The sequence below is a fragment of the Budorcas taxicolor genome, chromosome 7, assembly GCF_023091745.1.
Source record: "Budorcas taxicolor isolate Tak-1 chromosome 7, Takin1.1, whole genome shotgun sequence".
Classification (NCBI taxonomy): Eukaryota; Metazoa; Chordata; class Mammalia; order Artiodactyla; family Bovidae; genus Budorcas; species Budorcas taxicolor.
Genome location: NC_068916.1, coordinates 19,533,614 through 19,604,419, shown reverse-complemented (window position 1 = coordinate 19,604,419; position 70,806 = coordinate 19,533,614). Strand labels below are relative to the sequence as shown.

Genomic DNA, 70,806 nt, shown 5'->3' with positions numbered 1-70,806 from the left:
GAAAAGTAGAAGAAGGTCCGAGAAGGTAAGCAAGATGGGGGGAAGTGAATCTAAGGCAACCGTATTGGAGTGCATGATTAAAAGTTTAAAGAAGGGATTAGGAGGAGACTATGGGGTGAAGATGACGCTAACCGCCTCCACATGCTCTGTGAGGTCGAGTGGCCCCCTGTGGGAGTAGGATGGCCACCAGAGGACACCAAGAACTTAAAAATGGTGGAAGCAGTCTATGCAGTAGTCACAGGAGAGCCGGGACCCCCGGATCAATATCCATATACTGACTCATGGCTAGGCTTAGCTTAAGACCCTCCTCCTTGGATGAGGTTCTGTATCCAGAAGGGAAAAGGAAAAATATTAATAACACAAAAATTAACTGGTGATAAAAAAGAAATTCTATAGGATTTGGATGGGGAGGACCTGCCCCGCCCGCCGCCAAGTGCTCCACCAGGACCAGACGCCGCCTTAATGCCCTACCCAGGGCCAGGTGAAGTTCCTGCAGCAGCCGCTGCTCCTCCACCAGCTTCCTTGGAGATTGTGGCGCCCCCATTCCGGCAGGCTCCCGTCCCCGGTGGTAGGAGCCTCTGGTCAACGCCCCCAGGATTCCACCTCGGCCGGACCTCCCAGGCTGTACCCACGAAAAGGGGGAAGGAAACAGGAATTAGACAGAGGCTGCGTTCCGCTCAGGAACACGGGGTAAAAACCCCCACTGCAGCTGCCCCTCAGAGAGGTACAACAGCCCCCGGTCCAGGACGCAGACGGACACTACCACCAGCTTCCTGTAGCCTATTGTTACCAACCATTTTCCTCTACGGATATATTAAACTGGCAGAGACACACTCCACCGTACTCAGGGGAGCCACAAGGTACGATTAGACTAGTGGAGGCTATTTTTTTCAAACCTATCGCCCTACATGGGATGACATAATCCAACTACTAGTCTCCTGTCTCAGCAATGAAGAAAGACACAGGATCCTAACTGAGGCCAGAAAATGGCTAGGAGAAATGGCACCTGAGGGTACTGTAATCCCACAGTGGTGGGCAGAACAGGCTGCCCTTGATGAGATGCCCAACTGGGACTCTAACACAGAGGAAGGGAGGGGCCCCCTGGAGAGATATGGGGCAGCTATTTTACAAGGCCTCAAATGGGGGGCCTGAAAACCTATGAATATGGCAAAACCCTCCAAAGTGATTCAAAGGGAAACCAAATCACCCTCTGAGTTCTACGAAAGACTGTGCAGGGCATATAGACTTTATACACCAATAGATCCAGAGGCCACTGGGTCTCAGATGGTAATAAATGCAGGCTCTGTGTCTCAAGCCTATCCCGAAAATGTCAGGTGAGGGGACACCAAGTGACTTATGAATTTGTATCATCCCTGAATGCTTAGTACCTTTGTTGGGAAGAGACTTACTGTCTAAACTGGGGGCACAAGTGGCCTTTTCCCCCCACGAAAGACCCACACTTTGAGTGGGCTCAACCACCTATTTACTCTCCCTCTTGGTAACCCAAGATGAATGGAGGTTGCACCATCTCCTGGAAGGGAAAACAGATGGGCTAAACAGTTGAGAGAGAGAGAGAGAGTTAACTTGACAATTCCCTGAGGTCTAGGCAGAAGACAACCCCCTCCCCCCCCACCCCGCCCGCCCCAACCAGGGCTTGCAAAACAACAAGCCCCAGTGGTAATAGAACTCACACCCGGTACAATTACATCAGCACCAGCCTTGGGCATGCCAGACCTTGCTAAGCTGTTTACGTGACTGAAAAGGACAAGGTGGCTATGGGAGTGTTGACCCAGACCATGGGGGCATGGGACAGACCCATGGCTTATCTCTCAAAACGGCTGGACAACATTGCTACCGGGTGGCCGGGATGCTGACGGGCAGTTGCTGCGGTTGCCTTACTGGTCCGGGAGGCAGCCAAGTTGATTTTGGGCCAAGATTTGATCCTAAAAGCCCCCCATGAGGTCAACACTCTCCTGCGAGGGGACCCCCATAAATGGCTGTCAACATCCCAGATTACTCAATGCCAGGAACTGTTATGTGAGAAACCCCATGTTACTATTGAGCCTTGTCAGGCCCTAAATCCAGCCACTCTCCTTCCTGTGGGAGAAGGTGGGCCCTCATATGATTGCAAGGAAATCCTAGAAGAAGTTTATGCCAGCAGACCCGACTTGAGAGACCAGTCAATCCAAGACCCAGACTGAGTCCTGTACACCAACGGCACCAGCCTGGTGAAACAGGGGCAACGACTGTCAGGATAGGCAGTAGTCACGGAAGGAACCGTCGCTGAGGCTCGCTCTCTGCCGTCACACTGGTTGTTCAATGGGCTGAACTGTATGCTCTAATTCGGGCCCTCCAGCTGTCAAAAGGGAAGGAGACAAACATTTACACAGACTCCAGGTATGCTTTTGCTACTTTACATGTACATGGGGCTTTATAGAAAGAGAGCGTTCTGACAGCCAACAGAAAGGACATTACAAACAAAGAGGAAATCTTGACTCTATTAGATACTGTATGGGAACCTGAAAAGGTAGCAGTGATGCATTGTTGGGGTCACCAAAAGGAAGATACCCCACAAGCACGGGGAAACCGACCAGCAGAGAAAGCCGCAAAATGTGCAGCTGAGAAATTTGGGGCAGCTAGTGGGGTATCTATGGGAACCTTTGTACTCTCAAAAGTGCCTGAGTTAACCTTGACTCTCCCGCAGTATATCCTGGCCCAAGACCAGCTGGCTGAAGCAAAAAGGGCCACCAAAAATGAAAAAGGTTGGTGGGAACTATCGGATGGCAGGGTTACTGGTACCCAAGGTATTAGCCCCCACACTGGTAACTCAGGTTCACCAGGCAGCTCACTTGGGACATGACAAAATGGAAGAATTAATTGGAAAATATTTCTTAATTCCACGACTCTCCTCCTGATGTAGAATGGAATCCTGGAACTGTTCTGCTTGCTGACAGGTCAATGCTGCCCCTGGACATAAACAAAAAACCTCTAGGAATACAGTTAAAAGGCACTCTACCCTTTGAACATTTAGAAGTGGACTTTAGTGAGACGAAAGCCTGCCGATACTATCGTTATTTACTGGTCATGGTATGTACCTTCTCAGGATGGGTGGAGGCCTTCGCCACCTGAACTGAAAAAGCAAATGAAGTGGCTCGCTGTCCGCTTTGAGAAATAATCCCCAGGTTCGGGTTCCCAACCAGTATAGGATCAGACAACGGCCCTGCTTTGTAGCCGACTTAATTCAACAGATATGTAAAGCTCTAAATATCAAGTGGAAATTACATAGGGCATATAGGCCCCAGAGTTCCAGAATGGTGGAAAGAACCAACCGAACTCTTAAAGAGTCACTTTCAAAATGGATCATAGAGACTGACTGTTCATGGATGGATTTGCTTCTGGCAGCCTTACTCAAATTAAGAGTAACCCTGCGTTCCCATGGTTATTCTCCTTATGAAATTATCTACTCTGTGTATCTATAGTGAGACAGGTGTCAACAAACTTGCCACAGATAAGGGGAGGTGAGATTTCACACAGATGGAACAACTGGGTAAGGTAATAAATCAGGTAACTAAGTTTGTACAAGAAAGGGTGCCATTCCTGCTTGGGGAACAGATTCACGAGTTCATGCCTGGTGATCAGGTGTGGGTCAAGGACTGGAAACACGACTCCTTGGCCCCACATGGGAAAGGTCCATATACTGTTGTTCTAACCACACCTACGGCAGTTAAAGGTACAGGTATCACTCCCTGGATCCACCATACGAGGGTGAAGACAGCATACCACACAGGCCTGGAGAACGCCGAGTGGACTATGCAAAAGGACCCCGCTGATCCCCGTGAAGCCAAGATCATCTTGAAGAAGAGGTGAAGCTCTGCAATCACCTGCTGCTACAAGGACTTGCCGGTATCATCTTGAGACTAACCATCGTTTCAGCACAAGGAGGGACCTGTGCTATAGTTAAAGTTGAATGTTGTGTATAAATTTCTGATTTATCTGGCAATATATCAGCCACCCTAGATGACATGAAAGGTCAGGTAAAAGCTATGACTGATGATAATCTTCCTTTGGGGACTTCTGTTCTATCATGGGTAAAGGGTGATTGGTGGCAAACTATATTAACCGTTGCTGTAGTTGTTCTGCTGATTCTGTTATGTGGACTTTGTATTCTCCAATGTGTTGTTAACTTTGTATCACAGAGGCTGACTTCACTGACTTCATTTACCCAAATATATACCAGGAAATCTAAAATGCAGTACATTCCGATGAGTGACACTCACACTGGAAGTTGAGAGCATCAAGAGCGGGTGATAAAGGAGGAAAGGAATAGGCCGAGCTGACTCCATCTTGAAAAAGAAGTAAAATGCATCTTACATTCACAGTGAACTTTGGACTATGTGCCTGGTAGCCATGGAGATCACATACCTACGGCCGAACAGGCCTCCCAGACTGGTAGACCCCAGATTCTATACCAAGATTTCCCTTCGCCAGAAAGAATGTAATAATTCCCTATGTAGTCAATCACCTTTGTAATCTTTATGGGCCCATTGGTGTAGGCTACAATGAATAACCAGCTGACCCTTCTGATTATGAATCATGGCTGTAACCTGATTGTATCTCCCTTTAACATTTTCCAGGCTGGGTTTAAGGAATTTGGGGACGTGGGCTTGAGCATGTTCACTTAAAGTATATAAGGTTTTCACAAAAGTCAGTCGGGGTCCCTGGCTAAAGAGGAAACTCTGCCTAGGACCCACCGGTGTAATAAACTGCATTCCACAATCCACGCTGTCCTTCTGAGTGAGTTTGTTTCCCAGAGCGTTTGGGTATAACAGAGTGGGTGCCATGTCCTCCTCCAGGGGATCTTCCCAACCCAGGGATCGAACCCAGATCTCCTGCATTAGCAGGCAAATTCTTTACCACTGAGCAACCGGGGAAGCACAATGGTCTGGGAGCGACTAAACCTGGTTCTGAATTCTAGCTCCACTGTAACCACTTTGTGCTGTGAACTTGGGCAAGTGGCTTAAATTTCCTTGGCCATAGTTTCCCCACCTGTGAAGAGGATCTCAGTCTCTGAGGGCCCCTCCTCTTCTTTATTTCATCAGCTGATGCTGATGTGACATTTGTTTTGACTCTTTTTCCTTTCCTAATAAATGCATCTGGAGGCTACGAATTTCCCTTTAAGAACTGTCTTAGCTGCATCTCACAGGTTTGGCTATTCAGTGTTTTAATTCCCATTAAGTTCTAAGCACTCAGGTGTGACGTAGGACCTATTTTTTAAAAGAACTTTATTGGATTTGTTATAGCATTGCTTCTGTTTTATGTCTTGTTTTTTTTGGCCCTGAGGCATATGGGATCCTAGGTCCCCAACCAGGCATCGAACCCTCACTCTCTGCATTGGGAGGTCAAGTCTTAACCACTGGAATGCAGGGAAGGCTGGTGATGTATTATCTTTATCTGTATGCCTGACCATGGCCTCTCTTCCCCAGCCCCGTCTTTAGTCCCTGTTTGGTTGTGAGGATGATAAAGTGGACACAGAGGTGGAGAGGGAAACAGGCAGGGTGGCATAGACAGGCACCAATAAAGAAGGACAGATCACCACCTACATAAATACACAGATACAGACAGTGACAAAGTGACAGGGAAAGTACATAGAACCAGAACCATGGACAGAACAAGACACAGAGCCGAGAACCACAGATATGCAGAGATGGACGCACAACAACAGGCAAAGGACCTGAATAGATGTCTTTCCAAAGAAGATACACAAATGGCCAACAGGCACATGAAAAGGTACTCAACACCACTAATGATCAGGAGAATTCAAATCAAAACTAAAATGAGGGGCTTCCCTGGTGGCGCAGTGCATACAGGACACACAGACTCAATCCCTGATCCAGGAAGACCCCACAGGCCATGGAGAAACTGAGCCTGTGTGCCACAACTACTGAGCCCGGAAGCTGAAAATACTGAGCCCACATACCTCAGCTACTAAAGCCTGCGCGCCCTAGAGCCCGTGCTCTGCAACAAAGAGGAGCTACTGCGAGGGGAAGTCCACGATGCACTCCAAGTAGAGAGTAGCCCCCACTTGGCACAACTAGTGAAAAGCCTGTGCAGCGTGAAGGCCCAGCACAGTCCGAAATATATAAATTTAAACCTACTAATAATTTTTTAAAAACCCACGAGATGTCACCCACACCTGTTAGAATGACTTCATAAAAAAGACAAGAGATAACCAGTGTTGGTGAGGATGCAGATAAAGGGGAACCCTCGTATGCTGCTGGTGGGAATGTAAACTGGTGTGGCCACTAGGGAACATAGTATAGAGGTTCCTCCAAAGAATTAAAAAGAGAGCTGCCATATGATCTGGCAATCTCCCTTCTGGGTATGTGTCCAAAGGAAATGAAATCAGTATCTTGGAACAGATATCTGACCTCCCATATTCATTACGGGGTTAGTCACAATAGCCAAGACGGGGAGACAACCTGAGTGCCCGTCTGCAGATGCGAGGATAAAGATGTGGTGCGTGTATATGATGGAATATACTCGGTCATAACACGCAGGGCAGTCCTGCCAATTGGGACAATCTGGATGAAACTTGAGGGCATTATGCTAAGTAAAGTAAAAGTGGAAGTGTTAGTCGCTCGGTCGTGTCCAACTCTTTGTGACCCCATGCACTGTAGCCCACCAGGTTCCTTCGTCCATGGGATTTTCCAGGCAAGAATACTGGAGTGGGTAGCCATTCACTTCTCCAGGGGATCTTCCTGATTCAGGGATCAAACTCAGGTCTCCCGCATTGCAGGCAGATTCTTTTCCGTCTCAGGCAGAAAAAGACAAATGCTGAATGATCTCAGTTATGTAAAATAACCACATTCATAGAACCACAAGAGTAGAATGGTGGTTGCCAGAGGCTGATGGGGAGGTGAAGGAAAGGGAGAGATGTTAGTCGAAGGGTAGAGAGTTCCAGCTATAAGATGCATAAGTTCTGAGAATGTAAGGTACAGCATGGTGATTAGTTAACAAGACTGTACTGTTACACTTGAGTTTTTTTTCCCCCATTTAGTCTTTTTTTATAAAGTCTTTTTTGAATTTGTCACAATATTGCTTTTGTTATTTATATTTTGTTTTTTTGGCTGAGAGGCATGTGGGATCTTAGCTGCCCACCAGGGATGGAACTTGCTCCCACGGCATTGGAAGGCAAAGTCTTAACCACTGGACCACCAGGGATGTCCCTGTACTGTATACTTGAAAGATGCTAAGCATATATCTTAAATGTTCTTACTACACACACACACACACACACACACACAAAGTTACTATGTGAGGTAATGGATGTGTCAACCTTACTGTGATAATCATCTTAAAGCATATAAAATATATCAAATCATCAAGATACTCACTGGAAACCTACACAATGTTATATGTCAAATATATTTCAATCAAGCTGAAAAAACAGACACACAGGTTCATAAGGAGCTGCTAAGATACTGCAGATGGTGATTGCAGCCATGAAATTAAAAGATGCTTGCTCCTTGGAAGGAAAGTTATGACCAATCTAGATAGCATATTCAAAAGCAGAGACATTACATTGCCAACAAAGGTCCGTCTAGTCAAGGCTATGGTTTTTCCAGTAGTCATGTATGGATGTGAGAGTTGGACTGTGAAGAAGGCTGAGTGCCAAAGAACTGATGCTTTTGAACTGTGGTGTTGGAGAACTCTTGAGAGTCCCTTGGACTGCAAGAAGATCCAACCAGTCCATTCTAAAGGAGATCAGTCCTGGGTGTTCTTTGGAAGGAATGATGCTAAAGCTGAAACTCCAGTACTTTGGCCACCTCATGCAAAGAGTAGACTCATTGGAAAAGACTCTGATGCTGGGAGGGATTGGGGGCAGGAGGAGAAGGGGACGACCGAGGATGAGATGGCTGGATGGCATCACTGACTCGATGGACGTGAGTCTGAGTGAACTCCGGGAGTTGGTGATGGACAGGGAGGCCTGGTGTGCTGCAGTTCATGGGGTTGCAAAGAGTTGGACACGACTGAGCAATTGAACTGAACTGAAGATACTGTCTTGGTGTTGTGTGTGTCTTTGTTTAAATCAGTCTTCCCATGAAAAGGGAGGATGGTGGGGGTCAGGGTATGTCTGTCCTGTTTATGACTCTATCCCCAGAGCCCAGCATACAATAGGTGCTTAATCGACTCAGGCTGGAAGGAAGAGCTGTGAACTGTAGCAGTGTAATGCTAAAGCAATTTCTTAAAATGAAATCAGATCATGTCCCCTGTTTAAAAGTCTCTGATGGCTTCCTGTCCCACTTAAAATTCAGAAGGCTGGAGGGAGGGGGGAGTGGGGAGGGAGGGTTTAATGGGGACAGAGTTTCAATTTGGGAAGACGGATAAATCCTGGAGATGGATGGTTGACTGAACAATGTGAACGTGCTTAATGCCGCTGAACAGAACACTTAAAAATGGCTCAAGTGGCAAATGTGATTGTATATGTTATTTACCACAGTTAAAAAAAATTTAGGGACTTCCTTGGTGGTCCAGTGGCTAAGACCCCTTCTTCCAATGCAGGTGCATGGATTCAATCCCTGGTTAGGGAACTAAGATCCCACATGCTTCCTATGCAGCCAAATAATAATAATAAAATTTTTTAAAGGGAGCTAACATTAAAAAAATAATTGCACTCTTCACTAGCAAGGCCCTGCCTGCCTGAGGCCCTGTGCTCCTCACCCTTCTCACCTCCAGCTGCTCCCCTTTTATCCAGGCTGCTGCACCCACACGAATTGCCTCCACCCTCTTCCAAGCTTGTTCCTACCACAGGGCCTTTGCACTGGCTGTTGCCTCTGCCAGGAACACTCACTCTCTCTGCACATCTCATAGGTGCTCCTTCTAGCCCATCACATCTCAGATCCTCCAGAAGCCCTGCCCCCCAGCACATTATCTGATTTTTCCTTTATTACCTGCAACCATGGTCAGTGGCTCAGTCATATCTGACTCTTTGCGACCCCATGGTCTGTCACCTGCCAGGCTCCTCTGTCCATGGGATTCTCCAGGCAAGAATATTAGAGTGGGCTGTCATGCCCTCCTCCAGGGGATCTTCCCCACCCAGGGATTGAACCCACGACTCTTGCATTACAGATGGATTCTTTACCCATTGGGAAGCCCCTTCCTTCATTATACCTATCACTAATTTAAATCAAGCCCTAATTCGTGTGTGTGTGTGGTGTGTGTGTGTTCGGTCTCCCCCACTAGGTTGTGAACTCCATGAGGACAGGGGTCTTGGTTTCCACAGTGTCCAGCACACAGTTCAGTTCAGTTCAGTTCAGTTCAGTTCAGTCGCTCAGTCGTGTCCGACTCTTTGAGACCCCATGAATCGCAGCACGCCAGGCCTCCCTGTCCATCACCAACTCCCGGAGTTCACTCAGACTCACGTCCATCGAGTCAGTGATGCCATCCAGCCATCTCATCCTCGGTCGTCCCCTTCTCCTCCTGCCCCCCATCCTTCCCAGCATCAGAGTCTTTTCCAATGAGTCAACTCTTCACATGAGGTGGCCAAAGTACTGGAGCTTCAGCTTTAGCATCATTCCTTCCAAAGAAATCCCAGGGTTGATCTCCTTCAGAATGGACTGGTTGGATCTCCTTGCAGTCCAAGGGACTCTCAAGAGTCTTCTCCAACACCACAGTTCAAAAGCATCAATTCTTTGGCACTCAGCCTTCTTCACAGTCCAACTCTCACATCCATACATGACTACTGGAAAAACCATAGCCTTGACTAGACGGACCTTAGTCAGCAAGGTAATATCTCTGCTTTTGAATATGCTATCTAGATTGGTCATAACTTTTCTTCCAAGGAGTAAGCGTCTTTTAATTTCATGGCTGCAATCACCATCTGCAGTGATTCTGGAGCCCAAAAAAATAAAGTCTGACACTGTTTCCACTGTTTCTCCATCTATTTCCCATGGAGTGATGGGACCGGATGCCATGATCTTCGTTTTCTGAATGTTGAGCTTTACAGTAGGTGCATAATAAATATTTGCTGAAGGATTAGTCAGAAACTGGCGCCTGTACAGATGGAGACGGGGAACCCACAAACTCTCTACATTCCCATACCCACCTCACCAGAATTCTGTCACCAGAATTCTGTCTGTGGCTGTGACCCAGCCATGAGTCTCGGGATGCTCCCATCTGGTCCCCGCCCCCACCCCCACCAGAAGACAGAGCAGACCCAGAGCCTTGAGGGCCGGTGGTTGTAAACAGTTTTATTGATGGGGGGCAGGTGGGGGAGGCAAACTCCGAGAGGGTCCAGTACTCAGCTGGCCACTCAGCTGGCATGCATGGTCAGCTGGAGGTCAAGGGGGAGGTCACAGAGAACGGGTGGCATGGGACCCTCTGACCACCCTGGGGCTGTATTTACAGGGGGGCCCGCCAGCCTTAGCCGTCCCCCAGACCGCCCGAGCCCTTAGACAGCTGCCACTGTGACATCTGGACAGGCCTCCCGAGCCCCCGCCTAAAACCCCTGCCGCATCTCCCCTCGAACTCCTAACCGGCACCTCGGAGGCCCCCGGCCCTCTGGAAGCCCCGGCGTTGGCTCAGCCAACGCCCAGGCCGCTGGGACCTCCGCGCTCACACACAGACACGCACACTGCGCGTGGCCGTCACCACACACACGCAGCAGCAGCCTGCAGACACACACGCACGCCTCCCTCCCCTGCCTGGCCCCTTGCACACGGACACGGCATGCACACACACACACACACCCATACACGCCAGGGGCCGGGTGGAGGAGGGCGGCTTTGGGTGGTTGGGTGGGGGAGGGGGAGCTTGGGTCTGCAGGTGCGCTCCCCGCCCCATTCCCACCGCCTCCAAGCGCCACCTCCCGCCCCTCGGCCGCCACCCCGAGAACGGAGTTGTGCAATTGGTTTAGAAAACTGCAAAAGAAACGCAAATTGGAAAACAAACCAAAATCCACGCGCAGAAGGTCAACCTCAAATCCATAGCACATTCCGCCCGCCCCGTCTGCCCGCCGCAGACCGCCTCAGTGTCCTGCGGCTCTGGGGGCGCGTTGGGGTAGGGGGGGAGGCCGAGCCCCTTGTGCTTCCCTGCGGCGGAGGGGAGCCCCCGCCCCCCCGCGCGGCCGGGCTGGGGATCTGAGCACCCACTTGGGAGCTGGCCCCGGGCTCTCGCTCCTGGTTCCCGTGGCTGGCACCGCCGAGGCGCGGGGCCGCGGCCTAGGGCACGGGGGGCGCAGTCCTGTCGGGGCCCCCGTAGGAGAGCAGGTGGGCCAAGTCCGTGACCGGCCGGGCGTGGCGGCCGCGGGGCCGGGCCTCGCCGCTGTTGATCGTGTGCGTGCGGCGCAGCGCAGCGGCCGGCGGGGCGTGCGCGCCTGGTCTCCGGAGACTGCCTGTGGGCGGCGGACTCCAGGGCCGCGGGAAGCCGTCGGTGGACGAGCTGGGGTCCGAGGGTCCCGTGGGCGCCGACACCACCCGCCGGCGGTCCGGGCTGGCGTGGGGGGTAAGCGGGAAGTCGCCGTGGGAGGCGCGGCCCGGGCGCGCGGTGAAGAGGCGGGCGTCTGGGGCCGCCGGCTCGCCCGGCGCGGGGGGCGGCTCAGGGGCGCGGCCAGGGGCCAGCAGCAGGAGCGAGGACGAGGCGGAGGCCGTGAGCAGCGCGGGACCGTGTTCCCAGGCGCGGGGGCCCAGGGTGTGCGGGTGCGGGGTGGGCAAGCGCTTCTGGGGCAGCGGCGTCTGCTCGGGCGTGGGCAGCAGCCCGGAGTCCAGGTCGTGGGGGCCGCCCTGCAGCAGCGTGGCCTTGGTCCAGCCGTTCTGCATCAGGGGCGCCAGCAGAGCCTCCGGGGGACCCCCGGGCCCGCCGCCGCCGCCCCCGGCCCGGCCTCCGGGGCCGCCCGCCCGGCGCTCGCCCAGGCGGCTGACGCTCAGCACGGCCTCGCCGCCCCCGTGTGCCAGGATGGCCTCCTTGTCCTTGCGGCGGGCCAGTTCGCGCCGCTCGCGGAGCCCCACGTACCAGCCCACGCTGAAGCCGGACACCACGGCGCCCACCACGAAGGCCGCCACCGATGACGTCACCAGCAGGTTCACCGACACCAGCCCAGCGCGCTCCTCCGAGAGGCTGGCGCGCAGGAGTCCTGGCGGCGAGTGCGGCGTGAGAAGGGCTGGCCGGACCGTCCCCTGCATACCTCCCGCCACCTCCAGCCGGTCTGTCCACCTCTCTGCTCAGGGGCGTCTCTCTGACCCTTTCAAAGCCCATTTGCCCATCCGTCTGTCCCCTGGCATCTGTGTTCCTAAAATCTGTCTGTCCATCTGCCTGTCTCTTGGCCTCTCTCTGCCCTCCCTCCCGTCCCCGTCTGTCTGTCCTTTTCCCACTACCCTATCTGGAACTGGGGCCCCTTCCCAAGCCCTGAGGGACGTCAGTGTATCCCACCCATTCGGGTGTGAGAACCCTGGAGGATCAGGACTTAGAGTCCCCAGGCCTCCTCCCCTCTCCCCTCTTACCTGTACAGTCCCCTAAGCCTGCAGTGCTGGCCCCAGACACGTCCTGCTCAAAGGTGGCTCTGATGGGGGGGGGGGAGCGGGCAGAGAGGCACGGTCAGTGGAAACCCCTGGCACAGAGCTGTGGTTGGTGGGGGTGGGGGACTCCCGATCATCAGGTGACTCAGTCACCCTCCCCCCACCTCCCACTTCCCCACTACCTGGTGCCGGGGCTCAGGAAGACGCAGGAGCCATCGGGGGCCCACCCGCAGTAGGGGTCCTGACTACCAACGCAGTTCCTAGGGCAGACAAGGGACCCGGCAGGCAGATCAACCAGGGTTTCTGCAGAGGCACCTCTTACCGCCAGCTCTGGGAGTTCCCAAGACACATCTGAGCAGTAGGGGCTATTCCTTCTCCATTTTACAGACGAGAGAAGTGAGGCTCAGGAACGTTTACTTTTGTCCAAGGGACAGAGCCAGGATTGGAGCCCAGGTTTTGGATCTGTGCTATGGCATCACTACTACCATGATGGTGGGCACAGGGCCAGGGTGCTCCATGCGGAGGGCTCACTCTGAGTCCACGAGTGTGCCAGTATTTTGCAAACATCTGTTCCCTGGTCCCCAGCTTCTGCTTCTCTAAGAAATGTCTGTCAGATCCCATCCTGCTCTGCCCACAGATCTCTGGGGCTCCCACCTCACTCTGGGGGTGGGGGAAGGAACCCAAGTTCTCCTGAGGCTCACAGACCCTGCCCAACCTGCCCCGTCTTCTCCTTCCCCTTCACTCACTCTGCTCCAGCCACAGAGGCCTTCTCACTGTTCCACCAACATACCCAGCATTCCTGCCCCAAGACCTTTGCACATGCTCTGCTCTCTGTCCATCGTTCAGAGTCAGAATGCTGTTGGAGCCTGCACTTGAACTTGACTCTCCCCTTCTTTCCATGCCCACCTCCCTTCACTTCCCTTGCCCACAGCTGGCCAGGGGCAGGGGGCACTCACTTCATGCATCCTGAGTATTGCTGGCAGCGCGCCACGGGCACTCTGACCACACAGCGGGGGAAGGCTGCCAGCAGGCCGCCCGAGGCCGCATCCAGCTCCAGGCTCAGCAGCCGGTGCCCTGTCTCGCCACCTCCAGACCGTCCACACCTGGGGGTGAGCAGACTAGTAAGACTCAAGGGGAACGCCCTGTCTCCCTGCCCGCTGGCCCTGCCTCTTGACCTCTGCCAGCCTCACCTGTCAGGCCGATAGGTCTCAAATTCCTCCAGGAAGACACTGGGCCCCGTGGTACCTGAGGCACTGGCATTGGGCCAGACAAGGAACTTGAGGACTGTGCCTGCCTCAGACCCCAGGAAGACAACGGTCTGGTTGCCCCAGGGGCCGGCGCCCACGTCCACAGCCACTCGGGTCAGCTGGTGCCTGGGGCCAGGGTGGAGCAGAAGTCAGGCTGCCGCCCAGCCCCCATGGCCCCTTGTGTGCACTCAGAGACATCACCCATGCTGCGCAAGGTGGGCATGGGCGTGGCTCCAAGGGTGCACATCACAGAGGGAAACAGACGCCCAAAGCCAGCTCCTCCCTGGGCTCTCCTGCCTTCATCTCCCCATCTGCCTCCCTCTCTGTGTCTCCCTCCATCTCTGTCTTCCCCCTCGTGTCATGTCGGAAGTGGCCCCTATGCTCCCTTCTCGCCCACCACCCTGGCCTGGGCTCTTGTCCCCACCCAGGCCTGGCCACCAGGACCCCAGCCAAGTGTAGGAACTGACCGCATCAGAGTCCGAACAATCCAGGGTGCGTGGCCCAGGGAGGGCACGGCCTCGTCCATCAGAGGGTGAGTCTTGACAAAGTTGAGGATCTCGTCCGGGAAGGCGCTCGAGGCATTGTACTGCATGCCAGGAGCTGCGCAGCACCCGGGCCTGGGTGGGAGTGAGGGGGTGGTCAGGGCAGACCTAGAGGCCTCCCACTCAGGGGCTCTGATTCACTAGGGTGCCCCTGCTCCAAGGGCCTCAGTTTTCTCCACCTGCATAATGGCTACAGCTGACCTCTGTGCTGTGCTGTGCTTAGTTGCTCACTCGTGTCCAACTCTTTGTGACCCCACAGACTTTAGCCCACCAAGCTCCTGTCCATGGGGATTCTCCAGGAAGGAATACTGGGGTGGGTTACCATGCCCTCCTCCAGGAGATCTTCCCATCCGGGGATCAAACCCAGGTCTCCTGCATTGCAGGTGGATCCTTTACCATCTGAGCCACCAGGGAAGCCCAAGAATACTGGAGTGGGTAGCCTATCCTATCTCCAGGGGATCTTCCCGACCCAGGAATTGAAAACAGGGTCTCCTGCACTGCAGGCAGATTCTTTACCAGCTGAGCTACCAGGGAAGCCCACAGCTGGCCTCAGCAACAGCTAAACAACAGCCTGGGAGTCCCAGCCCTCAGTTCAGGGTCAGGATCCTACCCGGGTACCCACTGCAGGATGGAGGGGCCTCTCACCGGGGCCGTGGCACCTGATCCTCTGGCACGGGTGTCCAGATGGACTCAGGGGACTTCTGCTCACGGAAGCGGCCCTCAAACACGGCAGCCACCTGTGTCATGTCAAAGGCGCAGACAGCCGAGCCGGGGATGCTGTAGGTGGAGGCAGATGAAAGGAAGTGGTGAGCCTGGCGGGGTGGGGAACTGCCCCGGTCAAGCGTGTGGAGGAGTGTTTGTCCTCTGGAGCAGTCAGACCTTCACTTCCCTGGGCCAGAGTTGCTGCCCACCCGTCCAATCCAGTCATTCCACCATCTGAGCAGTTGTCAGACTGGATCACAGCTCAGTTCCTCCATGGCCACCCATGTCCAGGTGCCTCTGTCACTTGCCTGGATGTCCAGTTTCCCAGATGCCACTCTTGCTCCCTTTCAACCCATTCCCGAGAGAGTTTTCCAGAAATGCAAGTCTGACTTGTTCCTCTTCTGCTCCTTACCCTCCCATGGGCCCCTAGTGCCCTCAGGATAAAGTTCAGGCTCCTCCCCACAGCCTGCCACCTCCCTGCTTCATATCCTACACTTTCCTTCTTGCTCCCACCGCTCTAGCCTCCTCCCTATGGTTTAAACATTTCAAGCTCATTGGAGCCTCAGGGTCTTTGCACATGCTGTTCCTTGGCATGCTCTTCCCTTTCTCTCCATCTCATACCCGTTGATGACTCTTCTAGGACATCCAGCCTGACCCTTCCTCCAAAGGCAGAAAATAAAGACGTGCCTGCATCTGCCAAGTTTTGGCCAGAGGGCCTTGGAGGGTCAGTGTCTGGCTTGGTCCCCCTCCTGGCCTGGGACAGAGGCCTCCTGGGAGCCCTGTTTTACCCAGCACAGGACCCCTGGGAATATGTGATGAGTGAGCGTGAGAACTCTCCACCTGCACCCACTGACCTGTTGCTGGGCGTGGAGAAAACAGCAAGGACCACGGGCCGCCCCCCCAGGCTGACCACGCCCGTGACAGCCTGCAGCACGTTGAAGTAGAAGTGAGAGTCCCCCGGCACAGAGCAGTTGAGCCGCGCCTTTAGGAAGGATGTCCACTGCTTCTCCAGCACGCGAGGAGAGCCGCCCATGTCATTCTTGCAGACCCGGGCCACACGCGACACCACCACCTGGCACATCAGCGGAAAGACAGGGGCCTGAGCCCCATGTTCTGCCAGGCCCACCTGCAGGTTGCAATGCCCACCACCCAGGATGGGATGGAGGAGGCTAGTCCTGGCTGGCTGTGAGTCCCTGGCCAGTCACCCTAGCCCCCTGGGCACCAGATTCCCCGGCAGAAATGTGGGGATGGTGATGATCACAGCCACCAAGGCAACTGTAATCATCATTGCCTCCACTGATGGATCCCTCACTAGGTGCCAGGCACTTGATCCTCATCATGTCTCACGCTCCTCCCGAAGCTCTACAGAGGAGGGCCTATGATCCCTGTGGTACAGAGGGGAAACTGAGCCACAGAGAAAGGGAAGTAACTGAAGCCCAAGGCCACACTAGTAGTAAGTGGCAGTCTCTGCACTTAACTGTCTGCATGGATTGAGAGATGGGATGGATGGATAGGTGGTGCAATGGAGGTGAATGGATGGATGGATGAATGGATGGATAGATGGGTGAATCTGAAGGGGACAGTGATGGATAAAGAAGATAATGAAGAAGGAGATAATTGGTGGATGAATGGGTGTGTGGATGGATAGATGGATGGATAGATGGGTGGACAGATGAATGAGTATGTGGACGGATGGATAGGCAGATGAAGGAGATAATGATAGATCATTATCATGGTATATCCATGGGTGGATAGAAGGTTGAATGGAATGGATGAGCAGGTTATGAGGAGAAGCTGGAGGCTAGATAACTGGATATATATAGGGGTGGGCAGGTAAATGGAGAGATGGATGGCAGATGGATGAGTTGATCAGTAGGAGGACAGATCAACGGATGGTTGGTATATGAATGAATGGACAGGTAGATGGATGAATGGATGAAGAAGCCAATGAGTGGGAGGTGGATGGATGGATTTACAGGTGCACAGAAGGTGAGGGATGGATGGATGGATGGATGGAGAATGGTTGAGGCAGGGGTGGGCAGATGGATAGATGGATAAATGGTTTGATGGAAGTGTGGGTGGGCTGAAGTTGGGTAAATGAGAGGGTGGCTGAGTGGGCAGACATATGGGCTGTGGTTGAAGAGTGGATAAATGGATGGTAGATGGGTGGATGGACAGACAAACAATAACAGGACTGGGACTGGAACCACGGGTGTATCAGACTTCAGACCTGGGACCCTCACCCAGGGCTACTCCAGAAGTGTCTTCAAGTCTCAGGGGCCTGGTCCTGGCTAGAGTGGAGGGCCCTGAGGGCCAGAGGGCTGCTCTCACCCTGGGTGGAGTTTCATGGACCCAACCCCTGCCCTCTACTTCCGACGACTGGAGCCTCTCAGCTATATGCCCTACTGCATGGGCCTCTCTAGGAGGGGAAATAGGACCTTACCTTCTCCAGGTAGTTAAACTCCATTGCGATCTCCCGGAAAAAGAAGTAGATGTGGCTGCCCCACTCCACCGCGTGGACAAAGTATGGCTCTGTAGGAGAGAGGGGTCAAAACCCATTTCGTGATGGGAGAAAGGGAGTTTCTGGAGCTGGGAACACAGTAGCCTGGGTAACTGCTTTTACAGTGAAGGGGTGGGGGAGAACATCAGCTGATTACCCAGGCAAAATAAAAGACACACAAAGTCTGGGATTTGTGTGTGTGGGGGCGGAGGGGGGGGGAGAGTGGGTGTCAAAATCCTAAAATCATCGTGTCTACTTTCCACAAACAGCAACGTCTACTATTTTGTCATCCTCCTGTGTTGAGCTGAGCTCCTGCTGAACCCCTAGTACTGTTCCATTTCAGGCTGCTAAGCCACTCATTTCCAGCGAGTTCTACCTTATACCCAAGTTAAATCTCTCCTCTGACTAGATCGTCAAAGAGGCCAGTAGGTTCTAAAGAGGAGATGGGAGTTCCCTGCCTGTCTCCTCTGGGACTTTATTTTTGTGGGGAATTTGACAAATGTGAGCCCTGCCAGGCCTGTCCCTATCGCCCCACCTTTGAACCACTTGGAGTCATGTTTCACCGTGCGCAGAGTGGGCCGGTCCCCGAGACTGCGGTAGATGACGGCATCGATGGCGAGGAAGTCAGTAACGGTGGCTGTGAAGAGCATCCCTTCTGGGTGGGTGTGAATCAGGGGGAGGCAGGTAAGAGATTAGATTGTAGACCTCAGGGGTTGGGGGGGTCAAAACCTGATCTTCAAGAGTGAGCCCTGGTACTTCCCTGGTGGTCCAGTGGCTAAGACTCCATGCTCTCAAAGCAGGGGAGCCAGGTTCAATCCTGAACAAGGAACTAGATCCCACACGCAACAACTAAGAGTTCGCAGGCTGCAACTAAGACCGATGCAGCCAAATAAATAAATAAAATATCTAAGAAAAAAAGAGACTGAGCCTGGAGCTTAAGTGAGCTTAAGTCCTAGGCTGAGCCCCAACCCTGCTGGGACCCTGGCTTCAGCTGATCCTCAATTCCCCAGCTGATCCCCGACCTCGGCTGAGTCCTTCCTGCCTTGAGAGTCTGTCTGTTTCATGGCTGGAGAGATGGTCTCCCAGCCACCTTCTAAATGACTAAACTCCAAGAATGGAAAATTCCACGCCTTGCTCAGGGCTGAGGCCCCTTCAAATGGTCAGGGTTGGGGGCACTCACCGGAGAAGAGGGCAACGTTGGCGTGTTTGGGGTCGTATGGGCAGCGGGCCATGCCGCTGATGTTGTCCCCAAGGGGCTGCAGTGTGTCCATCTGCGGGGGTGGGGGTGGGGAAATAGGGTCTGAGTGACAGCTCCTGGCTGTACCTAGCAGCCCCTGGCTCCCCCAGCGACCCCCTCCAAGGGGAATCCTGGTGCCACCTTGGATGCTGTGTGACTTTGTCAGTCACTTAACCTTTCTGGGGCTCAGTTTTGCTGTTGTTTAGTGCCTTAGTCGTGTCCGACTCTTTTGTGACCTCACCAAGCTCCTGTGTCCATGAGATTTCCCAGGCAAGAATACTGGAGTGGGTTGCCATTTCCTTCTCCAGGGGATCTTCCAGGGATGGAACCCGCACCTCCTGCGTTGGCAGGTGGATTTTTAACCGCTGAACCAGCAGGGAAATCCAGGGCTCAATTTACTGATCAGAAATTGGGTCTAGGAGTCGATCCTAGTCAATCCAATAACTGGCCTGTAGCTTTAGAAGCCTCAGCCTGTAGAGGCCGCCTTTGGAAGCCTCTTACGGAATTCTGGGTGGTGAGAGGGGAGGACAGTTCACCCAGTAAGGCTTCCTGTAGGAGGTGATGTGGCCTGGGGATACAGCACGCCCAGCAGAGGGCCCATGAGCAAAGGGTCGCCGATGTTAAACCTGGGCGGGCAGGGCTTCGAAGGGGGGTGACTCACGCTGTAGTTGGCACACACGGGGTTGAAGGCATTGGAACCACACACGAAGAGAGTGGATTCGTCCCGAAGTAGAAGCACCTTTACAAAATTTCGACACTCGCCCTGGGATGGGGCGGGAAGAGAAAAGCCGAGGTGGGCGTGATCACGGGTGTGGGCGGGGCCAGGACTGTAGGGCACGATGGGGCGTGGCGAAGGGCGGGGCCAGGGTAGAGGCGGGGCCGACAGGGAGGGGTCAGGTTGTGGGCGTGACCAAAGCAGGGGGCTAAACTAGGAGACGACTGGGGGCGTGGCCATGGCTAAGGGTTGGGCACCGAAGAAAATAGGGCACTTGAAGGCGTGAGCTATGGCAAGGCCACTAGCGGAGTGGCCACGACTGAGGAACACCTTGAGGGCATGGCTAGGCTCTGGGAGTACCCATGGCAACAGGGGCCTGGCTTGGAATGAAAGCAGAGAAGGATTTGCCCTGTGGGATGGCCAGGACGGATTGGGGCGTTACCACGGCTGATGCGGGCATGGCCAGGGCTCACTTACCTCCTGCTTGCCCTTCATCCGACACACGTTGATGTCGCTGGGGTTGGAGGGCCAGGTCAGCTTCTGGGGACACAGGGGGCTGGTGAGGGGAGCGGGGTCCTTGACGGACCCAGGAACCCTGCTAGGCAGACCTGAATCCACCGTGCTCCCCAGCGCAGTGTCCGGGCTCCCTAGTGGGAGCGCCAACAGCTGCCCCCTCCCCTCCCGCCTGCGCCCCTTCCTCACCCGCTGGTACCGCATTTCAGTTGATGTGGGGGGCTCCAGCTCCACCCGGTATAGGTTGTCCCTAGAGAAGAGGTGTAGTTAGTGAGATCGGGGGCCTCCCCTACACATTCTATCCTCCCGGCAGCAGACGTGGTGTCCAACACGTACCACACAGGGGCGTGCCAACACCTCTGCCACGCGCAGCTCCAACACTGAGCGTGCCTTCAGGCGCCTGAGCATGCCCTTACACGCCTCCTTGTGCCCTAAAATGAACCACGGGTTCTAGCACACCCCACATGCCTTACGATGCCACCTAACACAACCCATAGCCTAGGGACCTACAGCTAACACGATGCACTGTCCAATGACTTTACATCCGATGTCCCCCCGCCCCCAGCAACCCTCGGTCTCACCCCCCAGGCTCTCACTTCTCCTCCACATGCAGCAGAGACTGCCCTGATCAAGGTCACTGGCCATTGTCAAGTCCAGCGGTCACTTCTCTGCTCTTCTCCCTTTCCACAGTGTCTCTCCCCACCAGTCCATTCTCCTGGGAACGCCACCCTCACTGCGAGCCTGGACCTGGCACTCACCTGCCTTCCCTCCCACCTCTCTGGGCCCTCCTGTTCCCCCGGTGGGCCCACGCCTGGGTCCTCTGGCCTCTCCCTTCCCCTAGCCATACCCCTCTGGGCGGCCTTGTCCACTCTCAGGGTGGAACCGTGTCTCTGTGCAGATGACACTCACAGTCCTGTCTCCAGCCAGGGCCTCCCCTGAGTTCCAGCTTTGGGGCCCGGCTAGCCCTCAAGGTCTCCACAAGGGAGGGCTCACAGGTTTCTCACGCTCGACATGGCCTCGCTGAGCGCGACCATCCCCCAAGCCTGCCCCCACCCTGACCACCCTCTCGGGTCAGGTGCTGTCTCGGCTGAGACAACAGTGTGGGAGGGACCCACATCTCCCCGCTTCGCCTTCCCTCCCAATGCCTTCACCTCTGCCTTCAATATGTACGCAGCGTTCATCCACTTCTCACACCCTCTACGGCCACCACTCTCGTTCAGCCCCCGTTACTGGATTGCCCAGGTGTAGGGGCTCCCGCCCTCACCGACACAGCCTGTCTTCCGCGCAGCAGCCACCGGAGAGCCGGGTCCACATTCTCCCCCACAGTCGGCTCTCCTCACAGCAGCCACTAGAGGGCACCTGTGAGCACCTGAGTCAGGCCCCGCCCCTCCTCTGCACAGCCCTCTTGGGTCCCATCTCCCTTGGGGTAAAAGCCTGAATCCTCCCTGCAGCCCACAAGGCCCTGCACGACCTGCCCTGTCCTCTCCCTGCCCTCCTCTCCTCTCTCTCTCCCCCTGCTCCAGACATTTGCGCCTCTTCACCGTCCCTTCACCATACGAGACACAGTCCTGCCCCAGGACCTTTGCATGGGCTCCATCCTCTGTTCTGACGTCTCTTTCTCCCTCAGATTTCCTCACAACTGGCTCCTCATCCTTCAGGTCTCAACTCAAATGTCACCTCTCAGAGAAACCCTTGGTGCCACTTCAGCACACCCTCTAGCACCCAGTGAATTCTGACCAGACAGCTGTGCCCACTTGGTAACACACTATAAGCAGGGTCTGGTCTTCAACCACACCCAGAGTTCAGCACTTGAAATTCCCACCCCAGGGACACGTATTCACATTCCAGCTGAACTACAGGCCCTATCCCACAGACCTCCGTAAAATGCTACCACCTGCTCCCCACACCTCACCCACCGCATTCTCTGCCGGGCAGTTTCTCCTACCTGCCCCCGATGAACAGCGTTCTATTGACCCGTAGAACTCGCTGGATGTTGAGGTCATCAGCGTCTTCTGAGGGGCTCAGGCGTCCTGGCCCACTGCCCACGAACACGGGATAGTGATTCAGGTCTGGGGGAGGGTAGAGGAAGGGTGTGATCCAGGGCCAGGGTGAGTCTAGCCTGATGAGACCCCGGGGGAGGGGGACTCCCTCCCCCATCGCAAGACTCCCCACTCACAGTCCCTCGGGGCCACGCTGAGCGGCGGCGGCTCCTCGGGGAAGAGGCCGTGGGCGCCTCCCAGGAGCAGCAGCAGGAGCAGTAGGGCCGGACGGGAAGGGGGCCCTCGCGGGGTCCGCATGGCGAGGTCAGGGCGACAGGAGGTAACACCTGCGAGCGAGGGGCGGGGCGGTGAGCCGTGTGGCTTGCAGTCCCGATTGCTGCCAGCAGAGGGAGCGCGAGTGTCACGGCGTCCGGGACCTTCAAGTCCCGGGAAACTTTCCCATTGGGGTAATAATTAAAAAATAACAACAATCATGGCATTAGCAATAATAATATCAGCACTTACTAATTACCAGAACAACTTTCTGACCATATTTGAAAGGGAAAGTTCAGGAAACGGTTCCTAACAAAAAATTAATCATGAGACTAATTTAAAAATTAAATGATTTTAAGTTAAAAATAAATAACACATTTCAAAACATATATGTATTTAAAATTTCAATTTCAAAACATATGTTTAAAGTATTCTTAAAACACAAAAATTTTAAAAGAAAACGCTCAAAAAAAAAAGAAAAGAAAGAAAAAGAAATTCAAAGGCCCTAGGAATTTTATAAACCACAATCTGGGAACTGCAGAACTTTGGAACTGCAGAATATTCAGTTGGCTGGGGACCTCAGAGGCCGTGGTGAGCCCGACTCCCTTCCGAGTCCAGCCTTTTGGTCCTCTGCTAACATACTTCTGTGACAGGGGCCTCACCACCTTTAGGAGGGGTTGTGGGAGAGGCTGCTTCCTGCTCTAGGTGTATGGAGGCCCCTCCCCCACCCGAGTGATGCTCTGGTTGATGGTGTAAACAGAACTCACCCTCTGGAACCCAGCCCTCCACTTCTCTTTCAGAAGGGGCGCCGTCCGGAGCCCCAGGAAGACATCCGAAGCCTTGTCCTCCTGTGAAGTCCCGGGCTAGCTCTGAGCCTCAGTTTCCCCACCTAAGCAGCAGGTACATCTCCCAGCCCTGCCCAGGCCCTGGGGGTATGGGGATTCCGAATCCGTGGAGGTGGATATGAGCCACGAACTTTGGCCCTGGAGCGCCTGCCTCCGAGGATTCAGGGCCAAAAAACAGGAAGGCCTTGCGTGAGCCGGCAGTGTTTCCTCTCCGACCCTGAGCTTCCAGGATTTGTGACTCAGCCGACGCCAGGATCCCATGTGTGTGTGGACCTGGCTCTGCTTCCTTCAGTTTCCTGCCCGGGCTCCTCCCCTGCTCCACAACTGCCGGAGTCTCCCAGCGACCCCAGAGTCAGGCCACCAACACTGCCATTCAAGGCCCCCAACTCCACGGCCAGACCTCAACTCTCCACTCCACCCGGAAAATCTCCTCCCCACACCTGCAAGGACACCTCAGCCTCTGCGGTGTTCTGTCTGCTCGTGCCTTCTTTTTTTTCCTTTTTTTTTTTTAACATTTTAATATTGTGGTCCAGTGTACACAGGGGCTTCCCTGGTGGCTCAGTGGTAAAGAACCTGCCTGCCAGTGCAGGAGAGGGACAGTTCGATCCCAGGGTCGGGAAGATCCCCTGGAGAAGGAGGTGGCAACCCACTCCAGTATCCTTGCCTGGGGAAGTCCATGGACAGAGGAGCCTGGCGGGCTATAGTCCGTGGGTTCACAAAGAGTCAAATACAACTTAGTGAGCAAACAACAACACCAAAATATATATAACATAAAATTTGCCATCTTAACGATATTTAAGTGGCATTAAATACATTCACGTTGTCGTGCAACCATCCTACGACCCACCTCCAGAATTTTCTCATCTTCCCAAACTGAAACTCTGTCCCCATGAAACAGGCTCACTGTCCCCTCCCCTAGCCCCTGGCCCCACCATCTACTTCCTGTCTCTGTGGATCTGACTCTAGGGACCTCCTGTGAATGGAACCAGACAGTATTTGTCCTTCTGTGTCTGGTTTCCCTCATTGAGCATCACATCCTCAGGATACATCCTTGTTGTATCAAGTGTCAGACTATCCTTCCTTTTTAAGGCTGAGTGATATTCCATGGTGTGGATGGACCACATTTTATTTACACATTTACCTGTCGAGGGACAATGGGGCTGCTTCCACCTTTGGACTGTTGTGAACATCTATGAACACGAGTGTGCAAACATTTCTTTGTAACCCTGCTTTCATTTCTTTTGGGTGTCTATGTAGGAGTGGAATTGCTGGATCATATGGTGACTCTATGTTTAACTTCTGGAGCAATCACCAAGCTCTTCTCCACCGTGTCTGCACCATATTCCTACCAGCATCACCCATGTGTTCCAATTTCTCTTGCCAACACTACTTTCTGCTTTTTGATAGTAGCCATCGCAAGAGGTGTAAAGGCAGTGCTCTGGGCCTTTTATCCCATGTTTTATTGGAATTGTATTTAACTTCAGAAACTAAGACAACAGCTTCCACTCACGGGCCATGCAGCACTGTGATGAGTGGCGAAGCTCCAAGGTCATAAGGGTTCAAATCCCAGCTCTGTTCTGCTCTGTACATGCTGTGTGACTTGGACACGGCACTCCACCTCTCCCGGCCTGTTTCCTCATCTGTGAAATGGGCATGTTAGCACTGACCTCACAGGCCTGTAGTGGGTGTTAGAACAGAGCCTAGAAATGCTGCAGTTGCTCAGAAAATGCTAATTCTTATTATGATTGTTGTTGCCATTGGTATATTAAACGTATCAGAGGCCAAGCTGAGTGGTTTCCAGGAATTGCTTCATGGTAACCCCAAGGGCTCTAGCAGGGTTGGTATAACATTCAACCCATTTTTGCAGATGGGGGAACTGAGGGGCTGATTTGGTGGTCATGACCCACCAGTGAGGACTGATCACAGGGCTCTCTCTGGCTCCAGGATTTTGCTCCTAGGAGTTGAGCGTTTGAACAGTCATGACAAGATTAATAGCCATCCATTCCCTCACCCTTCAACCAGGTGAAGCCAGCAGTAACTTTTTTTTTTTTAATTTTTTTGGTTGTATTGCACAGCATGTGGGATCTTAGTTCCCTGACCAGGGATCAAACCCTTGTCCCCTGCAGTGGAAGAGCAGAGTCTTAACTGCTGGATATCTGGAGGAGTCCCAGAGGCCAACAGTTATTTAACACCCAGTTCACAGACAGGCAGGTTGAGGTCAGGATGGGACCTCACGGCTCATTTTTTCTCCTGGTTTTCGTAACTTTGTCATGCAGCCACTTGGGGCTAGAAGGATGTTCCTGTCATCCGTCCGTCCACAGCTGCCCCAGCCACTCAGAACCACCCTGGGACCCCTGCACCCCAAACTGGGCTTTTCTTGCCTCAAACCTGCTTCTTTTACCAGATCCCTGACTTACGAATGGCTCCATTGTCCTTGAGCCAAAGACCAGGGTGTTGGCCTCCCAGTCCCTTCCTCCACGCTGATCGCCCCAAGGCCCAGCTCCCACCCCCTACCTTGTCCCCTGGCTTCCAGTCCCAACCCTTCAGTATCTTCCTTAAGGTAGCAAAGGAATCTTTCTAGAACCCAAATCTCATTTGTTTCTCTCCTGCTCTAAACCAGGGTCTCTCCCCTTCAGCACCGCTGACATTTGGGACCGGATCATTCTCTGGTGGGGGCCATCCTGGGCACTGTGCCAGAAGCATCCCTGGCTCTAACCCACTCAATGCCAGGAGCATCCCTCAATGGTGACAACCAAAAACATCCCCAGACATCATCCAGTCTCCCCTGGGGGGGAAACCCACCCCCAGCTGAGAACTTCTGCTCTAAAGCTTTCTATGGCTCCCCAGTGCCCTCGAAATGACATCTCCCCTTTTCCCTCTCCACCTCTGGGCATCTGCATGTGCTGTTCTCTCTGCCTGGAACAACCTGCCTCCTGCTTCTAGTAACCTGATGAACAGGTTCGTCACCTTAACACCTCCTCCAGGAAGACTTCCCAGATCAGCCCAGATTGACTTCCTCCAGCCTCCTGCCTGCCTGTGCATCCCCAGTGAGTGCCCTGCTCACCCCATCCTCTAAACGCCTGGCTGACTGTTCACCTTTCCCACTGGACTCTGAGGCCCACATGCACAGTGGGGCTGAGTCTGTCCTGGCCACCCCTGTGTCCCCACCACCCAGCACAAGACCTGGCATACAGTACAAGCTCAATAAACAGTAAAAATAGCAAACACCAAGCACTTTCTATGGGCCAGGAACCGTTCTAAGGACTTCAATGAACTCATGTGATCCACACAACACATCCCATAGGTGGGTGCTGTTAATATGCCCCTTACACAGATGGGGAAACTGAGGTACAGAGAGGCGAAGTCACGACCAAATGGAAATGGTGGAGCCAAGACCGAAATCCACTCAGTTTTCTTTTTTTTTTCTTTTTTCTTTTTTTGGCTGCACAGCGTGTGGGATCTTACCTCCCTGATTAGAGATCGAACTGGTGTCCCCTGCATTGGAAAATGGACTCTTAACCATGGGGCCACCAGCGAAGTCCCTGAAACCCACTTAATTGACGTGTTAGTTTGATGATGGTGCAGAACTGAACCCCACATGCTGTTTTGCAGGAGTCTGGGTCACTTCAGGTTCAACCCACTGCACCTGGCCTCAGTTTACCCCCTGACCTCCTGGGGTTATCGGAGGCCTCAGCATCTCCCTCACCACCCCCAAGACCATCTGCTTCTCTCCATGAAACTTGAGGCGTCTCTGCCAGCAGCCACTCGGTGCCTGCCTGCCCAGAAGTGGCCCCACCACCTGCCCCGGCACCTGGCCACCAGGAGCAGGACCTCCTCCAGGACCAGGTGGGAGGAGTCACGTGGCTGGCATGTGCAACCCATGGTGTGCAGACTACCTATGCACCTATGTGTCTGCCTGCCTGCAGCCCTGAGAATGTGCATTTATGCCCATGGGGATGGGAGGAATGGCTAAAGAGACAGAGATCCCTCCCCAGGAGGGCTTGTGGGTACTGTGACACCACCTCTCTGCCCAACCTCCATCACTCCAAGTCTTGGCACAGTCCCATTGTACAGATGAGGAAACTGAGGCAGGTATGGAAATCCCCTCCAGGCTACCTGCTTCACCCTCCCATCTACCTTTTCAGGTACCATATGGCCTTAGCTTGTATACCTTCATCATAGATTTGAATTTCCTTCTGAAACATTTTTCCCACCTGGCCAGGGTGTCTGGGCTATTATCTCCCTGCCCCACCCCCAGCAGTTCAGCATAAATTTCAGGATCAGCTGGCAAGTTCCAAAACAAACAACATAAAACCTGTTAGGATTTTCACTGGAACATAGAACTAACTGATTTATTGACTGACAGGTTCCCTGTCTTCACTGATGGCTCAGGCCACACCTGGGAGTCACTCCCAACTCCCTCCAACACCACCCACCACCCCATTCTCTCACGCTCACATCCAATGCCAGCAAGTACTGTGGGGTCTGCCGAATTCATCCTGAATTTTCACGCCTCGCTAGTCTGTTCTCTGGTCAGCTCCCAACATCTCCTGCCTGGACCCCACAGTTTCCTCCAGCTGGACCCCAGCTCCCACACTTAATCCCTACAGTCTGTCCTCCACCGAAGCAACCCCTAAAGGTCACCCGTTAGCACTTGAATCAGGCTCCATCCCTCCTCTGTCTACACCCCTGGGGCTTCCCACTTCCCTCCCAGTAAAAATCCAAGTTTTTCTTGGTGGCCCACAAGACTTCACATGACCTGCCTCATCTTCTCCCTGTTCTTCCCTCTTCCTTTTTTCTACCCTCCCCGCCGTACTCCAACCACACAGGCCTCCCCCTGCCCCAGGGCCTTTGTACTGGCTGTTCCTCACTTGAGAAAGCCTCTTCTCTCAGATACTCACGTCAGTTCAGTTTAGTTCAGTTGCTCAGTCATGTCCGACTCTTTGCAGCCTTACGGACTGCAGCATGCCAGGCTACCCTGTTCATCACCAACTCCCAGAGCTTGCTCAAACTCATGTCCATCAAGTCAGTGACGCCATCCAACCATCTCATTCTCTGTTGTCCCCTTCTCCTCCTACCCTCAATCTTTCTCAGCATCAGGGTCTTTTTGAATAAGTCAGTTCTTCATATCAAGTGGCCAAAGTATTGGAGTTTCAGCTTCAGCATCAGTCCTTCCAGTGACTGTTCAAGACTGATCTCCTTTAGGAGGGGCTCCCTCCTCATCTCAAGTCTCTACCCTCATCCGCTGGACTCCAGCAGCCTCTCCCCTCCCCATGCACCCGCCCTCACAGTATGACACTCTCATAGTCTCCTTTAGACAGTCCGTTACTCCAGATATGGCCCTTGCACCAGCAGAGGGAGCAGCCTCACTTGGGGTGGTTAGAAATGCTGAGTTTTGTGTTTGTCCTAGACCTGCCCAAGGAGACCCTGCATTTTAGATCCTTTTTCTATATTATTGGTTAGTTGCAGCATGTGGGATCTTTAGTTATGGCATGAGAACTCTCGGTTGTGACATGTGGGATGTAGTTCCCTAACCAGGAATAGAGCCCAGGCCTCCTGCAGTGGGAGTGCAGAGTCTTAGCCACGGGACCACCCAGGAAGTCCCAGAGTGTGCAGTTTTGGGCAGAAGAATCCTGAGCAGCTGAGCTTATGCACAGATCCCACCAACTGAAATAATCACCTACGGAACAGCCTGTTCAGAGCCCAACTGTTTTCCTGAACTAGGAGCCCCATGAGGGCAGGCCCAGGTGCATCTTGGCCAATGACAAGTACCTACAGCGTCTGGTACACAGCTGGTGCTCAATAATGGCTTGTTATAAGGAATGAACTGTCAGCATTCAAAGCTGAACCCAGATCTGAACCCCTCTCTGGCTCACCTTTGCCCAGCACCCCCACACCACACATGTGAGTCCACAGGTGAGTGGATCCCCCTATGAATATCCACAGGTCCCAATGTCTGCGTGTTCACACATATCCACAGATGCAACCACCGCACATGTGTGTGCCCCAGCAGGGGCGGACTGTCTGCCCCCCATGTACACATGTCTGTAAGCGTGTCAGAGTCTGTAAACTGGGCACCCCTGCATGAACCTGCTGCCTGCAACCCCCTATTGGTGGCTTTCTGGCTATGAAATTTTTCCAAGGACCCCAATTAACTGTGGATAGCAGGCTGGCCAAGCCTGTGTCTATCTACCCTTCCCACCTGCTCTGTCCAATTCTGTTGGAGGGTTGGGGAAACTGAGGCTGGGGATGAGGAAGGATGGACAGACAATGCTGCCAGCCAAAGAACCCCGGAGTGGTCGCTTAGTCTCTAGAATCTTGTGGCCCAGACTTAAAATTTGCTCTCTGCCTCTTACCAGCCTCCAGACCTCCAGGGGTCACTCCCCCTGTCTCAGCCTTGGTGTCCCCATCTACAAACCACCAGGGGCTATAAATCTGACCCTAAAACACTGCTACGAGGATGCAGAGACACCTAGAACAGACCGTCCTACAGAAACCCACGTGCGTGTATGTGCGGTTTTGAATTTCCTGGTGGCCACATTCAAAGGGTGCAATTTATTTTAATAATATGTTTCATTTAACCCAGCAGATCCCAAGTCTTGTTATTTCCACCTGTAATTGACGTACGGATGATTAATGAGACATTCTAAATTCTGCTTCTGGTACTCAATCTTTGGAATCCAGGGTGTGTTGTATATTTATGGCACATCTGGACTGGGACTGGCCACATGTGGCTCCGAGTCATATGTGGCCAGTGGCCATTTTGACAGCCCAGCTGGAGATAAAGGGCTGAGCTAGGGACTGGGACTTAGTAAGCTCAGAGTGGGCATCAGTTATTATTATCATCGTGTTATAGCTATTATACAAAAATATCCAGGGAATTCCCTGGCGGCCCAGTGGTTAAGACTCAGAGATATCATGGCAGGGGGCATGGGTTCGATCCCTGGTCGGGAAAATAAGATCTTGCAAGCCACGTGACATGGCCAAAAATAAAATAAAGCTTCTAAGAAAAAAAATTTTTTAATATCCAACTACATTCTGTGTTCCAATTCCATGCTGGAGCATCTAGCTACAAAGTCCACTGGAATAAGCCAGCGCATAGGGAGGAGCACCCTAAGCTCTCTGCCTTAGCAAGGAAGTTCTACTTTCAACCTTACCCTTGGCTTCACCCAACCCCACCAACTTGGGAGCGTCTGTGGCCAGCTCTGGCTTTCTGCACCTCAAATTGCAAGGTATTCATTCACTCATTGGACGAGCAATTACTGAGTGCCACTTGTGTGCCAGACGCAGAGAACGATAGGAGAGTCTTGGCAAAGGGGCTGCGTAGCCTGTGGTCAGGGGAAACCAAAGACAAAAACCTGGAGGCTGGAACCCTTAAAGGCACGGTAAGAAGATACTGGCAGGTGGGGAGGTGGCCATATCTTAAGAGAGGACACCTGGACAAGACTCGGAGCCTGAATTTTCTCGTCTGTAAAATAAGGCACTTGGCACTCATGTTTGCTCTCTGTGAAATGACCTTGCTGGGTGACCTTGGGCCAGCAACTCACCCTCTCTGGCCCTCTCTATACCACAGCAGATGACTCAGTGACCCCCGGGCCAGGCTCAGAGCCCCTGTTTCTCCATCTGCTGCGGCAAGGATGGGGGCAGGATGCTCATCTCCAGTTCCATAGAAGGAGCTCCTGTCCACCCAGCAGCCCCAGGATTCCAGCTCCGGGGCCCAGCGTCCCCGGGGGGATCGAGTAACCCGGCCAGGCAGCCGGGCCCCTGCGCCATCCAGGTCTAGTTACCGGCTCCACTTACAGCTGCCTCCTCCAGCTGCCTCTGTCGTCCCCCCGGCACAGCCCAGACGGGCTCTGGGGCTGTCTAGGAACTTGGCGAAGCGGCCAGAGGGAGTCCCCTGGGGCCTGGGCCACGGGGGCGCTGAGGAGAGAGGACCCCTTACACCCCCAGTGCTCACTCCACACCCGGTAACTCACCTCTCCCCAGCCCAGGAGGTGGCAGTGCAGCCCCTCCGTCCTCAGCCCTCCTCCCTGCGTTCTGGGCTCCTGGAGTCTCAGTTTCTCCATCAGAGAACAGAGCATGACAACCAGCCCCAACGGGTTATCGTGATGGGGGAATAAGCCACATGGAATAGGTGCTCCGGACTGCTGTGCAGCAAGGGTCACATCTTCCCCTCTCTGGTTTTGCTTCTGCCTCTGTAAATCAGGGATGACAACGTAAGACTCCCCGGGGGACAGGGGGGGTCTAGCGCACAGTAGGTGCTCAGCAAACACTGGCTGAATGAATGTCCCACAGACAGCCCCTATTTATGAAAGAGCTACACAGATCTGTTGATTCCAGACTTCCTGAGCACTTACTGTGTGCCAGCATAGCCGGGGATTCAACCCTGACCAGGACCATGCACAGAATCAGGCATGCAGTAGGTGTCCAATTAATGCTGAACATCTCCTTAAAGAAGATGTGTTTCGAGTACCTGAGCTATCTCCCTGCTGCACAATACAGCAGCTCAGCAGAGTAGGGATTTAAGCTAAGATTTTAAATTTTAAAAAGTTTTTAATTAAAAAATTATTATTATATCTTTGGCCATGCCTTGTGGCAGGGGGCATCTTAGTTTCCTGACCAGGGGTCGAACCTGAGGTCCTGGCATTGGCAGTTCTTAGCCTTAACTAATGGGTTGCCAGGGAGTCTCTTAAAGTAAGATTTGATGAAGCCCCTACTGTGTGCCAGCTGCTGGGCCAAGCCCTTCGAAGGTCTGAACACAATTCCTACCCAAGCCAACTCTATGAAGCAGCATCATTATACCATTTTACAGAGGAAAAAAACAAAGCTCAGAGAGGTTAAGACACTTGGCCAAGGTCACACAGCACAGAAGGGTAGAGTTGGGATTTGAACCCAGGCCACGTGGCTCTACCGCCTCTTGCTGACATTTCCTGAGCGCCCACGATGTACCATCTGTCAACAAGCCTGCACAGTCTAACTGCACATTTTGCAGATAAGTGAGCAGAGACCCAGAGAGAGGCTGCCCTTGTCCCAAGCCACTCAGAGAGCCGGGGGCAGGGGAGACCGGGTGGCAGAGGCGGGACCTCACGAAGGGGACACAGATAGGTCCTCAGGGCTCCAGGCCCAGACGGGGGCGGGGGTGCTCCTGGGTAATTAATTTTAATCACTGTTTGGAAATTGGGCCGCCAGGAGGCAAATCGGAAGCAGCAACTTGTAATTAGAAATGGGGAAGGGGAGGGCTGCTTTCTCGGGGAGGCGGCGACCATTCTGAGGAGATTAAAATGTCATTTATACCCAGCGGGTAATTAGGGGGCCTGGGAGAGGGCCACTCGAGGAGGCTGGAGCTCCTAGGGAATTCAAGTTGCGCTGTGGATTTGGGATCAGGAACCCACAGATGGGGGCTCAGAGCCAGCCTGGGGGCAAACAGACCCTGGTGTCAATCCCAGTTTGGATGAAACAGAAAAGTCAGGTCCTGCTCTTGGGGTCCAATTTTAGGGGAGAGAGGGGAGTAAGAGTCACTCTAAGGGGCTCCACTTAGGGAGAACAAACAGATCTGGTTGGTCACTGCCCTGGGGCCCTCAATCCGGAAGAGAAGATAGTGAGCCTGGCCCCCCTCACTTGGGGTTCTGGGATCCCTCTTCTCCCCCAGACTGATCCTCCCAACCCGGAAGTCCTCCAGCCACTGCCCTTCCCTAGAGGCCCTGTCTGGGAGGCCCCAGGGATCCCCTACTGAGACGGGACCTGACGGGCAGGTCTGGAGGGGGGACACTGCTGAGTGATGGTGGGCAAGAGACAGATGGGACCATGCCAAGTGCTGCTGGGAATGGAAGACCTGGTGAATGAAACTGAAGAAGACAAAGGTGGGAAATAGGTCCTGGGCGGAAGGCCTGGGGGTCACAGTGGACCACAAGTCCTGGTGAGTCAGGGCTCAGGAATGGTGGAGATGCTGGCAGAGTGACGCGGGTTCTGGGGGGGTGGGGTTTGAGAACTGTGCATCAATAGAGCAAGACAGAGAGGGGCAGGGGCCCCCGTTTTGCTAGGTGACCTCGGGGAATTTGCCAGCCTAATCTGAGCCTCATTTCTTCCACACCCCGGGGCTTAGAAGGGGAGCAATAGCAAACACTTCTGGAGCACCTACTGTGTCCCAAGCTCTGTGCAACAGGCTTTGCAGAAAGTACTGATGGGGTAGGTAGGAGGGGTTTCCTCACCCAGAGCAGGCAGGTAATATGCCCAAGGGCGCACAGCTACGAAATGGCCAGAGTGGGTTTTGAACCTAGCCCATGTGGTCCCAATATCACACTCTTAACCACAGCGCTGTATTTAGTTGCTCAGTCGGGTCCGACTTGTTGTGACCCCATGGACTGCAGCCCGCCAGGCTCCTCTGTCCATGAGGATTCTCCAGGCAAGAACACTGGAGTGGGTTGCCATGCCCTCCTCCAAGGGATCTTCCCAATCCAGGGATCGAACTCAGGTCTCCCGTATTGTAGGCAGATTCTTTACCACAGGAGCTACCAGGGAAGCCCACAGTGCTATGTGCTCCTAGAGAAAGGGGCTCTCAGCCCCTCTGCACATCTAGAAAGTCCACCATCTACTCTGACCCACCCACTTTTCCTCTCTACTGCCTCACCCTGGCTGTTCCCCATCCTTGCTCCCCTGGACCAGCGGAGTCCCTTCCACCTGGTCCCCCAGCTTTGGCTCCCCACAGTCTGCACTCTTTGCAGCGACCAAATAGCATCCGTGAGCACCGAGGCAGGTCCCGCCCCCTCCTCTGCCCACAGCCCTTGGGGCACCCACCTCCAAAAGTTCAAGTACTCCCTACAGCCCACGAGGCCCTGCACAAAAATGTGCAGGGGGATCTTGTCCCCTCCCTGCCCTTCCCTCCTCCCTCTCTCCCCCTTGCTCACTCTGCTCCGGCCGCACAGGCCTTCTTGCTGTTCCTCCAACAACACCAGGCATGGTCCTGCCCCAGGGCCTTTGCACGGGCTGTGCTCTCTTCCTGGAATGCTCTTCCTCCAGTTCTCTGCAGACTGGCTCCTTTTCATTTTCCAGGTCTCAGCTCAAATGTCACCTCCTCAGAGACACTCTCCCTGACACCATCAGCTGAAACAGCCCCTCCCCTCTCAGCAACACCATCCAGTGTCACTGTCCTCAGGGCACTTGTTCTATTTGATTTACTTTCTTTCCCAAGTTAGTGGCCATGTTCCCATTGGGTATGAGCTCAGCAGGGCAGAGCCTGCTTGGCCTTGCTCATTGTTGGGTACACAGCACCTGGCACATAGTAGGCACACATAATAGGAGCTCATCTGTCAGCTCATGGAATGAAAGCCAAGACCCCACACCTCCAATGAGATCAGGACCAGAGGCCACTAGCTCTTGCTTTTAAGTAATTTCTTTTTCTAGAGTAAGAAAAGAACAGGACCAGGCCTGGCATTGTCTGCGTCCTCCTGTTTAAATGTTTAACCGTCAGGGAGAGAGAATAGCATCTGTGTCTCACAGATGGGGAAACCAAGGCTCAGAGAGGGGGCATGAGTGAGTGAGTGAGTGAGTGAAGAGATGGATGTTGTGGCAATCTTCAAGGGCAAAAACTCAGATGGGCTATCTCAGCTGCCCCAGGGGACACTGACTCAGCCTTCAGGAAAGGGAGAAGGTTCTGAAACTATCAGAAGACGTGTGGCCTGGTGAACTCCTACATATCCGTCATAGTCCTAGCTGCAACGTCCCTCCTCAGTACATCTTCTCTGATCCCCACTACACAGAGACAATTTTCCCTAGCCCCATTTTGCCCCAACTCTGATCCCACATAGCAAAGAGAGCCAGTGTCTGCCTATTTCCCCTCCTTGAGCCTGGACAACCCTTGAGGGCCAATCAGACACTAGAGTTAAACTTTTTCCTCTGAGATCTCAGCATCACCTGCCCAGAGCATGGCACAAGGAGCCCCTGGGAGCATCTGTTTAGTCACTTGTCTCCCCAGCTGCTTTAGACCAGGTCTCTCCCAGGGCCCTCCTGAGAACTCACGAACCCACAATCCCCCCTGGGATCCTGCAGTTGGGAAGTTCTCTCCTAGGTCTGCCCTTGGAAGGCAGGCTCAGCCTGGGACAAGATGCATCGTGGGAAATGTAGTCCTCACTAGACTGGGCTTCCCTCCTAGCAGGCCCTGGGACTACCACCTTTGGACCCTGGGGCCAGTGAAGGAGCTTCAAGGGTGGCTGGGCGGGGGAGGGGTGTGTGTGTGTGCCCTGTATCACTGCCTAAAGAGACGGAAGAAGCGTCTTCGGCCTCCCAAGTCACCTCCTCAGCACATTCTAATGACTGCCACTTCGTTTGGCCATCCCTCAAGGGCAGGTGATGAACGACTGTGATAATAAGAGAGAATTATGTGGCTCAGGCCCAGACCTCTCAGGCCACACATCAAACCCGGGCTCTGGAAGCCAAACCTGCACCGATCACAATGGCGGGGGTGTCTAGCGTGGGGATCTGAAGCTGACGCCTAGATATTAATAATTTGACCACAGGATGTGGGGCAGGTGGCAAGGCTGTCTTGAGCCTCAATGTCCCTGCTTCTGCTAAATGAGGTCCCACCCACGGTCAATCCCAATCACCACTGGGTCTTGGATAAGTCAGTCTGAGAATCCACAGTCCCTGAAATGGGTTAGAATTTTGGAATCACTATATCCTAAACATTTCCCCAGCATTCTGGAAAAATGGCTACCTAACCCCACTTGCTTGCCTCCCTGCACGGGTGACTCTCCACCCCTCTGAGAAGCCCACTAGGTTTGCAGGAAACTCTCTCCTGATAGCTACCCTTCCTCATATCTGCTCAGGGTCTGAAACTCTGCCCATTCCTCTCTCTGCTCTACAACCTTCCATGGCTCCCTACTGCCCTTAGGATAAAGCTGCTCCTCGACTTGGCATCCATGGGCCCTGCCACCTCTCCGGACACATTGCTCATTGTAGCCCACACTTAAAATAGTGCAGCCACTCAAGAGTCTCCCAACACACCCCTCTGTGGCTTTCCCTGCCACTCTCTCCACCTGGAATCAGTGTACCCCTCTCCTTCTGGCAACATCCTTCAAGCCCAGTGCCAGTATCCCCTCCTCCAGGCAGCCCTCCCTGCTTTCATCTGTCCTGACCCTGGCTGAGTCCTTTCTGGGTCCCCATCATCACCTGGCAAAGGGCCAGGCACACAGGACAGGGCCAGCCACAACCCGGGGTCAGCTAGGGACACTCTCCTTCCCAGGACATGGGCAGTGACCGGCACGTCCTTCAGCCCCTGGGGACCCAGCTTACCTGTCCTGCCAGCTGACGTCAGGGTCACCTTTGCAAAGACAGTTTGATTTCTATCTTCTTGGTCCAGCCCCAGCTCACCCCAGCAACTCCCCGCTCAAGCCCTAGGCAGCCAGTACAGATGACAAAGTCTCCTACAGCCAAAGTATCCAGCACCTTCTTTCCCCAGTGGACAGAGGTGAATAGTCCCTCCCTAGTGACTCAATACCTCCGCTGGGAAACACCTTCTCACCTCCAAGCAGAGAAGGTGATAGGACCATGAGGCCCATGGGTACTTAGCCCTGACAGAAGGCAGGTGGGGGCCAGAGGGAGAGGTTACATACCCAGGGTATTCCGTGGTACATCTCTGCCTCATCTCCTTCCACTCAGGTCCTAGAACCAAGAGCACTTTCTGGGGCGATTGCAGCCTAGAGACGGCTAGCGACCTGTCTGAGGCCACACAGCAGTACTACTCTTCTCACGCCCTGGTCTTCTCTATGATGCTTTTTTTTTTTTTTGAGAGTGGTGGGGCGTTGGATCCTCCAGGTCTAATGTCTGCCCTGCTCAGGTCAGTGGAGTGGGGGTGGGGGACTGGGGTTTCCAAGGAAACCTTTGGGCTGGTGTTTTGGGTTTCAGCTGATATGGGGGTTCCTCTCCCCCTTGACCTCATCTAGCAGCCCCAACAGCAGAGGGGACTGGCTTCCCTCTTCACCCATCCTGCCACCTCCCTGGGCCTCAGTTTCCCTCAGTTCAGGGAAACAGGTCAGCTCAGCAAGTACATGCTACAGTTTAATGAGCCTCCTCCCAGGCTGCCACCTGTGGGATATCCAAGGGGGTCTCCTCTGAGCCACAGGGATCCACACCTACCTTCCCAAAGAGCTCAGGACCTCCTCCCAGGAGAATCCTGACCCCACCCACGGCCCCCAGCCGCTTTCCCATACCCCATACTCTGTCTATACAGAGTTTCAGCCATCCCTCAATTACATCCCAAAATTTCATCCTGAAAGACACCATATCTACACGGATGTGGAAAAGGGGCTAGCCAGCGTCTGCAGGGAAGGGGACGCTGCACGGGTACTGAACTTTGACTTTGAAGAGCACACTGTACCCCTTGAGAAACTGAATGAACCCAGAAACATATAAAGCATTGCAATTTTGCAAACTGGGGGCCCTTCTGAAACCCAAGCCATTAGTCCCTTCTTCCTCCTTAAACCCCAAAAGAGACCCCCAAAACTTGTGGGCCCAATCCCCTAACCTCCAGCCCCAGTTCCCCTCCAGTCCCAGAGTCAAAGATAACAGCCTCAGGGGGAGGATGTCAAAGACCTCAGCTAGTGGCTGAGGGTCTGGGAGTCACCCCCAACCTCAGGACTCTTGCAAATACACCTAGCTTCAGCATCTACAAGACAGGGCAGGGGCAGAGCAGGGGGGGTCCTATGGCAGCGCCCCACCTAGGAGGGGCCCCAAACCCGGACGGCACCCTGAGGCGGGACAGGGGTTGCGAGACCCCCTCCCTGGAGACCAATCAGCGCCCACAGGAGGGGGCCACATTCGGCGCCCCCCACCCCTCCCAGCGCACTGCGAGAGAAAGACGCTTTCTTTGTCCCTTTGTCAGCTCTTGGGGGGGCCCCGAAACATGGGCCCCCACTGCAGCGGCGGGGTGGGGGTGATCCAGACCCGTTGACTTTCTCCCCCCGCACCACGGCCCCTCCCCCACGGCCCCAGCCCTGGACTGCTTCTGGGCCGGGCGTGAGGCTGAAGAGGGCTCAGGGGCGCCCAAGGTGCCACGGATGGACCGTGGAGTGGGGCGGAGGGGCCTCGCTTCGCCAGGACCACCGCACCGGCCCCTCGACTTAGCGCTCAGGGCTCCGCCCCCCAACGCATCCCCCATCCCCGGCCAGCAGGCCCCCTGCCTGCCCTGAACACCCCCACCTGGGCCCCAATCCAGCTCTCCAGCGGCGCAGCCGCGAGCCCCCGTTATTGTGCTTTCTACGGCGCCCCCCATGGACAAAACCTCCACCCTCTGTGGTACCGACAGAACCCCCATTATAGCTCCACATATAGGCCCCCCGTCAACAATCCAGGCCGCCCCCAGCTGCCGTGCCATTAGACACCCCCGTTACGGAGTCTCATTCAGAGACCCAGGCCCAAATCCAGACCCTTCAAAGCGCTCTGACTGGTCCCCCATTCTATCGCTCCATACTGCGACCCCCCGAAAATCCAGCCTCCTCCCCAGTTGCGTTGCCGACAGAACCTCCCGTTATAGCGCTCCACAGACCCCCTCCTCGGCCCAATCCATCCCCCTCCCAGTGGCCGGGTCCTCAGGCCCCCCCATCATAACGCCTGACCCGGCCACCTCAGCCAACAATTAAGGCCCCCAGCTGCGGGCCGACAGACACCCCCAGGATAGCGCCTCCCCAGCCCCCCTTCTTGCAGACGCCCCGGGGCGCTTACCTCGGAGCCGCGGCCGCCGCGAGTGCGCGGGAGGGAGCGCGAGGGCGGGAGGGCGCGGGTGGTGGTGGTGCGGGGGGGGGGTCGGTGCGCGCACCTGTCCCGGCCCGGCCGGCTCAGCCAGGCATCCCGGGGTGGGGAGGGGGGCTGAGGGCGCGCGCTCTCCCCGCCCCCGGGCCCGCGGCGCTGGGCTGGGGGAGGGGGCTCAGCCCCGGCCCCCGGCGCGCTGGCGTCGGCTCCGGGGGGGGCGCTGCGCGGCGGCCGGACCGGGGGCGCGCCGCGGCCGCATCTCCTCTGCCCGCCGCGGCCGCCGCTGCGACTCGCGACTCCGCCACCTCCGCCCCCCCCTCGGTAACCCCCCCTTACCGAGCCGGGCAGGAGCCGTGCAAAACCTGGCCAGGAGCTTGGGCGGCGCGGAACGGAGGGCGGAGCCGGGTGGGCGACCGAAGGCGCTGGGGGCAGGGCCGGGGGTGCGGGTGGAGGAGCGACCCAACAGAAATCACTCTGCTTTGGTCCGGGTGGAAGGTCTAATTGCCGGCCCCTCCCCCAATTTACTGCCCAGGTCCACTCTGGCCGACCTGCATCCTCAGGAGCCACCCTCTGTGAGATGCTGGAGATGACCGGGAGACTGAGGTGTAGGGAACCCAGAGGGGCTACGTGGCCCTCTTCATTTATGAGGTCATTTATTCAGTCCACAAATTATACTTAACAACACTCAATAGGCACGTAAGGAAACTTAGGCATGGGAGGCGTCTTGTCCAAGGTCACCCAGTTAGAAAGTGGCTGAACTGGAGTTGAACAGAGCAAGCTGGCTGCAGAGACCATGGTACACAGCCCTGGAGGCTGTCTTTGATCCCAGCGCCCAAAGGAACCTGACCAAGAAAGAGATTGTGGCGGGGGGGGGGGGGGGGGGGGGGCAGTGGCTGCAGCGTCCCCATAGCCAGTGGAGAGCACTCCTGTTCCCTGCCTTTGGGACTCCAAGACAAATGGGTCTTCCTGTTTCAGAGACTGCCCAGGGGACCTCCGTGCCTCCCTGTGACCTCAGAACAGCAGGAGCCTTTGAGCACCTCAGTGTACGTCTCTGTCCAAGAGGTGCTCAATATAAGTTTGACCACTCTGCGTGGTTCAGATAATAAAGAATTCACTTGTAATTCAGGAGACCAGGGTTCAATCCTTAGGATGGGAAGATCCCCTGGAGAAAGGAATGGCTACCCACTCAAGTATTCTTGCCTGGAGAATCCCATGGACAGAGGAGCTTGGCAGGCTACACAGTCTGTTGTTTATTTATCTAGTGACATCTCTTGCACACCTGCTGAGTGCTTATGTTAGATGCATAAATGGCATTGTTCAGTCTTCAAGGCAGTCACACGAGGCTCCCATAGACTGGGCACAGAGAGGTCCACCAGCTGGCACACGTCTGCTTGCTCTGGTCCTAGACACCTTTGGTGTGTGTGTCCCACCCAGGGCACCCAGAAGTCCAGGGGCTCAGGCAAGCTGTGTGGCTTCCAAGTGGCGCACACACTGGGACACTAGGTCCTGGGCCACCTGCAGCCTCCCTGACATCCATGGAGACAACCCCAGCCTTCCAGGCCCCAGGCATCTGCCCAGGGGCCATCCTGGCGACCACAAACCTCCGCCAGCAGCCAGGCCTTCCTGCCAGTGGTTTTGCTCTGACCAGCTTTCCGGCTGAGCCAGAGTCCCAGGCAAATCAGCCTGCACCTGCCTGCAGCCATTCAGACTTGATCCCCTTGTGTGCTGGGGAGACTGAGGCCTGCCTTGCAAAGGGGATGGGGGACGGGCACCCCAGCGTCGCTTCCAGGCTCTGCATTTTCCTCTCACTTCTGAACCATTCTTGGCCCAACTGGGATCCTCTGCAAAACCATTCCTTCAAAGAACATTGAGTACAGTGTGTCAAGAGGAAAAGGGGATACAGAGGATGAGATGGTTGTATGGCATCACCCACTCGATGGACATGAGTTTGAGCAAGCTCTGGGAGTTGGTGAAGGACAGGGAAGCCTGGTGTGCTGCAGTCCATGGAGCCGCAAACAGTCAGATACAACTGAGTGACTGAACAACAATTTTGTGCCGCACTGAGCTGAGCAGTCAGTAAGGCAAACTAGCTCGTGCCTACAGTCTAGGAGGGGAGACAAAAGAATCTGCTGGAGAGTTCAAGGTATAGGTAGACGAGGGCGTTGAGCGGCCCAGGAGGACTAGGAGGTGACCTAGAGGCCATAGAAGGACCCTGGACAGATTTAACAGAGCACACGGGGTGCAGGGGGTGGTGGGAAGTCAGCGTGTACTACGCAGAGGGGCCCGCCAGCACAAAAGACCCTGAGGGAGGCCCCACCCCCGCGGCCCGGCTCAGCTGCCACCCAGGCTTCAGCACTCATGAATGAGTCTTTCATGCCCTGGACGGGGGCAAGGTCAGACTTGGCTGCTCCCTCCCCCGCCCTGGGCTCCTGACTGTCTGAGCCTTGACCTGGAAGAGGGTGGCAGGAAGTTCACAGCTTGCCCGCCGGGTGAGCCAGGGAGGCCCAGGGAGGGGGCAGAACCAGCAGCGTCCTCACAATTGTGTGACACTAAGCAAAGCCCCGCCCCTCCGGGCCTCAGTTTCTCAGGCCAGGTGGGTCAGCGCGGCGCTCCAGTCCAGCTCCGACCCAGGAGGAATCCAGCGCGGGTTTTGCGGATGCCCGGCGGCCACCAACACCTTCCTCCCTGGGCGTCCCGGCCTCGGCCCCGGGTCCGAGGGGTCCCGGGGAGACCTGGAGTAGGTCAAGTGGCCTTTGGGTCCCCCGGGATGGGCTGAGGCTTATCCCGGCCTTAGTGCCTAGCGCCTGGGCGTGCTGGGAAACCCCGCCCTGCTGCGTGCGCGCCCCCAATCAGCGCTCTCCATCTAGCCGCCCAGCTGTGTGACTCCGGCCGTCCCTGCCCCTCTCTGGGCCTCGCAGGAGCCTAGCGGCTGGACTGAGGCTCTCAGGGGGGTCAACTGGGTCCCGCCCCCTTCCTGGAGCGTCCCATCCTTGGTTTCCCCCAGTCAGGTCTGGGCCCTCTTTTAAGCCCAGGTTGCGGGTCGTAGGTGCTGGGTCGCGGCCCCAGCCCCGGGTAAGGCCTGGGAATCCCCCGGGGGCTCGGAAAGGGCAGCTCCGATTGGCTGAGGCTGCCTGTGACGTCAGGGCCACCCCGACGCCCCCTCCCCCCAAGGCACGTGGGGGTGGCCCCCGCAGGGGAGGGGCTCGGGGTCCGGGCGGATTCGGGGTGTCCCCCTAGTCTGAGCTGGCAGCTGGGCAGCGCAGACGCGATTCTCCTCGGACAGATTTTTCACTCGTCCCAAATCCCCCTCCAGCCCCCCCCAGAACGGCAGCTGTTCCGGCGGCAGATGCGCTGGCTAAATCCGCCCAGCTGGTCCTTCCGCAGACCTAACCAACCTAGAGCCCGTGAGGGGGTAGGGGTGTGTGTGTGTGTGTGTGTGTGTGTGTATGTGGCATGGCCTTGACCTATCCCCTGCCCCTTGCCCTTTGACCCCTACCCGCTGCAGGCATTTTGGGGGACTCCTGTCCTCAGGTTCAAAAGCACTCCTGGGGCCCTGGGGTACCTGGTGCCCAGAGAGAGTGTGGCTCTTTCCCGAAATCACACAGCCACCCCTAGGCCTGCTGCCTGAAAATGACCCATATGATGCGTATAGTAATTATAATGAAGAGTTAAGACTTACTGAGCACTTACTATAAAAAGTCCCATGATTCTAGAGCGTGACAACATTTTTTAATCCCATTTTCAGGTGTGGAAACTGAGACCCAGAGAGAAACGACTTGGCCACTCACATAGCGGGGAAATAAAGCTGGAATTTGAACCCCATGCTTTAAAAAATTTTTTAATTAAATTAATTTCTTTATTTATGGCCATGCTGGGTTTTCCTTAGAGCACAGGAGCTTTTCTCTAGTTGCCTCCAGTGGGGGCTACTCTCTCATTGAGGTGCTCATGCTTCCCTTTGCCTTGGCTTCTCTTGTGGAACACAGGCTCTAGGGCATGCGGGCTTCAGTAGTTATGGCTCACAGGCTTAGCTGCCCTGTGGCATGTGGAATCTTAGTTCCTGGATCAGGGATCGAACCCATGTCCCCTGCATTGGCAGGCGGATTCTTAACCACTGGGCCACCAGGAAGGTCCTGAACCCCATGCTTTTAATCATTTACAAGGACTCAGGGCCCTCCTAGCTTGGAAGGTTCTTAAGGCAAGTGACTTAGGGTCCCTCACTTGAGGTGATCCCAAGGAGGGTCTTGATGACTTCCTCTTCACCCTCTGCCTGCGCATGCTGAGCCTGACTTTGTTGCACCATGCAGCATGTGGGATCTTAGTTCCCCAACCAGGGATTGAACCCATGCCTCCCTCACTGGGAGCATTGGGAACGTGAAGTTTTAACCACTGGACTGCCCAGGAACTCCCATGGGTGCCTCTGTCATCTAGAAACACTGAGGATCCTGGGGGGGCCACCTGGAAGAGGAAACTCCACTCTGAAATGCTGGGGCATAACTGTTAAGGGCGTGATGGTGTCTCTGAATGGGTTTCCCTGGTGGCTCAGATGATAAAGAGTCTGCCTCCAATGCGAGAGACGTTGGTTTGATCCCTGGGTTGGGAAGATCCCCTGGAGAAGAGAATAGAAGTGCACTCCAGTGTCCTTGCTGGGAAATCCCACAGACAGAAGAACTGAGTCAGACACGACTGAGGGACTAACACTTTCACTGAAAGTAGTTTTTGTACTGAGCTTGACCTGCCCCAGGGCCTTTGCACTTTCTCTTCTTTACCTGGAATGGTTTCCCCTCTCCCACAGATCCATGTGGCCCCTCTGCTCTTCCAAGTCTCAGATTTCAAATGTTACCTCCAAAGCAAGGCCACCCTGACCTTGCACCTATGGCAACACGTTGTCCCTTTCTATCTTCTTACCCTGCTCTGGTTTTCTTCATCCTATTTTTCACAACCAAACATTGTTTATCATCTCCCCCACAGCATTGTTTTATGCCCTTATGAATCCCCATTGACTAGAACAACACCTAGCACTCAGTTGTTCGGTCCCTAAGTGGTGTCCCGACTCTTTGCGACCCCACAGACTGCAGCACGCTAGGCTTCCCCATACTTCACTATCTCCCAGAGTTTGCTCAAACCCATGTCCATTGAGCCGATGATGCCATCCAACCATCTCAGCCTCTGTTGTCGCCTTCTGCTCCTGCCCTCAGTCTTTTCCAGCATCAGGTTCTTTTCCACTGAGTTGGCTCTTTGCATCAGGTGGCCAAAGTATTGGAGCTTCAGCTTCAGGATCAGTCCTTCCAATGAATATTCAGGGTTTATTTCCTTTAGGATTGACTAGTTTGATCTCCCTGCAGTACAAGGGACTCTCAAGAGTTTTCTCCACCACCAGCGTTCAAAGGCATCAATTCTTCAGTGCTTAGCCTTCTTTATGGTCTCACTCTCAGGGTACTTAATAATTGCTTGTTATACAGAAATCTTAGGGACGTAGATGTGAATGGGGGCTGGAGGGCAGAAGGCAGCCCTCAGGAAGGCCCATACAGTAGTTCTTTCTTTCTTTCCTTTTTTTTTAGTATTTATTTATTTGTGGCACACAGGATCTTTTAGTTGTGGTGTGTGAACTCTTAGTCGTGGCCTGTGGGATCTAGTTCCCTGACCAAGGATTGAACCCAGGCCCCCTCCACTGAGAGCACGGAGTCTTAGCCACTGGACCACCAGGGAAGTCCCTGGTAGTTCTGGCTTGCTATGTGTCTAGGAGCCTCAGGCATGACCCTGTCTTGTGCCCCTTTCATCCAGTCCTCCCCAGGACCCCTTCCATCACTCTGCTTCAGCTGCACTGAATTCCTTATTCCTCACTGTTCCTCCAACTTGTCAGTCAAGCCTCAGGGCCTTTGCACTGGCTGTCCCTGCCCCCAGGAGAGTCATTTTCCCCTCAGATATCTGAACGGCTCCAGGTCTCAGCTCAATGTTCCCCTAACACGCCCCCTGTCTAAACAATCACTCCCTTTTCTCTGTTTGGATTGCTTTGCTGTACAATTTTTAAATTTAATCTTTAATTATTATTTTTTCAGCCACATGGTGTAGCACATGACATTCGTTCCCCAACCAGGGATTGAACCCATGCTCCCTACAGCAGGAGCACAGTCTTAACCCCTGGACCGCCGGGGAAGTCCCTGCTCTGCTGTACTCTTTTACCAAGAGTATTTCTTTTATCTATTACTTGTTTCTCTTCCCATTTCCCTCTCCCCACACAGCTGCACCCAATCAGCTCTACCAGGGCAGGGCCAGAGTTTCCCCTGGTCATGGCTGTGTCCCTGAGGTCTAGGGTCTGGCACACAGTGACCATTCAACAAATGTGTTGAACAAATGAGTGAATGAATGAATGGGAGCCTGAAAGCTCTACCTTCATTGTTTGGATGAGAAAACTGAGGCCCAGCTGGGCAGGAGCCCTGGGTCACTCAGTTCCCTGGGCAGCAAAATGGGGCCATGAGGCCAACTCTTCAGGCTCGGGGAGGTGCATCCAGTGAAACAATAACTTCAGGAGCACTTATTAAGTGTGTGCACTGCACAGCTCCAGGTACAATACACATTTTGAGCCAGAGCAAGGATTTCAACCCCGCACGCCTACCCCCAGAGTTTGCCCAAGTCCCCCTCCACTGCACGGGAAGAGGGTATGTGTTAGTCAAGCCAGCCTGTATGCATAGCAGGCCTTCAGCCAGGCAGCCAGCCGGGATGGCTGGGGGTTGCCCAGCCTGAGACCCTCTCTCCAGCCCCTTGGACTCAAGGATGTGGCTTGAAGTGACTGTGTCTGGCTGGAGCTCCAAGTACCACACACACCTACCCCCGGGAAACAGTAGAGAGAAAAGAGGCAGGAGCCACTGCCTGATTTGTGAGTAAAACTTCAGGCAATTACAGTGCTTTCTTCCTGTCAGAATCAGCAAGCAACATCCCCGGAAAGGCCTGGGTGTGTCCAGGGTCCTCCCAGAAGCCCATGCTCCAAGGTCTCATCTGCATATGCAGATGAGGCAAGGGGTATCCTGGTCCCTGGAGGAGGAAGTAACAAGGGGCCTAGGGACCATTGAGCTCCCTGGGGTCTGTCCTGGGGGTGGATAGGAAACTGAGGCACAGAGGGGGCAGTGTCACTTGGGGGAGGGGGAAAAGGTGTCACAGTCTCCCTGTTCAAAATCCACCCTCCACTGGGCTTCTCTTCCCAGCTGAGATGACACATGGAGCTCAGCCTCACACCAGGGCCTTTGCACTTGCTCTTCCCGCTTCTTGGGAAATCCTCATGTGTTTGGTCAACGTCCTACTCTCTGAGAGGCCTTTTGTTAATTCAGTTTTTTAATCCACGATGGAGTGGTGCGCTGCCCTTCATCAGGAGCAAGCAAACTGGAGGAAGAATTAGCGTGGACTCTGCAGGAAATCTGACAACACCTGCAACCTGGATGAACCTTGAGGAGTGATGCTCAGGGGGAGAAGCCAGACACAGAAGGGCACACATTGTCTGATTCCAGTCACAGGAGCTCCCTGGAGGAGTCAGAGCCACAGAGGTCGTGTGGTCAGGGGGTGGGGGAGGGGATGGGGAATCAGTGTTTCACGGGGACAGAGTTTCCATCTGGGAAGATGGAAACGTTCTGGGCCAAGGTAGTGGTGATGGCTGAACAACAGTGAGGAGGTATTTCATGTAACTGAATTGAACTCTTACAAATGGTTAAAATAATGTATTGTTAGGTATATTATCCCACAACTAAAAAAAAAGAAAATCAGAACAGTTATGGAGGGAAAAAAAAAAACAGCCAGCGACAGCAAGGGTGTGTGTGAATGACCTCAGCTGGTAGCGGCTTCGTCATTGCCACCAAGGCTCTCGACTCAAGTGATGCTGACGTCAGTGTGGAGGTGCAATTTGTGGGCTCTGAGCTCACCCTCCACACCCAGGCTCCTTCGGCCCCACCTGGCACAAGCTCAGCTCCAGCTACAAACCCTCCAATGCCTTCAGGAGGCAAAGCCGAGTCCTGAGGTCCTGACCCTTGTTGGTCTGTTTATTCCACTGACTTTATTGAGTACCTACTGTGTGCCAGGTTCTGCTGGGTGGTGCTGGCGGCACAGTGGTGACCAAGACAGAGCCAGGTCCTGTCCTGGCCTGCTCACAGCTGGGCAGCAGTAGATAGACTTATTTAACCAGTATTGATTATCTGTTGGATGCCCGGCTGGTTCTAGTCACTGGGGACACAGCAGCGAACAGAAGAGAGAAGTCTCTGGCCTTGTGGAGCTGACGTCCCGATGGGATTGGCAAACAAGAAGCAACATAAATGAGTGAGATCTCTTCTGGGCTAGAGGGTAAGGTGGAAAAACTGAGCAAGGAAAGAAGATGAGGGCACTTCCCTGGTGGTCTAGTGGTTATGACTCCAGCTTCCAGTGCAGGGGTGTGGGTTCAGTCCCTAATCAGGGAACGAAGGTCCCACATGCTGGGGTATGTGGCAAAACACGCTTTTTTAAATTAAAAAAAGTAGAAGATGGGGGGTGTGCCTAAGGTGGGGGAGATATTTAGCAGGTGGTAGTCAGTGAAGACCTCATGGAGGAGGTGACATCTGAACAGAGACCTGAACAGAGACCTGAAGGAGATAATGGAGAAAATCATGCAGGTACGTGGGGAAAGTCAGCTCCGGATCTAGGGAACGGCCAGTGCAAAGGCCCTGGGGCAGGACCATTCCTGATCTGTTAGGGGAGGCCTCTGTGGCAGGAGCAGCCTGATCCAGGAGGAGAGAGGGAGGAGGTGGAGGTGAGAAAGTGACGAGATGCTGGGGGCAGACCATGCAGGGCCTTATGGGCCGAGGAGGCCACTTTGGAATTTACCTGGCTTCTGAAATGCCTCCAGCTTTCATAGATAAGGCGCTTGGTCTTGGTCCCAACACTGCCCAGCACAGGCCTGGAACACAGTAGGCACTCAATAAAAACAATGGAGTATTGGCTAAGGTCCAAGTGAGCATCAAGGAAGTTTCCTGGCCCCCAGGGTCCCATGGAGGGATGGGCCAGTCCTCATCCCAGACCTGCTCTGGAATAGCCAGTGAGGCCAGTGGTTCCCCTTGTCCTGCCTCAGTTTCCCTTCCAAAAGATTCCAGTAGGTGATGATCAGAGTGAAGGCAGGAGGTAATGCTACTGATCCAAACGTGTAGTGGGGATCCGGTTTGTCCCCAGCATGCCCTGAGGTGGCAAGGCCCCTACCCAGCCCTCCAACCTCCTCCCTCCCAGTCTCCCTCTCTGTCTCCTCTCCTCTCTGTGTGTCTCCATCTCCCCACCCTCTGCATCCCCCCATCTTGCTCTTTTACTGTCTTGGTCTCAGTTTTCCCCCAGGTCTCCAGATTTATATTTCTCACCCCTATTCCTGCCCTTTTCCTACCTGCTCCCAAGACTGCTCGCCTACCCTTAAAGATCCCCAAGGGATGGGGGCTGAGACAGCTACCCACCCTCAGCTTCTGGGTCCCTTAGGCCCATAGGGAATTTGTGTGGGGCGGGGAAGGAGAAGGAGAAATAAATACTCATGTTATTTACATAAATCTGCGTCAATTAGCATGTCGATTACGAGCTGTTTGTAAGGGAAACAGTGACTTTAATAGCAAATACAGCAGACAGCTTGCCCAAGGGAGTGGCTTGTCACAAGTCCACCTATTTTACAGACAGGGGAAGCCCATGGAGGTGAGGTCACTGGCAGGATCTCTGTCCTCTTGGGACACCCATGGACAGACCACAAAGAAATGAGTGAATGATTAAAAAATAATTTCAGATCATTATGAAGGCCAGGAAGAAATGAAGGTGAAGAGCAGCAGCTGACTGGAGGCATCAGGGAGGTCTTCTCTGAGGAAGTGACTTTTGAGCTGAAACCTGAAGAACTAGGAGCCAGTCTGAGAAAAAAGAAGTAGGGGAAGGGTGGAGAGAACAACACGTGCAAAGACCCTGGGACAGGATCATGTTGGAGGAAAAGTGAATAGGTCCCTGCGGCTGGAGCAGAGGGAGGGAGAGGGGAAGAGGGAGGAGGGGGAGGGCACAGCAGTGGGTGTTGGGGACATGGGGAAAAGTCTGGACTTTATTTCAAGGGCACTAGGAAGCCATGGGAGAGTTTATAGTGAGCAACTGAGATGATCTGATTTGACTTTTTAAAAGGTCCCTCTAGTTTGACTTTTTAAAAGCCTGCCTGGCAGAGATCGATGTACCCAGGACAGGAATGGGCCCCAGGGGAGGAGGGACTAGTCTAGGGGAGCAACATGGGGACCTAGACCAGGGTAGGGAGTGAGGAGGTAAAGAGAAATAGGCAGGCTTCAGAGGCGTTTTAGATGTAAAGACACAGGACTTGGGGAACCAGGAAGTGGGAATAATCCAGGAACGCTCTGAATTCGTTTCTGTGTAACCTCCTCCTCTGTCTCACTCTTCTCTCCCCATCTCTCCCATCTTCCACTGGGCTCAGCTCATGTCACCTCCTCCAGGAAACCCTCCCGACTGCCTTGGCCAAGTCAAAACTATGTACCAGAAGTTGGTCCTGCCAGCTTCCCAGCACACAATACAGCACAGAAACCTTACATGTTCCCTGAGAAAGAGAGAAGATTCTAGGGTCCTGGAATTTGAAGATTTCTACAAACCAGTAACATTTGTCTCTGGGTTTAGCATCTCATGTGGACCTCCCAGGGGCAGGCCCAGTGATGTCCCTTTTTTCTTAGTCCCCTGGCAGGGGAAAGGGAGAGCAGAAGAGGTTTGATTTCACTGGGGGAAACTGAAGCATTGCCAGCTTCTTCCCTCACTGTTTTCCTGTAGGGGTCCCTGTGGCTGGGGGCTTCAGCTCTGCTACTGCAATATGAATGAGCCTAGCTGGGAAGGAGCTGGAGTGGGAGAGAGGAAAGGCTGGGAGGGGCTAGAAAAATGTCTATTTTTCCTCCTGCAGCTGTATTTATAGATTCCCTTTGATGTCCCAGCGGTTGGTTGACCTGGTTCTCTGCCACTGCAGGAAGACAGGTTCTCGGAGCTGCTTCTGGGAGCTGTGTGGGGGGTGCCTGAATGTGGAGAGCCAGGTGTATGATATCTGGGCCCCTGGGCTCGGGATGGGGGAGGCAGGGAGCTGGCCTCAGTTTCCCTTTTTGCAAAATGGGGCTGTCACGGTACTGTTCTCAGAAAGTTGAAAATGTGACTCATTTCAATGTAAATTCTGGTTAATGATTAATTGACTCATTATTCAGGGAACCAATTAAATGGTCAAGTTGGTTCTGAGAGCATTTAAGAGACTGAGTATTTGTCAGGATCTTCCTTCCTTCCTTTTTTTTTCTTTTATGCACCAGGCAGCATATAGGATCTTAGTTCCCCGACCAAGGGTTGAACTGGTGCCTCTTGCACCGGAAGCATGGAGTCTTAACCACTGGACCACCAGGGCAGTCCCCAGGATATTTCTTTCTTAAGAAAGTTAGAATAAGATTAGGCTGGATACAAACTAGTGAATGGCCTACATGCAACAAAATCATAATTGGAGGTTTCTTTTTCCTACCAGACAGAAATCTACAAGTTAACTGTAACTTACCAGGGACTGGGCTGCTAACAGACAACAGAGAGCAAAGTCAAATAGAAGCATTTGCTCATAGAGCAATGCTCATCAATAGAACTTTCTCTGATGATGTGTGTTCAAAGTTATACAGCTCTGTGGGTTTGGGTTTATTTTCTCTGGGCCTCAGTTTCTACATCTGTAAAAAGGGACTTCTATTAGTGGTTCCCATGACCTCATTTGGTTTTGGGGAGAATTAAATGAGCTAATCCATATAAAGCAGGCACCCAGTGAGCACTCAATATATGCTATTGTATTGTTGTTCAGTTGCTAGGTCATGTCCAGCTCTTTGCAATGACCCCAGGGATTACAACATGCCAAGCTTTCCTGTCCTTCACCATCTCCCAGAGTTTGCTCAGATTCATGTCCATCGAGTCGGTGATGCCATCCAACCATCTCATCCTCTGTCACCTACTTCTCCTGCCCTCAATCTTTCCCAGTATCAGTCTTTTTCAGTGAGTCAGCTCTTCATATCAGGTGGCCAGAGAACTGGAGCTTCAGCTTCAGCATCAGTCCTTCCAATGAATATTCAGGGTTGATTTCTTTTAGGACTGATTTGATTTCCTTGCTGTTCAAGTGACTCTCAAGAGTCTTCTCCAGCACCAGTGTTATTGTATTGGGTTAGCCGAAAAGTTCTCTCTGGTTTTTCTCTTAAGATTGTGCAGAAAAACCCAAACAAAATTTTGGGCCAACCCAACCGTGATTACTCATTGGATCATTTCACCCTGCGAGTCATATAACCTTACTCTGTGCCTCAGTTTTCAATCTTTAAAATAGGGTCAACAATTCTTGGGAACTCAGAATTCTGCTAGAAGACAGAGTTCATTCACAGAAAAGCTCTAAACATGGCCTCAGGCAAATCATATGCACTGAAGATGTGTGCAGTAACCAGAGAGGTTGACTAACATTCCCAAAGCCACATGGCTGAGCAATGTTAGAGCTAGGAGTTGAAGTGGGGTCTTTCTAGCTAAGATTGGGAGTGGTGCCAGAGATTTCTACGGAGTCAAGAGGGTTGATGTTGGGCCTCTGAAGACCCGGCGCCCAGGCTCCAGGGTTAAGCCCCCATGGCAGCTGAACTTCCGTGCATCTACCCCTCTGAAATCCCTGGGAAGCAAGGCATCAGGTGTTCCGGAACAGGCGCCTGCTCTTGACAGGCGGGCGCACACATGGAGGGACAGCTGGTGGAGGACGGGTGGGCCTGGGGGATGGGCCCAGGGGACAGGGGCACCTTGGCCAGAAAAAGAGGTCACAAGCTGCCCCAACCCACCCACCCCCAGGCAGGGGCCATGAAGGCTTCTCTTTCATGACAACCCTCTAGAACCGAAGTTCCTTCATCAACATTCAGCAAATATTTCTCTTGTGTACCAGGTGCCCAGCTGAGCCCTTCCGTTGAGCGCTGCTAACAATGAGAAAGAAACAGTCACTTGTCCAGGTCACACAGCAAATAAACAGCAAAGCTGGGACTGAAAGCCAGGGGCTCTTGCTCCTGCCACAGGGCCTTTGCACTTGTGTTTCTCTGCTGCTGCTGCTACTGCTAAGTCGCTTCAGTCGTGTCCAACTCTGTGCGACCCCATAGACGGCAGCCCACCAGGCTCCCCCGTCCCTGGGATTCTCCAGGCAAGAACACTGGAGTGGGTTGCCATTTCCTTCTCCAATGCATGAAAGTGAAAAGTGAAAGTGAAGTCGCTCAGTCATGTCCGACTCTTAGCAACCCCATGGACTGTAGCCTAGCAGGCTCCTCCGTCCATGGGATTTTCCAGGCAAGAGTACTGGAGTGGGGTGCCATTGCCTTCTCCGGTTTCTCTGCTAGGTATACACTTTCTTGGGCCCTAATATCTTTAGCCTTCAGTTTAGATGACACCTCCTGTGGGAAGCCTTCCCTCTGGGATCCATCACCTCCCTGACCCCTATTGCCCCCCCCCCCCATTACAGCCCTCTGACCTCCATCACCCCACTATCTTCCCCACTGGTCAATGAGCTGTATCCCCAACCTCCAGCACAGGCTTGCAGGCAGTAGGTGCTCATTCAATGTTTGTTGAAGAATATGAATGAATGAAGTTAGGATTTCTACCCATCCCCCATTTCAAAAATTCGCTCCTGGGTCTGGGAAGCAGGGAGTGAGAGGTCTAAGGCAGGGACTTGAAGGGGGTGTGCCTGCATGAAGGTCTTTCTGGCAGTTTCTGATAAGGAGCCTAGCCCCGGACTGGGTGTTGGAGGTAGCAGATAATCAATCGGGCATGAGGGGCCCGGTCGGGGAGGGCGGAACCCCTAAAGCTCCGGCTGTTCTAGTCACAGAATATGAGGGTGATACTGCAGATGAGGAGGAGCCAAGGGTAGCCTCTGCCAGCCAAGTTGTCAAGTTTCTACCTGGAACAGCCGGAAGGGGCTGTCCCAGGACACCTCTCCCCACAAGGAGCTGAAAGGTGGCAGGGGGTGCTTAGAAAGGGGGAGCTGAGAGAGGAGGGGCTGAGACAGAGAGGAGACTCACCAAGGGGAGGGGGCTAAAGATGAGGAGAGGGCGACGGAAGGGGAGGGGCTGAGAGAGTTAAGTGGGCTCAGACCCCGAGGCGGCTCGGCGAGGGGGCGGAGCTCGGCGAGGGGTGGGGCTCATAAAGGTTATGGACACGCCCAGTTCTGCCCTCCCCTGGGCCCCCAGGACGCCAGGGTCCGGAATGTAGCACGTCACCGGGCTTCGCATCCTCCCAGAAGCTTGGCCGAGTCCCCAAGCTCAGGGTCGCCCTCCATCCCGCACCCTACGCCCCACTTCTCGGGTCCTTCAGGTCCCCTCCCCCTAGTCAGCTGTGACCGTATTTATAGCGGTGCGGGGCCCCGATGCCGCTTTACTTCCGAAAGGGATTGTGCCCCTTCGACCTACCTTCAGAACCCCCGACACCTGTTCCCCGCACGAGCCCAGTGGCTGGGGGGAGTGGGCGGCCCCTCCTCCCGGAGCCGCCGTTGGGGAGGGGGCTAAGCTCCTCGGCCTCCTCGAGCTCCCTCCTGGTTGGGTGCGCCTCACTCCCCGCCACCCGCCCCGAGCTCCCACTCCTCCGGGAGCCTCTGTCTGATCGCAGGACCCCCCTCCCTGCACACCGACCCCGAGCCGCTCGGTTCCCAGGCCCCCCGAGGCCCCAGCCCCGCCTGTCTCCCCTCCTCCCCTCGGCCTGCCTATTGTTCTGGATCCGGGGTCCTGGGGCCTGGGCGGGCAGTGTTCTGCGTGCCGGGGGCGAGGGCCCGCCGACAGCCCACACGTCTCTGGGCAACGCTGAGAAACCTGGAGAGACGCTGGCCCCGCGCCGGACACAGAGGCGGCGCTGTTCATGCGAGGGGCCGGAGGGCACCTAAGTGACCGCCAGGGAAGGGGATCTCAGGCCGAGGGGGTGAGGGGTGGCAGCGGAGGGAGGGGGAGGGTGCCAGATTTAACTGTCCCAGGTTGGAGAGAAGTTGATTGACGGGGGCCATGGGAAAATTTTTCCCAGCCTCCGTCCCTATTGTGTCCTCAACTCACCCAAATCAGACCCTCCTGTTTGGCCAGACCCCACAAGGGGCCCTTTACAAGCCTGCTGGCACGTGGTCCTCATAACCTGGATTATGCAATGAACCCCACCTTAAGGATGCTGAAATAGAGGCCGGGAGAACCTTTGGTGACTGGAGTGGTTAAGAGACCAGGTTCTGGGTACCTGGCTTGGGACTGGAGCCCCAGTCATGCTGTCTCCCTCCTAGCAACCTGTCTGAGCCTCAGTTTCCTCATCTGCACCACTAGTAGATAATAGAACCCACCTGGTGGGTGGCTCTGTGGATCTCACTGTCCCTGCGGGGGAAATAAGATATTTAGCACAGGCAGGCCTCTCAACTCAAAGAGTGCCTGCATGCCAAGTCACTCAGTCGTGTCTGACTCTTTGTGACCCCATGAACTGTAGCCCACCAGACCCCTCTGTTCATGGGGATTCTCTAGGCAAGAATACTGGAGTGGGTTGCTACACCCTCCTCCAGGAAATCTTCCCCACCCAGGAATTGAACCCCTGTCTCTTATGTCTCCTGCATTGGCAGGCAGGTTTTCTTTTCTTTTTTTTTTTTTTACCACTAGTGCCACCTGGGAAGCCCCAACTCAGAGAGAGAAGGGTTCAAACTCGGTTGCCACTTACCAGCTGTGTGACTAGCCAGGCGACGGAGTCTCTCTTTGCCTCCGTTTCCCCAATTGCTCTTACAATTGAAGCAGTTATGATACAAACTCACTAGTATGGAATACACCTTTCGTAAGTGTTAGCTGGCTCTCTAATTTTCCCTCTTATCCTGTGTTCTTCATGAGAGAGGCTGGGTGTGCCTGTGTGTCGGGGGGGGGGTGGGGGTGGAGGGGGGGAAGGGTGTGGTCATATGCCCAGGGCTTCCCAGGCCCCAGACTTGGAGTCAGGGGTTGAGGTAGGTGAGTCTGAGACTGGTCCTGCTTCCTGGCAAGTGACCCCCTATCCCAGAGCACTCCAGGGCAGCACCCCCACCAGCCCTCTTCTTCTGGGGCAGTTTCTGTTTCCTCCGGCCAGGCAGTCACCAAGGTGGGTGCCCCTGGCCAGGGGCATCTTTTCCAGAATGCAGATTCCTGGTGTGGGGGCCCTTAGTGGGGAGGAGATCCTGAAGGGGATGGGAGGAAGATGACTGTAGATAGCGGACTCTCAGAAACTGGGTGGTCAACGGAGAGGAATGTGGGACCAAGAAAAGGGTTTTAGGACTTCCCTGGCAGTCCAGTGGCTAAGACACCATGCTCCCAATGGAAGAGGTTCGACCCCTGGTTGGGGAATGAGATCCCACATGCTGCAACTAAGAGGTCTCGTGTCACAGTGAAGATGCAGCTAAGATTCGGCACAGCCAGATAAATAAATATTTAAAAAGAAGAACAAAGGGTTTCAGGGACTTCCCTGGCAGTCCAGGGGTTAGGACTCTGCACCTCCGCAGCAAGGGGGTATAGGATTGATCCCTGGTCAGGGAACTAAGATCCTGCAAGCAAGGTGCAGTCAATAAAAAAAAAAAATTTTTTTAAGTGGATGGAAAAAAAAAGTGGGTAAAAAAAGAGAAGGGTTTTTAAAGTGCCTTGAAGGGATTCCCTGGTCCAGAGGTTAGGACTCTGGACTTTCCCTGCCAAGGGTGCAGGTTCGATCCCTGGTGTGGCTGAAAAAAGAAAGTGCCCCAAACCGTGTAAACCCCTCACAAAAGGGATGCTGCTAAATATACTTTTATTAGATAATAATTAAAATCATTATCCTAATGACAGTGATTACCAGTTCCCGAGGCTCTGAGCTCCAAAGTCTGTCATCCCCTTCAGCTCACAAAGGAGGGGCTAGAAGCTACAGCAGGCGGCCAGAGGCCTGCAGCCCAAGGTTTAGGCCCCAGGTTGTCCACGTGGCGGCATCAATTTCTATTTTAATGTATTGGTTTGAAAGCCCAGGAGGCTGCATATTCCTGTCTCTTGGGCTGGGAGTGGTAATGAGGCCTCTCCAGGGAGGATGAAAAGCTAGGAACAGGTTCTAGAAGCGTGGTGGTGGCTGAGGAGGGGACTGCCCAGATCAAAGCTGGGAGGTGGGAGGGAGGCCCCCAGCTTGAACTCCCCCAGCTGCCAGTTTGCAAGTTCTCAGGAGCTGGGCTGAGCCCCAGGGCCAGTGTGCATTCATAGAGCACCCACTGTGTGCTGGGCTCTGGGAACTCAGAGGCAGCTATGACAGATATTAATGAAAGAAGCTCCCTAGTCAAACGCAGCCACAGCTGAATGAGTTTCAAGGAGTCAGGGGAGAGAGGGACTCCAAAGGCTACCGTGAGGAAGTGACACTTGAGCTGAGGACAGAAGAATGAGGAACTGGAGGGGTGCCTGGAAGTGGGACAACAGGGCAAAGGCCCTGAGGCCATGTGAAGTGTTGACTGTTTCAGAAACTGCATGGCCCCCAATTAAACCCATTTTCCTTCTGTCTCTGAGCCTCATTTACTCCCTCTGTGAAATGGAAAGAATCACAGAAACTCAGAGTGTCTCTCCAGGTCCTCCCAGCACACTCCAACAATTACTGTTTTATTAGACTCACTCTCCCCCTCCCCAGTCAGATTCCATGCTCCCCAGGACAGCGTGTGTGCATGTCAAGTCCAATTCTCTGTGAGCCCATGGACTGTAGCCTGCCAGATTCCTCTGTCCATGGGATTTCGTAGGCAAAAATACTGGAGTGGGTTTCCATTTCCTACTCCACGGGATCTTCCCAACCCTGGGATTGAGCCTGCATCTCTTGTATCTCCTACACTGGCAGGATTTTTTTTTTTTTTACCGCTGGCACCACCTGGGAAGGAACTTATGTGAATCTTGTTCACCGCTGTAATTGCTAGGCCTGGCATGCATTAAGTGCTCCATCAATCCCTGTCAAATGCATACCTAATAAGCCCTATAGAACCACGTCCTGGGTTAAGCATTTTCTAACTATTAACCCATTTGTTTCTCCCAGAAGCCCCATGAATGTGTGTGTGTCAGGGTTGTGGGGGAGGGGGACCATTATAAATCCATTTTACAGGTGGAAAGGCTGAGTCACAGACAGGTTATGTTCCCACATGTCTCACCACCATGTTACACCACCTCTCAGTCTGGATCTGTGGGTTGTGGGTTTGCGTGTGTTTGCATGTCTCTGTACATCTAGGTGTGCTCTCAGTGTTACCAAGTATCTGAAGATCAAACTTACCAAGGTCTTGCACAAGCTGGGAGGGCACCCCGAGCCTGAGGACAGTGGGTGCCACAGTGTTGGAGGCCAGAGAGGGAGGGCAAGGGGGCAGCAGGTCACCTCCAGTGAGATCGAAGGCCCAGCCTTCAGGCCCTGTTTCCCATCCTGGAGCCGGGCTCCTTCCCACCTGCCGTGGTCTGGCCCTGGCCCAACTGCCGACCTCGGGAACTTGAGTCCCCCCAGGGATGCAGGCAGTCAATTAGAACTGGCAGTGCCTGCCTAAGTAAAAGGCCTGCTTTAATGAGGAGGCCAGGAGGGGTGCTTGGAGCGGCAGGTTCCAGGCTCAGCCAGGCCTGGCCAGGCATATGGGGTCCTGCAGCCACCAATGCCCACCGGCCTGCCAAACCTGTGAGTCCCCATGTATGCTCGTATTTGATTTATCCTCACCAGGCTGCAGCTATTTACAGACCTGAGTGGAGCAGCCTCCAACTCATGCAGGCTACACATTTATTGGGTGTCGACTGTATGCTAAGTCCTATGCTAGATGTGAGGACACAGCAGGGACAAGAGACACCTCCTAATGATCTTGTGGGAGTGACAGACATCACTAGGTAACCCACAGAGCAGTAAGAGCTGTGATGATGACACAGGTGGCATTGGGGACCAAAGGAAGCATCAAGGTGGGCTTCCTGGAGGAGGTGATCCATAAACTGTAATCTGAGGCATAAATAGAAGCAAGTCCCAAAGGAAGGCAGGGAAGAGGAATGCCTGGGCATGGTTAGGAATAATCTCCATGTGTCCTGGGAGATTAAAGCTACATAACCATTTGTGTTAGGCAAAATGATACTCCCCAAAGAAGGCTGAGCACCGAAGAATGGATGCTTTCAAATTGTGGTGCTGAAGACTCTTGAGAATCCCCTGGACAGCAGGGAGATCAAACCAGTCAATCCTAAAGGAAATCAACCCTGAATATTCATTGGAAGGACTGATGCTGAAGCTGAAGCTCCAATACTTCGGCCACCTGATGCGAAGAACCGACTCATTGGAGAAGACTATGAAGATGGAAAGATTGAGGGCAGGAAGAGAAGGGGGAGGCAGAGGATGAGATGGTTGGATGGCATCACCGACTCAATGGACATGAATCTTAGCAAACTCCAGGAGATAGTGAAGGACAGGGAAGCCTGGCGTGGTGTAGTCCACGGGGTCACAGAGTCGGACACGGCTTAATGACTGAACAACAACAAAGATGTCCGCATCTGAATCCCTGGAATCTGTGAATATTAAATCTGGAATGACAAAGGGGAATTAAAGTTGCAAATGGAATTAAAGTTTCTAAATCCGTTGACAGTTAAATTAAAGAGATTATTTTGGATTATCCCAGCGAGCGAGGTGTAATAGCTATGACGAACCTAGACAGCACATTAAAAAGCAGAGACATCACTTTGCTGACAAAGGTCCGTCTAGGCAAAGCTATGATTTTTCCAGTAGTCATCTATGGATGTGAGAACTGGACCGTTAAAGAAAGCTGAATGCTGAGGAATTGATGCTGTTGAACTGTGGTATTGGAGAAGACTCTCGACAGTCCCCCGGGCTGCATGAAGATCAAATCAGTCAATCCTTAGGGAAATCAACCCTGAATATTCATTGGAAGGACTGATGCTGAAGTTGAAGCTCCAGTACTTTAGCCACCTGATGCAAAGAGCTGATTCACTGGAAAAATCCTCATGCTGGGACAGATTGGAGGGAAAAGGAGAAGTGAGTGGCAGAGGATGAGATGATTAGAAAGCGTCACCGACTCAGTGGACGTGAATTTGAGCAAACTCCAGAAGATAGTAAAAGATAGGGGAGCCTGGCATGCTGCAATCCATGGGGTGGCAAAGAGTCCCACACAACTTAGCAACGTACAACAACAACCAGTGTAACCACAGGGACCCTCATCAGAGGGATGTAATGGGAGGAAGGCTGCACCAGCTGTGAAGATGAAGGACGGACTCCCCTCCCTTGCCCCTCCCTCTAACTGTTACTTGAACCGAGGAATGCAGAAGGCCTCAAGAAGTTGAAAAAGGCTAGGAAATAATTCTCCCTGGAACTGCCCTCCCCACATCAGGATTTTAGCTCCAGAAATTTAAAATAATAAATTCAGGCTATTTCAAGCCAGTACTTTTGAGGCAGCCTTGGTATTCTTTGGCTGGTAGCCACATCACCCCAGTCTCTGCCTCCATCATTTTTCATGACTCTCTTCCCTGTGTGTCCAGATCAGCCTCTCCTTTCTCATAAACACACTGATCAGTGAATTTATGTGCTTAGTTGCTCAGTCATATCTGACTGCAGCCTCATGGACTGTAGCCGGCCAGGCTCTTCTGTCCATGGGGATTCTCCAGGCAAGAATACTGGAGTGGGTTGACATCCCCTCCTCTAGGGGATCTTCCTAAGCCAGGGATCAAACCCAGGTCTCCTGCATCCGTAGGTGGATTCTTTACTGTCTGAGCCATCAGGGAAGCACAGTGGATTTAGGCCCCACCCTAAGTCCGGATCAGAGAAGGCAATGGCACCCCACTCCAGTACTCTTGCCTGGGAAATCCCATGGACAGAGGAGCCTGGTAGGCTGCAGTCCATGGTGTCACTAAGAGTCAGACACGACTGAGTGACTTCACTTTCCCTTTTCACTTTCATGCATTGGAGAAGGAAATGGCAACCCACTCCAGTGTTCTTTCCTGGAGAATCCCAAGGATGGGGGAGCCTGGTGGGCTACCGTCTATGGGGTCGCACAGAGTCAGACATGACTGACGCGACTTAGCAGCAGCAGCAGCTAAGTCTGGATGATTTCATCTCGAGATCCTTAATTACATTTGCAAGGACCCCAGTGGCAAATAAAATCCCATTCTGAGGTTCCAAGTGGTCATGAATTTGTCCAGGGGCAGTGGGGGTGGCAGGGCAGACAGGCACTATTCAATCAGTACCGTGTGTGTGTGTTTAAACAGCATCAAAAATATATATTTATTGGCTGTTGTTGGGTCTTAGTTGCAGCAGGCAGATTCTTTGTTGCTCCATGCGGGATTTTTTGGCCTGGCACAAGCACTGTATAGTTGTTGCAGGATCAGTAGCTCTGGCACATGGGAATCTTAGTTCTCGGACTAGGGATTGAACCTGTACCCCTGAACTGGAAGGTGGATTCTTAATTGCTGGACCACCAGGGAAGTCCCTACACTGTGTGCCTGATTTTCGTTTTCTGCTTTGTCAACTCCTGGAGGGCAAGAATTCTGCTCATCTTGGAGAGGACACTGAGTCCTAAAGACGGAGAGTTGTTGAGGGGTACAGATTCATTTGGGCTTCCCTGTTAGCTCAGGTGGTAAAGAATCACCACCTGTGCAGAGGTGAGCCTGGTTTATTATTCTAGGGGCTCTTTTGGGAGTTCATATTTCCCTAGTAAATTCTTTTCTATTCTTTAATTTTTAAGCTTATTTGCATCATTCTTTTTTTTTATATAAAACACTTTATGATTGGAACTTTTAAACATATGAAAGTAGAGATTAATGCAATGAAACCTATGTAAACATTGTCAATGTCAAAATTTTAATTCATGACTGATCTTGTTTCATCTTTATTAGTATTATTTTGAAGACAATTCTGGAATCATATAATGTAGACATACACAGATCAGTTTGTATCTCTAAAAGATAAGGACTCATAGTTAAAATATTAATATTTCCATAATATCATCAGCCTTTAAACTTCCAGTTGCATAAAAAATCATATTTTTTTTTTTGGCCGTGCTGTTTCGTGCATTGGAGAAGGAAATGGCAACCCACTCCAGTGTTCTTGCCTGGAAAATCCCAAGGACGGGGGAGCCTGGTGGGCTGCCGTCTATGGTGTCACACAGAGTCAGACACGACTGAAGTGACTTAGCAGCAGCAGCAGTGTGACATGTGGGATCTTAGTTCCCCAAGCAGGGATCAAATGCATGCCCCCTGCATTGGAAACGCTGAGTCTTAACCAGTAGACCACCAAGGAAGTCTAAAAAAAGTAAAAAAACAAACAAACAAAAAAAAAACCTACACTTTGAAGTGGATCCAAACAAGACCCACACACACAGTTGTCTGATTTCTCCTTACATCTCTTTATGACTTTTTTTCCTTGTAATTTATTTGCTGATGATCAGCATTCTGTTTTAGGTGTGTGTCCTCAAAAGAACATAGTGATGGATTTTGTTTCTTCGTTGCTGTTTTTATGTGTCTAATTTGAGAGTCTATGTCTTTCGAGTAGTGAGTTTAATCCATTTATATTTGTTGAGTTTAATCCATTTATATTTGTTGAATTTACAGATGTATTTGGATACATTTCCATCACTTTCTTATATAGTGTTTTATGGTCAACACTTTTTTCCCATTACTTCCTTTTTACCTTCTCTTCAGCCTCCTGCTGAACTTGTGGGATTTTCTCTATTTCCTTTTATTATTCCCTCTAGTGGCTTGAAAATTATTCACTCTATTTCTGTCCTCTAAGTAGTCATTCTTATCATACTTAAAAGAAAATCAGGCATACTTAGCTTACCACAGCAGAAAGTTAATCAGGGTCTCTTTGTCTCTCTCAATAAGATGAGATCTTAGGATTCATGAACACTACAGACTCCCCTACCCACCACCCGACACACACACACACACACACACACACACACACACACACGCTCTGAATGTCACCCCTGCTGGTATTTGAGTCCTGCCTTGGTACACCCAAGGATGGAAGTGAGCTGGGAGATGCCCATGTGGGTTGTCAGTGTCTGCAGCCGTGGTTGAAGAGGCGTAGATGGATTCCAGAGGCCCTAACTTTCTGTGTGACAGGTCCTATTTTGGGCCTCAATTTCCCCATCTGTAGGAAAGTGTAGCATCCTCCTATGCTAGCATCTGAAGATTCTGCCCTCATCTCCACATCTTTATTCCCACCACTCAAAAGACCATGCAGGAAATGAATACAGGACTGAAGCGGGGGACGGGGGCTCCAGGAACTCGCAGGAGATGCTAATGGCATTATTTACTTCGCTGAGCTAAATAATCTTGGGAATTGCTCATCAGGGCCTGATAATTCGATTGGATTCACGCACAATTAGGCCTTCAGAGCTGAGGAATTCGTCGTCAAGTTCAGGGAAGAAGCTAGGCTCCCTGCCAGAAAGACTGGGTGAGTGGGCAGGGACATGGGTGCCCAGCCCCAGGAAATGGCCAACTGCGCCAGTGGGAGGCCCTGGATGCCCCGGCGAGTGGCTCCAGCTGCGGCTGGAGGAGAAGACCCACCTATCAAATTCAACTTGTCGTTGTTCATGTATTATTAATAGTTGATTTATATTTGGGGACTTTTTTTTTCTCTTTTTAAACATAAAGTCCAAAGAATACTATTGCATAAGAACCAACCTCAATTAAGGAACGCAGTTAATGTTTTGCCACTTTTCTTTCTCGCCTATTATTTTGCTTTCGTTGTTGTTCAGTCACTAATCCGTGTCTAACTCTTTGCAACCCCGTGGACTGTAGCATGCCAGGCTCCTCTGTCCTCCACCATCTCCTAGAGTTTGACCAAATTCTATGTTCACTGAGTCAGTGAGTATTTTGTTATTGGAGTATAACTGTTTTACAATGTTGTGTTAGTTTCTGCTGTGAAACATGGTGAGGCAACTATTACGTATGTACACAGAGATCCTCTTCCTCTTGACCCTCCCTTCCCCTCTCCCCATTCTCCCCCTCTAGGTGTCACAGAGTGCTGAGCTGAGCTTCCTGAGCTACGCAGCAGGTCCCCACTATTTTACACATAGTAGAGTACATATGTCAGTATTACTCTCCCAATTTGTTACTTTTGCCTGAGATTTTTATTTTTCTTCTGTGAAATAATTCAGAATGATCAATTTAAAATCTAAGTCAGATCCATCCTCCCTCTGCCCAGAGCCCTTCAGGGCTCCACCTCCCTTGAGATAAAAAACCCAAGTCTTCTCCAGGGCCCACAGGGCCCTGGATGACCTGCCCCATCTCCTCCCTCCCCTCTTCCCTCTCTCCTCTCTCTCACTTTGCTCCAGCCACACAGGCCTCCTCCCTGTTCCTCTAACACACCAGACAGGGTCCTGCCCCAGGGCCTTTGCACCTGCTGTGCTCTCTGCTAGGATGCCTTTCCCCCAAAATCTTTTCTTCCTAGCGATCGGTCACCAATTTATCTTTTAATGCCCCTGTTTCAAGTCCCTCTTTGGTGCAGCCTTAATTCTCCCACCTAAACCACTGCTTGGCTAGGAGTCGGGGTGGGGGACAAGAAAGGGAAAGAGACCTCCCAAGGTCACACAGTACCTTGTCTGGGATCCCCTGAAGCCTCAGATGTGAGTCCTACCGGTCCTTGCTTGCTGTGCCCCTTCTTTGACAGTTCAGCTCTCTCATCTGTATGGGGGAAGATGAGAGTGTCACCTCAGTGGGTGATGATTAAGCAAATCTGCACAGGGAAAGCGCTTAGAACACATGAAAGATGGAGTCAGAGGGATCACTATAGACTTGGATGATCCTGGGAAAGTGGAGAGAGATGAAGGGAGGGCTGGCTTGCATTGGGCCCCTCATTCAGAAGCCGATTTGGTTCAGAAAGGGTGGCCAGGGGTGTAGGGACTAGTGGGGAGGAGGTGGGCTGGTGGGACAAGCTAGTCTGTTCTATTCCAAGAAAAGAATGTGGATTAAGGGGCTAGGGGTGGGGAAGTCAAAAGCATTGGGTTGCCTAGCAACAAAGATGAAGCTGACAGACAGGATCAAGACCACTGATGTCCCAGAGTCTGAGGTTGGGGGTGGAGGTGGCATATAAGAAAAGAGTTGACATTCAGGATTTTCATCAAGCAGAAGATATTAACCAAAGAATCTGTGGGGAGGGGGCATGTTTGTCTAAATTCATTTGTTCAATCCATTTTTATTGAGCACCCACTGTGTGCCAGGTGATGGGAACACAGCAGTGAACAGAACAGACAGAAGTCCCCGCTTCCGTGGAGCTGATATTCCAGCGGGAAGTGGAGAACTAACAAGATAAATATGTAAAGTCAAATGGTGAGCTGAGCAGTGGACTGAACAAAGTAGGGGGGATAGGGGATGGAATGGTGCTATTTTAGACCGAGGGTGATCAGGGAGGGCCTCTCCAAGTTTGAGCACAGATCTGAAAGAGATAAAGGAGGGAGCCACACGAAGATATGAAGGAGAGGGCATTCCAGGGAGAGGCCATAGCGCTTGCAAAGGCCCTGAGGCAGGACCATTACTAGATTATGAGGGATAGTAACAGGGTAATAGAAACAGGGCAATATTCCTTTTTCCTTCTTTTTACAGATTTTTCACTTCCCCTCTCTCCTCTCTAGTTTTATTCATTTTCGGTTGTGCCGGGCCTTCATGGCTGCGCTCAGGCTCTCTCTAGTTGCCGACAGCGAGGGCTACTTTCCACTGTGCTGCACAGGCTTCCCACTGCAGCGGCTTCTCTTGTTGCAGAGCATGGAATCCAGGTGCGTAGGCCTCAGTAGTTATGGCACCTGGGCTTAGCTGCCTGGCAGCACGTGGGATCTTCCTGGACCAGGGATCGAACCTGTGTCTGCTGAGTTGGCAGGCAGATTCTTGTCCATTGTACCACTAGGAAAGTCCAACAGAATAACGTTCGAACTCAAAACTCCCCTACCACTTTCAACAGCTGTGTAGCATTCCACAGCATGAGCCTAAAGTGATACCCTTAATGCAGCCCCAGTTCTAGAATGGCCCTCCAAGGATCCCCACCTCCTCTCTGATCACACTTTGTTCAGTTCCCTCCAACGGGGTGTTAATGGGGTCTCTGACACTTCTTTTTTTATATTTAATGAATTAGTTAGGCTGTGCTGGGTCTTGATTGTAGCATGCAGGATCTCTTTTGGCTGCATGCAAACTCTTAGTTGTGGCATGTGGGATCTAGTTCCCTGATCAGGGATCAAGCCTGGGCCCCCTCCATCGGGGGAGTGGGAGTCTGAGCCACTGGACCACCAAAGAAGTCCCTCAGACTCACTTCTAAACAACAGAATAGAGCAAAATATGATGGGATGGTACTTCTGAAGTTCATTAAATTGCATGAGATTGTAAATTCAGCTTTGCTATTTCTTTCTGTCTCCCCACAAGCCTGCCCCCGATGGAGAAGGCCACCTGGCAGGACTCGGAGCGCTACTAACAGCATGCGGCCAGTCTGCAGGGCTGCGCCTGCCCCAGTTGTGCTGCGGATGAGATGGGGTCCTCAGGCGTCTCCTCGAACGAAGTCTCACCAGACCCTGAAGAAAGGCATCTGGCTAAGCCGAGCTGGGTTCCTGACCCACAGAAACTACGGGCAGTGGCGTGCGTTGCTTACAGTCTTTACATTTGGGGTCATTTTTTGGTCGCCAGCTTGTGTGGTTTCTCTAGGCTGGAAGGCGGTTTTCCCAACCCCGGGCAGGAACACAGCGTGGGGCAAGAGAGGAGTCTCTGTCTTGCTGGCAGGGCGGTGGGGAACCAAGGGCGTTTGGGGGCAGCATGGGATGGGATGGAGCTGGATTTTAACTTGGCCATTCTCATTACTCGTTATGTCTGTGCAGGGACAGAGCTGTCAGGGATCAGCACTGGAGAAGGTGGGGAACCGAGGATGGGACCGCAGAAGCCTTCTGTCCCAGCAGGCCATACCGCATAGCTGCTCTGGGAGTTTCACACCTTCCTCATCCTCCACCCCACCCCACCCCCATCTCTCCCTGCTCCTCTCCCTCTGCCGCTGCCCATGACGGAAAATGGAATTATATTTTTATAACTCCTTGTTTTTCCCCTGAACTGCGTTCCATGAGCACTGGGCTAAATTTAAAATCAGATGGATATAGGGTGATTGTGTTCACGCTCGCTCTCCTTTGGGGGAAAAAAAAATAAGCGCTTCTATTCAGGTGCTGTATCTCTCAAGGATGTGGAGAAGCGAGAGGGGGGCATTTTTGCTGTGGTGGGCTGAATTGCCACCCCTAGAGACCCCCAGCACGGCCCTGCTTACCCTGTGCTGCAAACCACCTGTTTATATGTTTGTTGCTTCCTTAGGGCCTCCACCCTTGCTGTTCCCTCTGCCTGGCACACGTTTCCCACACATCTCCAGGGCCAGCTCCCCCTTCAGGTCTCAGCTCAAGTGTCACCTCCTCCGAGAAGCTCTCTCTGACCAGCTGGCTCCAAAGGCTGCTCGGCTGCTTCCTATCACATCATCATCTTGCATTTTCTTTCTTTTGTCAAACAATTTAACAAGAACAATTTATTATTAAAAATGTTATCAACAGACACTGAAGAAGATATAATTAATTTCATTATTATCTGCATTTTCTTTACAGTACTTGTTATCACCTGGAATTCTCTTAGGCTGATGATGGCCTCTCCCAAGTCCAAATGACAGGCTGGCAGAGGCCTGTCCATCCCCCTCAGCTTCTCTATGACTCTCAGCAAGCAGGTATTAAGTGGCTACTGCCCTAGACTGTGTATTCAATGGTTCCCGACAACGTGCGCATGCTAGCATCACCTGGGACGTGTCAAACCCTGCCGCTGTCCTCCACCCCGCCCCTGCTTGCCCTCAGATTCTGAGTTAATTGGTCTGAAGTGGGGGCTGGGTACATGATCCACAGGTGCCACCAGGGTGTAGAAGGAGAGATTCTCGGTTTCCTCGTTTCCCCAAAACCCCAAGCTCACCGCTGTCTTCACGTCTTCACCAAGTTCAGCTGGTGCCTCTGCCTGGAACTTCCCTCCCATTTAAGTCCTCCACCACTAACTTTTTCTCTTCCTTATAATCATTTATTTTTCATTTTGAGAAAAGTGCAAAGATGAATATAGCAAACACCTGTGTATCTCCCACCCAGGGCTGACAATGAATGGTTAACGTCTGTCATATTTGCTTCAGGTTGTTTTTCATTTTTTAAGAAACAAACAAAATCTGGGAGTGTATATATCTGTATGTTCTCTCAAGCACATTTATATCCAGGAACAGTGAATAGGATTATTTTGTGCATTAAAAAAATGCAGGGAATTCCCTGGTGGTCCAGTGGTTAGGATTCTGCATTTTTCACTGCCAAGGGCACTGGTTCAATCTTTGGCTGAAACTAAGATCCCACAAATTGTGCAGTGCTGCAAAAAAAAAAAAAAAAAAAAAGACATTAATGTACTCGTGGCATATATAATGTGCAACTTATTATTATTTTACGAATGTATTTTTGACTGCCTGGGTTCGAATTCAAGCTCTGCCATGTGAAGACTCTGTGACTTTGGGAAAGTTCCTTAACCTCTCTGTGTCTCAGTTTCCTCACCATCTATTGTAGAATAACGAAATATTCTGAAACATAACAACTTAAAACAATAAACACTTATTATTGTCTCATTTCTAAGGGTCAGAAATCTGAAAGTGGTTTAGCCAGATGGTTCTGGGTTGGGGTCCCTCATGAGGTTGCAGTCAAGACACTGACTGGGGCTGCATCATCTGAAGACTCAACTGGGCTGAAGGAGCCACTTCAAGGCAGTCCATGCACACCGCTGTTGGCAGGAGGCCTCCGCTCCTCTCCACCTCGACCTTGCTATAGTGCTGCTTGAGCATCCTCACAATATGGTGGCTGGCTCCTCCCTCCCTGCCCCCATCAACTGAGTGATCCAGGAGAGACACCAAGAAGGAAGCCAGACAGCCTTTTACATCCTAGTCACTCCTGCCTTATTTTATGCATTAAAAACCAGTTGCTAAGGCCATTCACCCTCAGAAAGAGGAGAATTGGGCTCCACCTGTTGAATAAACTGTCAAAGAATTCATGGACTTCTTTTAAAATTGCCACATTTGGAAAAATACAGATACTAATACTCTCTCCTTTTCAGTGGGTACTTTTTAGTAGTCGTTTTGGGATTGCTTTCTAAGAGTTGCTGTGTGTTATCACACAGAGTGCTTAGCACAGTACCTGGTACATAGTAGGTGCTCAATAAATGTTAGAAATCATTATTTTTTCAAAATTCTTTTTATTTATTTAATGAATTTATTTGGCTGTACCAGGTCTTTGTTGTGCCATATGGGATCTTAGTTTCCTGACCAGCAATTGAACCCAGGCCCGCTACACTGGGAGCATGGAGTCTTAGCCACTGGACCACCAGGGAAGTCCCTAGAAATCATTATTGTATGGATTTAATTATGTCCTTTTTGACTATTCTACACTATTGCATTATTAGAATATGCCCTAATTTACACTATGGATTTTTTAGGTCAATTCCTGCTTTTCTGTTGTTTTAATTACATGAAGTTCCTTTATTATTATTATTATTATTATTATTATTAAACCTTTTATTTTTCTATTGGGTTGATGGAGAAGGAAATGGCAACCCACTCCAGTATTCTTGCCTACAGAATCCCATGGACAGAGGAGCCTGGTGGGCTACAGTCCACAGAGTTGCAAAGAGTCAGGCATGACTGAAATGACTTAGCACACACACATCTCTTTATGTATTAGGCAAAGTGTTTCCCTGCGGACTATGATTAAACATGGAATCAGTGGGTCATTGGGTGGATGCACTCGGCAACATCAACTCTCCTCCATCATTTCCCAAATGCACGGCTCACCAGAGTTAATGCCTCAGGGCCTTTGCACATGTGTTGCCTCTGCCCAGATATCTACACAGCTTCCTCCTCGCTTCCTTTAGGTCTCTGCTCAAATGTCATCTCCTCAGAGAAGCCTTCCATAATCACCCTGTCCCTCCAGCAATTGGCTTCATGTTTGATGAGGGAACTTGCCATTGTATTATGCATTTTATTGGACTGTTGATTATATGTCTTCCCCACTGGAATGTCAGCCCTTTTAGGGCAGGGATTTTTATCTGTTTCCTCCACTGCTGCAGGCCCAGCATCCAGAACAATGCCTGGGAGTAAATACTGGTTGAGTGGACACCAGATCTGGGTGGAGCTCTCCCCGGTCCTGACTCCTCTTCTCTTTCCACTGGGTTCCATCCTGAGCTCCCCTGAGCTGAAATTAAGGATTTTACTCCTTCCGGAGGCTCTAGGAAAGAACCCACTTTCTGGCTTTCCCAACTTCTACAGACCACCTGCATTCCCTGGTCCATGGCCTCTGTCTCCATCTTCAAAGCCAGCCAAGACCGATCATGTCTCTCTCAAACTATTGCTCTCTTTCTCACTTTGCCTTTGTTGCTTCTGTTATCACATCTCGTTCTCAGACTCTGGCATTTCTGCCTCCCTCCTGGGGTGACTCTGAGCTCACCCAGGTAATCCGGGATCACCTCCCCATCTCAAGATCCTTAACTTAATTGCATCTGCAAAAAGTCACTTTTGCCACATAAGTTGATATATGCAGAGGTTGTGGGGATTAAGATGGGGACTTCTTTTTTGAGGGGGAGTTATTATCCTGCCAACCACAAAGAGATGCAGATGTGGATACATTCATTACTTCCACCAACGTTATTGAGCACCTACTGTATGCCAAGCTGTCTTGGGTGCTGAAGACAGCAGGCAACAAGGCAGACAACCACTCTGGACTTCGTGAAACATACGCTTTACTGAGAGAGACAGAAAACACAGTCAAGGAAGCAGACAGAATACCTGGTGTTTGCTACCAGGATGAGTCTGCCTGAGGGAGTGATATCTTGGCACCTGACCCTAGAATGGGGGGTCAGTGTTGCCCAGAGCTGCATGCCCCTTGTTCAAGAACAACATGACTTCAGAGGGTGCTCAGCAGAAATAACCTCAAACTCCAGTCGCAAAGAGACTCTTCTTGAACGTCATTTCCATCTTCCCCAAGTCTTAGTTGGGTCCTGGGGGAGGGGGTGTCTGTAACACGTTTACTACCTGCTAATCCCATCACAGGATCAGTGCTCCTGCAGGCGTCAGTACCAATGAGATTCAGATTAAACTGGATTTTCAGTTACCTCCTAGACATGATGAGAAATGCTGATCTTTCTTTTATGTTTGTGATTAAGAGAAAAGGACTTTGAAAAACTCATACAGGGAATTTCTTGGCAGTCCGGTGGTTAAGACTTTGCCTTCCAACGCAGGGAGTGCTGGTTCGATCCTTGGTCAGGGAGCTAAGATCCCACATGCCTCCTAGCCAAAAACCCCAAACATAAAATAGAAGCAATACTGCAACAAATTCAACAAACACTTTTTTAAAAAAGCAACCTTAAAAAAAATCCATACAGGTATTGACATTTTGATGTGAGCGGGTGTAAAGGAAAATATTAATCAAACACTTATGGGTGTAGGGAAAATTGAATATGTAAGAAGTCATTGGCACAGGTTTGCAAAACGTTACCTGTCCATTTTACAGATCACTATGTTAGGGATTCCCTGACAGCTCAGACCGTAAAGAGTCTGCCTGCAGTGCTGGACACCCAGGCCGATCCCTGGGTCGGGAAGATGCCCTGGAGAAGGAAATGGCAACCCACTCCAGTATTCTTGCCTGGAAAATCCCATGGATGGAGGAACCTGACAGGCTACTTTCCATGGGGTCGCAAAGAGTTGGACACGACTGAGCAACTTCACTTTGCTTTAACCCTATCACAGAGCCAATACTTTGGCCACTGGAAAAGACCCTGATGCTGGGAAAGACTGAAAGTAGGAAGAGAAGGGGATGACAGAGGACGAGACGGTTGGATGGCATCGGCATCATTGACTCAATGGACATGAGTTTGAGCAAACTCCAGGAGATGGTGAAGGACAGGGAAGCCTGGTGTGCTGCAGTCTACGAGGTCGCAAAGAGTCGCACACAGCTGAACGACTGAACAACAACC

General features: G+C 52.7%; 1 protein-coding gene across 1 annotated transcript; it reads right to left on the bottom strand.

The window, feature by feature from the left end:
- Nucleotides 1-10,811: 10,811 nt before the first annotated feature.
- Nucleotides 10,812-38,826, bottom strand: SEMA6B (semaphorin 6B). Its single transcript, XM_052643624.1, has 17 exons — nucleotides 38,780-38,826; nucleotides 22,145-22,294; nucleotides 21,914-22,037; nucleotides 20,158-20,218; nucleotides 19,933-19,995; nucleotides 19,402-19,503; nucleotides 18,684-18,774; nucleotides 18,039-18,158; nucleotides 17,447-17,535; nucleotides 15,858-16,075; nucleotides 14,947-15,078; nucleotides 14,227-14,376; nucleotides 13,703-13,885; nucleotides 13,469-13,615; nucleotides 12,695-12,772; nucleotides 12,498-12,556; nucleotides 10,812-12,130 (listed from the first exon to the last, which is right to left on the bottom strand). Exons 2-17 carry the CDS (start codon nucleotides 22,263-22,265, stop codon nucleotides 11,220-11,222), a joined length of 2,649 nt encoding a protein of 882 aa, XP_052499584.1. The 5' UTR covers nucleotides 22,266-22,294; nucleotides 38,780-38,826; the 3' UTR covers nucleotides 10,812-11,219.
- Between the last annotated feature and the right edge of the window lie 31,980 nt (nucleotides 38,827-70,806).

What these genes read in the sequence shown, in the direction of transcription:
- SEMA6B (XM_052643624.1), bottom strand. Translation starts at nt 22,265, where the DNA reads ATGCGGACCCCGCGAGGGCCCCCTTCCCGTCCGGCCCTACTGCTCCTG. An exon ending in AGTTTAACTACCTGGAGAAG is followed by an intron (nt 16,076 to 17,446) that starts GTAAGGTCCTAT and finishes CTGATGTGCCAG; the next exon opens with GTGGTGGTGTCGCGTGTGGC. An exon ending in AGGCTTAGGGGACTGTACAG is followed by an intron (nt 12,131 to 12,497) that starts GTAAGAGGGGAG and finishes ACTCGCCGCCAG; the next exon opens with GACTCCTGCGCGCCAGCCTC.